Here is a 72,089-nt window from a genome sequence, read left to right as displayed (position 1 = left end):
AGATAAGGGTTTTGTTCGCCCTAGTGTTTCGTCGTGGAGAGCACCAGCCCTCTTTGCTAAAAAGAAAGATGGTGCCTTGAGATTGTGTATCGACTACCGAAAGTTGAATCGGGCTACAGTTAAGAATAAGTACCCTATGCCCCATATAGATGATTTGTTTGATCAGTTGAAGGGTTCTCGTTGTTTCTCTAAGATAGACTTGAGATCGGGTTACCACCAGTTGAGGGTCAGGGAGGAGGATATTCCGAAGACGGCATTCCGTACGCGGTATGGCCATTATGAGTTTCTGGTGATGCCATTCGGGCTTACCAATGCATCGGCAGTCTTTATGGACTTGATGAACCGGATCTTCCGGGAATTCTTAGATCGATTTGTGGTCGTTTTTGTGGATGACATTCTTATCTATTCGCCTTCTGAGGAGGAGCACGAGGAACACTTGAGAGTGGTGCTTGAATTGCTTAGAGCCCATAGGCTGTATGCCAAGTTTGGGAAGTGTGAGTTCTGGCTAGGAGAGGTCAAATTCTTAGGCCATGTGGTATCCGGGGAAGGGGTGTCTGTTGATACATCCAAGGTAGAGGCAGTGCAAGATTGGGCACAGCCTAAGAGTGTGTTTGAGATCCGCAGTTTTCTGGGATTAGCTGGGTATTTGTAACAGCGCCCGCGTGGGACCTCGTGCTACAGTTCGGACTCGACTTGTGTCACGGTTCTTAATCTGAACCAAAGAGTCCAAATCTGGCAAATCGTTTTGAGAAACAGATTTTTGAAAAAGTAGTGCCAAATATGGACTGCTTTGCCAGATACAGAGTCGCCACCTAAATATTTTAAATGGGAGAATTTAGGAAACCCTGACTCGGTGCCGAAGGCCACGTGCCCGTCATCACCGGAGTTGTCTCGGCTCGGGAGCTTGGGTACGATCGGGGAAGGTCAGCTATGAGCACCCCCTTTCGCCCGGTCCGAAGACCGGCCTCTACTAACCGTGATATCCGTTTTTGAAAACTTTACGTGTTCTTATTCCATTTATTAGCCTAGAATTACTATGTTATGCGCACAGCAAACAAGTATAGACTAGATTGCCTAATTTGGAAATAAACATTGCATATCCGTTTGGTTTGAAAATGCTTTGGAATTTGCTACTCGCAAGTAGGCTAAAATACGGATTTCAACGAGTTTTTCTAATTCAAACAATCCGGCCTTCACCCACAGGCATTCAAAACATTTTAACACATAAGCATCTAGCCACATGTTAAGCATGTTGTCATGGCAATATTCACACTCATGCGATATGCTAAAGCGGAAATACTTACATAGTACTCCGTGCCAAAACAAAGAACTTGTTAACAAACATGCATGATCCAAGTCCATGTGGAGTGCCTAATGCATCGCATCCAAAATGTCGCTAAGATAGGCTCGGCTAATCCTAGACATGTCATGTGAAAATGCACAATTATCACATATTCAGTTTTTTGAATTGAAGTACTGATGCAGTTAGCGTGATGTGCCGAGCCTAATGCATATAATACAAATGCATGGATGCACACATGCATAGCATAAGGTATGCTAAATTAAACGTGCCTTAATACTAACCATTAAAGCGGGTAAGTAAAAGGGAAGAAAGAAGTGAGGTTGGAAGACATACACACACTCACACACACTTATTACAGATTTGCCCTCGCTCGGAGGGACCAAATAAATATTACAAATTAATTAACTACGCGAACTAATTAAATATTACAAATTAATTAACAAATTAATTATTCTAAGAAAACAGTAAACCGCCTCGGGAAGCGCACCGCCATGCGTAGGCTGCCTCTGTTTTCTTTCCTGTGCTCCTCTGGAGGCTGCCAAAATCTCAGGACTACATCCTTGGACAGAGGGGATCATCACCGGCTAGATGAAATTTCCACCGGCAGTGTTGTATGGCCATCGGCACAAAGTTGAAGCTGTCGGCAGAGAAAATAGTGCCGGTCGGCACATTACACTGCCGGTCGGCAGAGTATTCCTGCAGGACCTGCAACTCACAGCAACAGAGGGCAAAACAAGGCATGGCAGCATATTTCAAGGCATGTATGCACCAACCATGTCTCTTATCATTGTAATGACTCAAAGGGACATATGCCTCGGTTCTCGGACCACCAATCACGCATTTCCATGCATGATGGCCCAAGGAACCAAGCATGCAACTTTGGTTTCAAATGCATGCAAACCAATCAAACAAATTAGGCCCAATTCCTATCACCAATTCAAGGAACAAGGCATGCATGCAAAATGCAATGCAACCTAGGCATACAAGCTAGGAATGCAACATGACATGGCAAGGCACTTATGCAATCATGCAAGCATACATATGGCAATGCAAATGGATGGCAACATGGACTTATACATGAATTAGGCAGCTCTAATAAGGCCTAAAACAGTGGCCATTGTGCTAAAAGGTGAGGGCTAAATGGCATGCACACACACATGCACATAAGGACCAACACTTAAGCACAAAACAAACAACATTCAAGCACACTTGAAAGGGGGAAACATGGACAAATTAGCATGCAACATGAGCCCTAAAATCATGTTATAAAATGATGCCAAATCAAGTTATAAATCAAGTCAAGCATGCAACAAATAGTCCAAGTGTTCAAGGCAAATCAATAAGGCATTGAACTACACTTAAACAAGACCAAACATGGCATGCATTAAACAACTAAAAACAGATTTTTAGCATGTTAAAACAAGGCCAAAGGACTCCTTAGATGACATCTAAGTGGCCCAAATTCAAAGGCATACACCATGACCAAAACATGGAGCATTGCAACACATGCTTTCAAAGCATTAAAGAGGCATGCAAGGTAATCAAACAAGCATGGAAATGGGACTGAAATAGCATGTAGGATGATTCCAAATCACCAAAACAATGCAGAGATGGCATGCTACACATGCACATATTCAAGGCCAACAAGCCCAAATACAAAGGAGCTATATAATGCATGCAAAGATCAACCCAAACGATTATGGACAGAGCTAAAACATGGCAAAATAAGCACATAAACTTCACAAATGCAAGCCTAAAACATGCTCCAACAAAGGCTAACAACCTAGAACATGTTAAGGCACAAATAAGGCATTACATGGCAACTATGCTAAACATGCATGAAGTTCCAAAACCAACTTGAAATCATGTTATATCATGGATATATAAGCATGAAAAACAAACCAAATATGCTCAACACACACTCAAGCATAGGCTTCCTTAAGAGACCAAAATAGGTCCTTTTCAAGGACAACAAGGAGAGGGGGTGGCCCTCTCCTTCTTGGGACTTCAAAGCATCATCTTCACCACTGAAATCCCTCAAGATTTCAGTGGTGAAGAGACCTCAACACCAAAATCCCGGAGCTAGCACAAAATGGCTCAAAATGAGGCCTTTTGAGGCCTAAGGGTGGTCAACACCCCTCAAACAACAAAACACTCTAAATAAACAATAAAGAGGGCTTAAAAATAGAAGTTTTTTATGTTATACAATAATCACAAAAACAGCTCTAAGACTAGTAGAAAATTGATGCAAGAATGGGGAAAAAAGGGGCTAGAATCTCACCCTTGATGCCTTCTTCAACAAAGATGCTCCAATGGCCTCCTTGAGCTTGAATCCAAGACAAAAACTTCAAAACACACTCTTTAGAACCTCAGCTCCAAGAGGAAGGTGAAACACTAGGTGTTTGTGTGCAATAATGAGACACAAAACACCTAGTGTGCAAAATGAGAGGGAAAGAGAGATAGGTTGTGTATGTCTAACTCTAACCCTAGAAAACCAGAGCTCTCCTCTGTCTTCTCTCCTAAAAAATGTCTAAAGCCTCTTTTTTTTGCCTTAGAGAGAGTTCCTCTCTATATGCCTCTTGTAAAGCTTACAAGACAAGCTTTGCAAGAGGGAGATTCCTCCATACACGTGTATGGAGGGGAGCAAAAGCAATACAGCTATCCAAAAATATCTGCAAAAGCAGATGAACAGCAATCGGCCGGCAAAAAATGCCATCTTGGCCAAACAAAGTGCCGACCGGCACAAAATAGTGCTGACCGGCAACAAAGAGTGCCGGCCGGCAAACTATATTGCCGTTGGCAGCAAAAACCAGCCGGTGGCATCTAGCCACTGCCGGTGATGGGTGGGGATGGTCTACAAGCCCCACCTTGCCCTTCCAAGGCAGGATGCAAGTGTTTGGTGCAAAACCAGACACTAAAAGGTCGAGTTCGGGGATCCTGAGGCAAGGCACGCGAGCCGAGACCTCCGGGAACTCCAAACGAACACAAACATGGATAATCACCGAGTGTTCGAACGGTGACGTCCAAGTCTTGAGGACGGTCAAAAATGGGGTGTCTACAGTATTACCGTCAGTCTATGAAAGATTTCTCCAGGCTAGCTTCGCCGTTGACTAGATTGACGCGGAAAGGGGTTAAGTTTGTGTGGAGTGAGACTTGTGAAAAGTCGTTCCAGGAGTTGAAAGTTAGATTGACCACCGCTCCGATTTTGATTATTCCGGAGAGAGGGTTGGGTTATGCGGTTTATTGTGATGCCTCACGAGAGGGTTTGGGTTGTGTGTTGATGCAAGAGGGAAAAGTGGTAGCTTATGGCTCACGTCAGTTGAAAATACACGAGAAGAATTACCCTACACACGACCTAGAGTTAGCAGCAGTGATCTTCGCCTTGAAGATCTGGAGGCACTACCTTTATGGTGAGAGGTTCGAGGTGTTCTCGGACCACAAGAGTTTGAGGTATCTATTTACAGAGAGAGACTTGAATTTGAGGCAAAGGAGATGGATGGAGTTCATTGAGGACTATGATTTTGAGTTGCACTATCACCCGGGAAAGGCCAATGTTGTGGCCGATGCCCTTAGCAGGAAATCCATTAGTGATGTAGCTTGTATAGCCATCCGGGAATGGGAGATTTTGGGTGCACTTGGCGAGTTTGATTTGCTTCTGGCGAATCTGTTGAGGCTGCGGCCTTGTTTTCTGTTGTTGCGCAGCCTACACTCGTGACCCGAGTGTTAGAGGCACAGAGAGGTGACCTTGAGGTAGAATCCCTCTGAGAGAAGATCTCCAGTGGAAAGGTTGAGAAGGGTTTGACGGTGTATCCCGACCAGAGTGTGAGATACCGAGACCATTTGTTTGTGCCGAAGTCTTGCCGAGAGGAAGTACTCTGAGAGTTTCACCATTCACGCCTTGCGGTGCATCCGGGAGGCACTAAGATGTATCGGGATTTGGGTCACCAGTTTTGGTGGCGAGGTATGAAGAGAGATGTGGCTGTTTTCGTGTCAAAGTGCCTTACTTGTCAGCAAGTGAAGGCCGAGCATCAGAGGCCAGCGGGTTTGTTGTAACCCTTGCCTATTGCCGAGTGGAAGTGGGAGCATGTCACTGTGGACTTCGTTGTAGGTCTTCCGAGGACTCAGCGGGGTAGTGATGCTATTTGGGTGGTTGTAGACCGGTTAACTAAGTCGGCGCACTTTATCCCTATGCGCGTGAGAGATTTGGTAGATCATCTCGCCGACTTATATATTCGGGACATAGTGAGATTGCACGGGGTCCCAGTGACGATCGTCTCAGATAGAGATCCTCGTTTTACTGCTAGGTTGCGGCAGAGTTTGCAGAGTGCCTTGGGCACTAAGTTGACCTTTAGTACGGCTTATCATCCTCAGACTGACGGGCAGTCCAAGCATACTATTCAGATCCTTGAGGATATGTTTCGAGGTTGTGTCCTTGACTTTAGTGGGACGTGGGAGAGGCATTTGCCCTTGGTGGAGTTTACCTACAACAACAGTTTTCAGTCTAGCATCGGTATGGCACCGCTTGAGGCCTTGTATGGCCGACCGTGTAGGTCTCCAGTTTGTTGGGCCGATGTGGGTGATGCACCTTTGTTGGGTCCGGAGTTGGTTAGGGAGACGACGGAGAAAGTTGAGCTTATCCGTAGGAGGCTTGTTACAGCCCAGAGTCGCCAAAAGAGTTATGCCAACCGTAGAAGGAGGCCTTTGGTGTTTGAGATAGGTGATCATGTTTTCTTGAAAATATCACCTAGGCGAGGTTTGATGAGGTTTGGGAAGAGTGAGAAGTTATCCCCTCTGTTTATCGGTCCATTTGAGATCCTTGAGAGGATTGGGGAAGTTGCTTATCGTTTAGCTTTGCCACCGCAATTGTCCGAAGTGCATGACGTGTTTCATGTGAGTATGCTTCGGAAGTATGAGCCGGATCCGTCCCATGTGTTAGATTGGACCGACTTAGAGGTAGATGAGGATGCCTCGTATGAAGAGAGACCAGTTCGGGTCTTGGATAGGCGGGATCAAGTCCTGCGTGGCAAGACCATTCCTTTGGTAAAGGTTTTGTGGAAACATCACGGAGTGGAGGAAGCCACTTGGGAACGTGAGTTGGAAGTCCGTGAGAAATATCCGGACTTGTTTGTTGATTTGTAACCATGCATTGGAAATTTTGTAATATCGTTGAACTTTAAGAGCATTATATATGTCTTAAGTTGTGAAACATTGTGAATGTTTTGGTTAATGAAGATTTGTTATAACATTGCGTATGTTCAATGTATTGTAGAAATGGAAATATATCATGAATGTTGAATATGATATAAAATTGTGAAACATGTATGTAGAAATTATTGAATTTTGGGAAAAGCATGTTGTTGATACATATTGAGATATGTGGTGAATTGCCTCTTGAATAGAGATGGAAAGACCGGTAATGGGTCGAGTTATTAAATTTCGCATTGTAGTAATGTTGGGAATTGAGAAAATCTTGTTTTTGAAAAACCTGTATTTAATTTCGGAGACGAAATTCTTTAAGGGGGGAAGGTTATAGTGATCCCGGTTTTCCCTTTCTGTATCTGTTGTATTCCGGACTTTGGTTCCATGGAGTTGGTAGTTGTATCTACCTCGTTGTCGTCCTTTGATTCCTTTTGTTTGAGTTATGGGTTGTGTTGGGCTTGGTTGTTACAGGTTGGTAGAGCTTTGGCTCCCATTGTTGTTGTCCAGTTTTTGTATGGTCCGCTCGAGCGGGTCATTCTGCCCTCGAGCGTGGTTTACGCCCTTTCAGTATTTCGTGTCCCTGCAAAACTTCTGCAGGTGTGTTTTCTACGCTCGAGCGGGTTTACTGCGCTCGAGCGGGTCGCGCTCGAGCGGGCTTGTTGGCGCTCGAGCGGGTAGTTCTTTTTCTGAAAAGTTCTAGGAGATGAAAATCTACGCTCGAGCGGACTGGTTTTCACGCTCGAGTGGATGTACTTTATTCTTGTGTCTTGGAGCTCGAGCGTACCTAGTTTTGTGTTCTTGACGCTCGAGCGTTGTGTTTTCTGCTCGAGCGGGTATGTCGTATAACAGAGGGCAGCTGGGCATTTTTGAATCATTTTCTACACTTCCACTCTCTCTCTTACTTTTCCAAAACGCCATTTGAGAGCTTCTCTCTCTAGAACCTTGCCTTCTCTCTAGGTATTGATCTAGTAAGAGTTGTTTCCTCACCTTTGGCCTTTACAAAAAAGTTGTTGATCGTCGAGGGCTATCTTTCGATCCAAGAATCTCGGGATTTGGAGCATTTCCATTTTCTTCATCTTCGTTGTTAGGTGTCAACTTTTGAGGTAGGGATTCTTACTCACTCTTATGGTCTTTGACATAGATTTTTGGTTGTTTTGATAAAGTGTTGAAGTTGGACAATTTTGGGACTTAGGGTTTCAAAATGTTAAAAGAGGGTTTTGTTATTTTGATTCTAAAAATGTGTATTGTGGGTTTCAAAATAATGATATTGTTGTTGGTTGTTGATATATAGACCATTGGGTCAATATTGGGAAATGGGGTAGAAAACCCTAATTGGTTGTATAAATTAATTGGTATGATTAATTTGGGAAAATTGTGGTTATATGGAATTGAGTTGGAAATAATGAAATTGGCTCATTATATAGTAAAATAGTGGAGTTGGATTTATTAATCGCTCACTTTTTGAAAACATTGATATTTTATCTGTTGGAGCTTTTATTATCTGTTTAGAAATAATTGCTTGGGCTACCAGTGGAGGGTAGTTTTGATTGTTGTAGACAATGCATGATGATTAGGCAAACTAAAACTAATCAATTGGATATGTCATAGAGTATGACGGTTGATAGAATACATTAACGTTATGTATTGATTAATTGTGTATATGACTTATGTGTATATACGTTGCGTGTGTGGGAGGAGATAGGGGATGTACTCCACGGTTTAGGGGAAGATAGGGGATGGACCTCTAAACCGGATGTTGTTTGGGAGGAGATAGGGGATGGACTCCACTGATACAGCTCATATGCTTGTCAGTTAACGTGTTGATATAGCTTATATGCTTATCTATGGAAGTGTTGATACAGCTCATATGCTTATCTTTGGAAGTGTCGATATAGCTAATATGCTTATCTGTTGAAATGTGGATACAACTTGTATGCTTATCTGTTGAGATGTTGATATAACTAGTATGTTTATCTATTGTAAAATGGGAAACGTTTAATATGAATCACTGTCTCATATAAGTGGTTGGCCAGGTTCTGAGCCGTTGATGAAATTGTGAAAGGGATAAGAAATGGAAAATGAAATGAAACATGAACACAGTGGTCATGAAATGGAAATGGGTTATGAATTGATTTATGGAAATTGAACATTTATCAACTGCTAATGTCTTAGTTATTGCTCATACTGTGTTTAGCATATCTCTACTGGGCGTTGGCTCACCCTATATGGGACATTATTTTCAGGTACAGGTAGTATGCCACCTCCAAGGACATAGTTTGGATGATGATGAGAGTTGAGGACTCCTTTTTGGTTTATTTTGTTTGTATTACATGTATATCAAGCCAAGAGCTTATTTTGTATAGAGTTAGTACTCTTCTTTTGTGTAACCAGGGCATTTTCTTTTGTTGTTAACATATAATACTGTTGTAAGAACTACTCGGATGCATAGAAATGGTTGGTTTCTTTTATATCAATGCATATCTAAAGTGATGGGTTTTATGTATTATTTTGAAGGCATTACACCTCGGCATCCTGAAATGCTTCTTGTCGACCTGTAAGCATCTCCTCCATCCATAATCTACCAGTCAATGCAGATGTATGAAAACAGAGTCCTATCCACATACGCATATTCATTTGCAACACGGGAAACTTCGACCCATATCATCGATGTCGTCATTTCCATCTCCGCAATTGTCTCTCGAATCCAAGCATTAATTCCCCCATTTCGTATGACAATTGCGGAACTACCCTCATGCGGATCCATTGCTACTGCACACCAATAATGTGAACCAAAAAATACAAATTGTGTACCAAAAAAAAAAAAAAATTCTTTAGGGATGCTTTGCCTGAAAGTGAATAAAAAAATACAATTTAACTCTACACTTGACGTGTGCCACCATACTCATATGTCGTCGGGTGATGTTCTTGAGAGTTGTTAACTAGTCTTCAACTAGGCCAAATATGTAGCGAATTCTTACACTTGGTAATAGACCAACTTGTAAGTTAATGGTGAAACATGTATATACCAATTGCCTCATGCCTGAGCTACAATATATAGACCACTTGCTTCATTATTATATATATATATATATATATTTTTTTTTTTTGCCAACTCCTGCGTGCATGTGATTAAAGTACTAATAGGTGTACATTTCCAACCAATGTGCAATTCACACAGGACATGACTTCATTCATACACATCCAAATTTTTTACCATGTCACATGCAACCCGGGAAGTGAATTGCACAAACAAAAATTGACAAGCCCATACATTGGCCCTCTGTCATAAACCTGAAACCAACAGTCATGTGCATGACAATATAATACCAACAAAACAAAACAGCATGACCCACGAAAATATATATATATATATATGTGGAAACTTGGCAAATAGAACTGAACAACCCAAATATGGTCCAAACACATGTACGTAGAAAAGACAACACGATCCTAATAGTTTTTATCCAACAAACATTACAGTAACAGTACAATAAACCAAAATATTCGAACTAAAAAAAGGTTAAACCAAACCCGTACTAAAAATAAAATAAGAGAAAACAAGAAATGCAAAAGCGGTTTGAAAATAAAGTTGTTGCTGTCCCAGTGCTTAGTCCATATCAACGACACCGTCATGTCCAAATAAACGAATGCCACGACTCCGCTCTACCACAATAGGTTGGTGGGTGATTACACGCTTCTCTTTCAGCCAATTCACAATGTAATCCAGGGGGTGGCCCATAATTAGGTCGCGGTTATCGGGTGAATCCATAAGCGAGCAAGCAAATGAGAATAGCGGCCCACCACCTTGTAACCCGGGCATCGTCATCAGCCTGGCAAGACAGTCTCTGACAGCATTTTCGCCCTTTCCTGTAACAACTTACTGTGTTATTTTTAGTTCCCTATTTTGTTTACTAACGGCCTCAACAAGGTTGTCCATGTTGCTTGCCACAGTACCAGGGGCTGCCCGCTTCCGACGTTTGGCATTGGCTGACCCATCAGCTGTGGAATGGGGAGGAGCATCGTCAAACAGCGAATAGTCCATCACATTCTTGCCGACACAATCTGGCACGTCATGTGGTAGTGTGCCACCACTGAGAAGGCCCATGCCGTTGTCAAGAGTTGCAGCATTGTCACCGATTGCATTAGTGTCGCGGATTTCAGATGGCGTCCACGCATGTTTTCCCGTTGCAGCCGCGCCCCGCAAACACCCTTTCCATAAGATCCAAGTGCTCTAGTGGCTTTGTCTTGAACTTTGCACATCGATGCTTCATCTGTGGCAATAAATGTATAACAAGTAATCAAAATAATGAAGTGATTAACTACGTAACACATATATTTTTCTACTACAAATTCATTAGTACATACCGCTTCTATTTTTGCCCACTAGTGGTCTGGGGCTGTGAATAATCCCGATGTGTGGTCATACCCAATCCCTGTGAAGCCTTGGCTAGAATCCTGTAACTTTTTCCAAGAAATCCAATCTTTCTTCAAGTTGTCATATTTATTTTTCATCTGTGTCGCAGAATGTAAGAGGCCGGTTCTGTCCAGGAACTTCTTGGCAAGTTTCTTATATCCACTCATTGACATGAAGCACAGTTGGTGATTACCATCCCTTATCTCAGCTATGACCAGTTGCAGAAAAAGCTTTGTCTTGTCGCTGTCCCAGGTGCATTTGTGTACCGGTTGTTGTTGGGTTGGTGCGACACCAGTCCCGTGAGTTTTTGACGGAGTGCGAGGTGAAGTACGGGGGGATGCCATCGCACAAGCACTGTTTGACAATTACAGTTTAAAGAAAAAGTAGCAAGCAAAAACATAGAGTACGTAGGAATGCACAATGGCTATAAAAATAAATTATATGAAGCATATGTAGTTAAACCAAAACAGTAGTCCACATAAATTGATTGCAAGTTCGAGGCATCATGGAGCAATACATTAGTTAGGTTACAATACCCTAGTCAACAGAATTCAAACCACCGTATTTTTTTAAATACATCACATACAAAACAACGAGATAACGACTATAACGCACAATACACTGACGACTGTCCTAAGGGTACGGAGGCTCTAATCCATGCGAACAACGTCCGCACGTAACCCAATATCGATTGCAATTGGTGGGTGGTCATTAGTAACACTTTCACCGCGGAACTCATAACACCAACCAACCCACGGAACACAGCACTACTGGAACACAATTGCAATTGTTAGATAGCACAAGTTGGGCTATAAACACAAAGGACAAAGTACGTAACAACTATATGTATAGAGGAGAGGTGATACGCACCGTTCGACACAGGCAAACGTAGTATGCACGACCTGGGTTTTTGCTAGATCTCCAAATCTTTACGAGGCATTGTCCAAAGCCGCATGCACACATCCTTCGTGGCCATGAAGAAGTGGCAATTGACATCGATGATGCCATTTCTGTTGTTTGCATTAACAGATGCGTAAATGTTATTAACAAAGAACTGTAAATGTTGGTCTCACATGAAAGAAGTTTAATGACAGAACTTTCTTCCATGCTACTTCTTTCATATATGTACAGTATTATGGTTTGACAATTAGGCTGCATGAATAACCAAGACTGTACCCTAAGCATACTTCGTAAAACACAGTTACACATTTTGAGTACTATGAAAAGCATAGTCAGAATCTAACCATGTGTACATATATGTTTTAAAGTGAGAATTCAATATGTGTTGTAATTGAGTTGCTTTTGGAGCATTTGTTGATCATTAACAAGTCTAAATTATGTGCACCTTTATGTTAATTGGTTACGAAGAGTTGATCATTTGTTGAGTTGCTTTATATACCAATTGTAGTTAATGCTTCAATGGAGAACTGATTACCCTTGCCAAGAATAAGGTTGTATTGTATGAGTAAATGCAAATGATTTAATACGCCATGATTAAACACCCCTTTAGAATTGAATTCAAAATATTCTTAAATATTTAAAATAATAAAGGAAGTTTGGGTAAGTTGATTTTGCTTTCATAAGGAATCAGAAAGTAACATATCACATATGAACAAAAAAAAAAAAATTGATGCATACCAAAGTGTCTTCATTTACAACTTCCTCATACGGGCATTCCTAATTAGAGTGAGAGAATTTTCCATAGCACTAGGCTTGATCTTGTCCCTTGCATATTATAAAAATATGAAAATCCTTGCAAGAATAGTTCTTACCTATGTTCTTACCTAAGTCTAATACATGATTGAAGCATAAAAAAGAAAAAAGAAATAATCTCTTTTGTAACTATATTTCATGAGAAAAACCAAATATAATACCAACCAAGAAAAAAAATGAGTTCTCTAAAGTTCTAGCTAATTGAAACCAACATATGGAAAACAGGGAGGCAGCCGTATAGACCAGTGAAATCCCCAAACATGAAACACAAACATGGTGGACTAATCGAAGGGAAACAAGCAAGATTCAAGCAAATCAGGGTTCACTCTCCACAAACAAGCCGTATTTGGGTGAAAATCCACAAAAAAACAAAAAATCTGGGTTCACTCTCCAAGGGATTTCAGATTCGTGGCTGCAGGTGGAGGCATACCTGATTCTGCGCAGACACCGACGACAAAGCCGACGTGGAAGAGTGCCGTCGGAGGCGTTACGGAGGGCCGACGGGTGAGACGTTGGTTTGGCGAGGCGAAGCAATCACAGTAACGTCGCAGCGGCAAAAGAGGAGCAGTAACCAAGCGGCGTCCTCTTTCCAATCTGTGTAAGCCCTATTGCAATATGTAACCCTAAACAACAATGAGGGTAGTATCGTAATTTCATGTAGTTGCTTATAATCACAATCCCAAATCAATTTTTGTCGAAAAACACTGGCGTCTGGCATTGGCGTTCTCAGCCAGACGCAGCTTAAAACTTTGTTGCCAAAATAACACATTATATAAAACAATTATTAGGTCAACAAATTTAAAACTCCTAATCCATTTTTTTAAATATTTTTTAAATAATAAAATACAAAAATACACGGACATGAATTCATTAGTTATTTCACTTTAGTTATAATTATTGATATTTTTAATTATTATGGTAATATATTTCTATTTTCATAATTATCATCTTTCAAATTGTTAAATGTGTGATTCTTTTATGATATTGATATGAAAAATAAATCAAAATTTTAAACTACAATAACAATGGAACATTAGTTCACCAAATTTAGTTTGTATATAATATAATAGTAAACATGAATCCATGCCATACAGATTAATCATGACTTCAAAACGTTGTGGTCACTTTGAGGTTGGAAATCTCAATCTAATTTTCTCATACTTTTTAAATTTTTAACATTTAAAATACACATGTCATTTTGTGATTAGTTTAAAATCTAATTTACATAAATTAAGTTAATCATTAAATCCATAAATCATCTTAATCATTATTAATAATATATTAATATTGTTTCTTTAAATTTTATGCAATGATGTAATTACTATTTTTAGTTTCAATGGTTATGGTATGAAATATATATTTATATCTATTTCACCAAATTTAGTATGTATATAGTATAATATTAAACATGAATCTATACAATACATATTAATCATGACTTATCAATGTTAATTTTTAAATTTTATTATGCAGAGTTCTATTTTTTTTTATAAAAATTCTTACAAAAGCTTTTTCTTTTTTAATTTTTAAAATTTAAGAAATATATTTGGCATAAAACTCACATCAAACTGTAAATCTAATTTTAAATCTTTTAAATGGCTAGTCCAAAACAAAATTGTGTTCATAATTAAGCCATATGTCATTTGAAATTTGACAATTTAGTGTATGACGTCACGCCATAAAGGCAATTATATGTGTCATGTAATGCCCATCAAATGATGTGAGGTGGTACAATACATGGTATCAAAATTTGATATCAAAATATGGTCACAAAATATTACTCCTTTTAAAAATCTGCAAATGAAGTGTGAAAACTACTCTTAAAGTAAATCATATTCCATCTTCTAATGTAATTTATAATTGAATAACTTATACAGTCTAAATAATTTGGTAAAAAAAAAATCAAGCCTAGACTATAGTTTTTATCAATAGGTTAGACTTTAAACACTAAAATGGTTCAATTAAAAAAGCCAAAAAAATTAATTTGTGGGGCAATTCATTTACATTATTTTATATGCAAATATGTTTTATTTATTTATTTAATAGATTAATTTTAAAAATGACATATAATTCAAACAATGAGAATCGTTTTAGTGAGTCCACACTAAGAAAAGTTATTTTATGAGATAAGTTGATATTCGTAAATAATTAAAGAGGCATTGGTATAATTAGTTTTTTATAATATGAAAACTAAATATATATGTATATATATATTAATTTTAAAAGGGTGGGCAAGACCGGTCTAGCTCAAGCTTGAATTCGAATTTGGATTTTTAATAGTTGACTTATAATTGGATCTATTTGAGGGGATATATTGTAGTTATGCTTAACAAGGTAAAAATTAATTTGAGGAGTAATTGAGAAAGGGACTATTCCAATTGTTCTGTTTGCTATTTTATTTTGTAAATTAATTTTAATGTTGACTATTTTTTATTGAGTTTCACAAAGAAGATAAAAAGTAAAAGTTAATTGATACATTTGATTTGTAATATTATCAAATGAACATAAGATAAATTACAGTTATAAAATTTCATGACATAATTTATTTATGTTTTACTATTTATATCATAACACATTTTTGTTTTTAATATATAAAACATACCATTGATGACAAGACTAAAATAATAACAACGGTAAATATTATGAAAATAATTAAAAGATATTTGAGTTTAAATATCTTCTATCTCTACATTTTAAAATATTTTTAATTATTATTTGATATTAATATTATTTTTTAACTATTTGTATGATTGTTTGTATGAAAATAATTGTTTTTAATATATAATTATTTTTTAAAATATTTTATTTGTATGATACGGATGAAATGTTAATTCTTCTATATTTTAAAATGAATTTTGATAAACTCTTAAGGGTGAATTACATTAATAGTCCTTATAGTTTGGGACTCGTGTTATTTTGATCCTTAATTTTTTAATTGTGATAAATTTGATCCTGAATTTTGAATCTTGTCCCAAATAAGAATAATTAAATATACCATTAATCAATTTCAAGGACAAAGTCATCAATTTGATAAAATATAAATTAATTTGACAAAAATAAATGTCAAAAAAAATATTTTTGAATTTTTAAAAATTATTTCTACTCACCAAAGATAAAATTATGTAAAATTGATAAATTTTTTACACATTTTTTTTACTAAATTAATTTTTATTATGTGTTTAGATGATGATCATATAATGGACTATTATTTTTATTTTCATTAAGTTAGTTTATATTTTTTCAAAAGTTAAATATAGCGACAACTTTGATATCGTTATTAAATCAATCCTTTAATTAAAAAAATCCAAAACTAAAAACATTTCATATATTAAATATATCGATTATATATTAAAAGTTTAACAATCAACTATTACATAATCATCATCCAAACACATAATAAAAATTAATTTTGTAAAATAAATAAATGTGTAAAAGATTTATCAATTTTACATAAATCTTTGGTGGGTATAAATAATTTTAAAATATTTTTTTGATATTTATTTTTGTCAAATTTGTTTATATTTTATCAAATTGACGATTTTGCACTTGAAATTGAGCAATGGTATCTTCAATTATTCTTATTTGAAACAATATTCAAAATTTATGGTCAAATGTCTCACAATCGAAAAGTTAGGAATCAAAGTGACACAAGTCTCAAACTATAGGGACTGTAGTGTAATTCGCCCTACTCTTAATTTAACTGAATTCACCCGAATTATAGTTCCTAACATACCTATGTTATAACAAAATTAGTAGTATTATACGTACCAATTGATATATTAATTAATATATCAATATATGTTATGATATTGTTACTTTAAAATTATAGACTCTACCAATTATAAAAATTATATAAATTTAAAATTTTAAAATTATGTCATATCATTTATTACTACACTAATTAATGAAAAATATTATAAATTCTAAATTTTCTATCAAATAAATAACGGACCCTCACCTATATAAAATATTTAATTATTTATTTAATAAAAATTTGATATCTTTACGAGTACCCTTAATTATATATGATACGTATAACTTTATTTTAACAAAATGGCAATACGTATAATTATCTAAACTTTTTCTGAGGTATAAAATTTTCTTCATTGCTGACGTGGCAAGATAACGTTAAAGAACCTAATAATAATACCAAGTGCAAATTACCAAAGAACCTAATAAATCATGGTTATACAATAAATAAACTAAATTCTAGGGACTAACGGTGAAAATATACAACACAAATGTCCAAGTTCAGGAGTTCAACTTCCTTGTGGCGGATCCATAACAGTACAAAGAAGCATTTATACGGTATCTAACATTAAAATCTTCAGCGCATAACGTCTCTCTCTTCTCTCTCTCTCTCTTCTCTGCAAGATCACCCCTGTCAGGTTAGGGTTCTTACAATCCTTCCATTATCATCATGTATGTCATGCATTGCAATTTCAGACTTTTGATTGAATGTTCTGAGTCGGATGATCGGAATTTATGATGTCAACTGTTGATTTTTCTTGTTTTAATTAAACCCAATTGATATAATCTACCCTGCATGTCCAATCCTATAATGGGTAATTTTTTGTTTAGCACATAATTTGATGAATTTTGGAGCATAATTGTCAGTGATCAACTCACAATATAACTGTTTTTGGTTTTTGAAAATATTGAATGATTTATATATATATATATATATATATAAGTTTATGTACCAGTCTTGTTGAAAAGGTGAGCTGTGGCCTTGGTTGATTAATTCATTGTGTTTCCTTGGCAATTTTACTGTTGCATGCGTACCCTCCATGCTTTAAAAAGTTTGTTTTGATTCCAAATTTAGTAGATTGAATTGATTCTGATCAAATCCAACTCTATTATTTTGAGAAACCGTTTTGGGTATTTTATTTTATTTATTTATTTTAATTTTGGGTAGTCGGTATCGTTCGAACACAAGATCCATTACATGTTCTGATACTATGTTAGAATTATTAACCACTAACTCATGCTATTTATTTAGATTTTGGGTTGTTGATGTTAGTTGAGAAATCCTAATTGTTTAGTTTGGTTGATGGTGGAAAGAATTGAATCATGCAAAGAGTGAGGGTTGTACTTGTTATAGTAAATTACATCTCTGGCAACCAAGTTTTGGATACAATCAGTATGACTTCCTTGTCTGTATATATTATATTATGGTTAATCTTCTTACTTTATTTATTCATTTACTTTTTTAGGCAAGATGTTGGTGAATGGTTTTGATGAAGGAGATGGAGAAGGAGAATCTTGGAATTCTTGTATTGATGAGGTAGGTTGTCTGTTTGGTTATGTACTTGATTTAGTTGTTAATTTTTTTTTTAACCTTTTCATGTTCCTTTTGCATTGAGCAATCGCAATGAGGCCTCCCTTCATATACATGAGAGTTTTAAGTTGCATATTTGATTTGAGTAGTTCTTGGCCTTACGTTCAACGTGTTTTTTCTTTTTCTTTTTTTGGCAATTTTGCATTGTGGCCATCAACGTGGCTTTTTTTACTATGTTTATTGTAACTCATGTTGACAAGGGATCATGTCCTCCCCCAGCCTCTTGACTCAAATTCAGGTCACAAAACCAATCTCTCCGCCAAAAAAAAAAAAAACAGAAAAGAAAAGTGGGAGAAGGTTGCCTATCTACTACCCCTCCCACTCCCAAACTCTTCTGCAAGCAAGAACCTTGTGCACTGAGCATGACCTTAGTTACAAGTGTAAACAAAGTTTCTTGCATCTCTAGATCAATTTTTAAATTTTATTTTTGTTAATGATTTAAACTGTAAATCTCAATTTTGTGTAATAGAGAAGTATACGTGTGCTGTAATTTCCACTTAATCTCATAATTTATGTGTATTAAATCAACCAAGCTTCTTATTCACAGAAAGAGCCAAGGTCAAGTTTATGCTTGCACTGCTTCACAACCCAAACTTGCTCAACACTAGATTTGGTTCAATTAAGATCATGCAGTTACTTTTATGTTACTCTGTAGGAAACTAAATCAAATATACAATTTACATAGAAAAGGCTACTTATGAAAGGGAGTAATGTATGACAAGAATCAAGCAAGCTTTTGGCTTAAATGGTACTTGGTTATTTTTTCTTGATAAAATCTATACTATTAGATAAAGCAAAGGCTTCAGTTGGTGTCCAGAGGCCTTTGCCTCTCTATATGCCAAGTGTTACATTTCTCTATTACAAAAAACAAAAAATAGTCAAAAAATAAAAAATGCCTCACTTTGTATTCGAGGGTGGAAAGACTTGAACCTAAGACATTAGGTTTAAGAACGAATACTCTTACCACTTGAGTGGCACACAACATATAGTAATTTTTTTTATTTTGTTTTTACTTATTTGAATTGCACACGCATCGCGTGTGCCAACCGTTAGTTTGGAATATTCGATTTAGAAAGAAAAAAACGATAGTTTAGTGAAGAAGCTTGCCACCCCATGAAAATTTTCAACTAGACAAGAAAAGAGAAGAAGACAACTTGGTTGGGGTCATTTGTACAAGCTCAAGCTCATTGAAACAACTATTAAGAAAGCTTGAAGCAGGCCCGTCGAGCTTAAGTAAAATTCAAGCTTGGGTCAAGCTCTTTAAAAGTTTAACTACAAGAAACGGCACAGTATTTGGCTCAATTGTGCTCATTCACATCCTTATTGCAGAGCCCTTTTACAGGTTTCAAAGATTGGTGTTTGAAATTAAAGATTATGTAATTCTTGGAAAACAAAGATAATAATTGTTTGGGATTAATTGTTTACTTCCTTTTAGATGTCCATGTTTCAGTCCTAAGATAATTGCCTGCCAAGTTTTAACGAACATTATCCCTTTTCTTTTCTTTTGGCTTTTAAAGATTGAAACCCTATATTAGTTGCTGTCCAGATATTCCAGCATTTCATTCTCAACAAATCCAGCAATCTTCCACATTAAAAACCTAGCAAATTGGATCTTTTGTTGACATAGACTATAACCTTTCTCTACCTTTTAAGACCATATATTGAGTTTTAGTGGTGGTCTCACATTAGTTTGGTATTGGAGCTTGTGGGAGAGTTATTTCGTGCACTTGTCCTACATTGGGTTAGTTTCTTTGTATCTAATTTTTTCTGGTGTTGGATGCTTTTCTGAGGTCAACTCGTCCTTCGGATGTTTTCTATTGACTCTATCATTGTTGGGGTGGGATCTTTTTGCATGAAAAGAAACGGACACAATTGTTGTTACTTTTCCCTTTCTTTTGTCTTTCCCTTCAGAAATTCCTACACAAATTCAAGACCCAAACGCAATTTTTTTCACTTTTACTTTCTCTTTTCCCTTCCCTCCACAAATGCTCAATACATTCACTAGCATTCTTCTGCGATGGCTTAAAAATTGTAATGAAAGCATTTGCAGACTTTGCAAGTAGAAATGATATTAACACAGGTCATGGGGAGTTAATGGTTGTTGGCATCAGAGTTGTTTACAGTTGACTATCGAGTTCAGATAGCCAGCACTCCTCCTAGCATTCCTGATTTCTGAACAAAACGCAGCAGGTCCATAGCATGCTGGATTCTGATTGTCCTCCACAGAGAAGCACTACTTGCTTGTTTTCTTCAAGGCTAATGCTGCAAAAAGAATAAATCTGCCTTAAAAATCTAGGAACTTCTGTTTGCAGACGACAAGTATTCTCAATTCACACCATTTTGCCGTTCGATATCAAATTCTGAACAAATATCAGTTGTTCAAATATCGACTTCCGAATAAAAACAGTTGCTCGGATATCAACTATTGAACACGGTTTTTGTTCGAACAATTGATTTTTGTTTGGGAGTTGATATCCGAACAACAAAATGGTGTGAACTGAGAATATTTGTGGTGTAGTGTGCAAATATAATTACCCTAAAAAATCCATTTGAGAAGGAGTTTTAGCGAGTGTACAACTATAATTCCTATTTCATGATAGAAGTATGTTACAAATTCTTCTTTGGGTAGGCAAGTGTTTGGATAAAATATAATATCGACTCAGGCTCCACTTTTTTTGTGGTTGTAGATGATATTTGAAGGGTGGGAGTTGAATTCTTAATTAGGCATGAAAGAAGTGATAAAGGTGTACCTTGGTTCGATTGAGTACTAAAGCCAAATATATTTTTCAATTAGGAATGGAGTTTTAGATTTTCGAAAATGCTCAAAGCTTCATGCAACTCAGTGGTGGGGAACACTTTCTCCTATTTTATTTAGTGAAATCATTAAACAGACTTGCATTTTGTTTGGATATATGCATATTGGTTTGGCTTCATTTTCTTTCCAAAATTGGTTACTGTACATGACCTTATTAAACTTCTTTATTTTCCTTATTCTAAACAAAGGCTTAACATAGATAGAGGGTTTTCAATGTAAATGGGAGAGTCTTAATCATAAACTAGTTATTATATGAGTTAAAATACAGCTGATACTGACCCTTTGCCGCTTCTGAGATTTCCAAGGTACTGTTGAGAACTTTTAACGTGTTTCGAAGTTGGTGTTTTGATTTAGTGCTCATCTTATTCCTATACTTTTGTGTTTTCCAGATTAAGGTTGACCCTGCAAAACCTGCATCTCTGACTTGGCAGCGGAAAATAAATAGCGAGGGAAATCCCCTTTCAGAGTTCTCTCTAAGTATGCTAGAGATAGTTCATTTGGTATGTAATTTTATATTAAACCTTGGGCTTGCTCACACAAGCACATGTTCTCTGCAAATTAGCTTTTAGATAAACCAAGTCTGTGATTCAGTTTAAATTTTCACACTATTTAGAATGAAGTTTAATCTGCTTTTTGGCGGATGTAATAATGCAAATTAAGAAGTTGTAGGATATTTTAAGTGATTTGTGCTCAAGTTGCCAAAAAATATATTGAACCTCCTCTATGGTCAATGACTCTCCATCCATAAGTATGTGAGATTGCTTTTTTAGTATAAGATCAAAAGTCTCTTTATGTTGCTGTATTGTTTACCATAAATGTACCAACCTGTTGACTTGGGTTCTATTTTAAATTTGGGGTGCATTGAAATTGAATCTTAATCCCTGCCACTTGAGGTGGTCTATTTCGATTTATAACTTAGAAAACTGAAGTTATGTCACTTAAAATGAATTCTGATATTTGTTAAAAAAGAAAAATGTTTACTCTATGTTGGTAGTGATCTGGTGCTTCTGAGAATTATTGAACACAAAATTACAAGTTAAAGTGAACTCAAAAGTGGCATATCTCAACAACATAACCGATATAATATGCATAAAAATGCGTACTAGCATATTTACTTGAAATTGAATCTGCCATAACATTAGCGATGCAGCGAAGTACATGACGGATACGTAAGTGTTGACTCAGGCAGTAGTTCTTTGAGCTTTTGTTACCAATAGCATCTCTCTTTGTCTTGTTGCAGGCTCCAGTAGGTTATCGATTATGGCGTCATTGCCGAGAAGAAGCCGCCAAAGGAAGGGTAATTTTCTTTCACTAAAATCTGCAAGTTATTTTTATGGTTGTTTCATTATGGTAAGATAACTAGTCTTTGCATCTCTTTTCATTTTTTCAGGGATCATTTATTAATCCTTTTATGAAACGCTCAGTCACACCATGTCATGGTGTTCCACTAGGTGGTATGGGGTAAGTCAATCTTCTTCACCAATGACCACAGTCCATTCTTTATCAAAAGAAAAAGAAAAGAACATATGTCATTACCCATTATGTATCTATTCAGAGACCTTCCTCTGATTTATCATATGTATGATACTCCTCCCTATTGGAGATTGGACAGACCTTAAATCTTCTTATTTCACCAATCTAACCGTGTGTTTGTGAGGTGGGAAACGTGTTTTAAAACTACAAAGTACTGCTTTTGTCGTTATAATATTCTGCATGGTACTGCAACATACCAAAATGAAGATATTAGTTGAGAGATTAATATAGCGAGTTTACAAGCACTCACATGAAAATTTTCCCCATTTCAAAATATTCAAAGCTATTGTGCCTAGCACTCTGACCAACTTGGGATGCAACATTTTGTGTCCATGGCATTATGTGACAGCAGGCTGTTCACCAAATGTGTGTCTAAGGACTTTTTTTATTTTTTATTTTATTATTTTTTTAATTATAAAAAATAAAAATTGCCAAAAAATCATTCATATATATACTAATTTGCAGCTATTTTAATGTTCTTTTTGGTTGTTTCTTAACACACACACCACACATATAAAAAAAGAAAAACTGAAAAAGAAAAAAATCATCTTGATTGTTGAGAAAAAAAAATGATTTTCAGTGCAGGAAGCATTGAAAGAAACTACAAAGGAGAATTTCAGCGCTTGCAACTATTCCCTAGAATGTGTGAAGACAAACCAGTTTTAGCAAATCAATTTTCCGTAAGTTTGATGGATTTCTTGTGAGGCGATCAACATGTCTCATGTAATTCAGGCATTCCACTATTTTCATGTTTTCCTTTTATCAATTCATCAATTGTTGGGACTTAGATTGTCCCCAACATTTCTCTTGCAAATCCTGTGATTCCTGCTTTTCAGAATTTTGCTTCAGGATTTCCAAGTCTCTTATTTTAAACAATGGATAATGTCTGTTGGTATGATTACAAAAGTAAAGTCTTCTGATGCATGACATTAGATTGCACAGGAGATTAAACAATCTAGAATTTTCTTAACTCTATTTTTTATTTTATTTTATTTTTTGTTCTTTTGACTAATTTAACTGACGAAATGGCCTTTGATAGAGCCGCGTGGAGAAGAAGGATTCATGTAACCAACCCCATTTGATGGGACTTAAGGCTTGGTTTGGTTTGGGTTTGTTTTTAAACACAATGCTCTTGATAGTTTTTGATGACAGTGTGATCATCAGTATATTGGATCCTCATAAGGTCCTTAGAGAGGTAATGCGGTGGTTTTGGACAAAAAGGCAAATTAATTAAATCACATGTGATTGAGGACATGCTCAATAGAGCAGTAAGTTAGCATAAGAAGAAATGCAGAAGAGGTCACTGAACTTGCAATGAAGCAATGCATGTTACTGTTTCAAGTTCTAATCTTTCCTTTGTATGCATAAACTTCTAAGGCTATTTAGGAAGGTTTGCACGATGTATGTTGTTTGTTGATGATGTAGTTTTAGTTGAAAAGTCGTAGCAAATGTTAATTCTCTACTGGGGTTTAAGGATTTCTGGACAAGCATGAAGGCAATAAACATAATAAATTTAGGGAAAGGGGCTTCGGTGAAACTATGGTTGAAATGGGAAAATAGTGAAAGTTGATGGCATCTATAGCCAAAAGTGACCATTTTCATTATTTTCCATTGCTTGTCTATGTAGAAGCTGATATTGGGCATAATGTTGCCCATATAATTAGAACGCAATAGGTGAAATAGAGGATTGCTTTAAGATGTGTGAATATAGATATATCAAGGTAACACTAACTTATGGAAGTGCCTAAGGGCAAGTATGCTTTGTTGACCACAGTGTTGGGATGTCAAGAAATGTTCTCAAAAAAGAAGTTCAGCCCAATGGAGATGTTTAAATGAATGCACAGAGCTAGGCACTGTGGAAAAGGTTACTGAAATCCATCTGGCTGATTTTTAGATGTTATCCTCTGTAAAGATAATTTTTTGGAGGGCAGATTTGATTCTCTATTGGTAGGATGCAAGTTTAACTAGATTAAGGATGTTGATGTGCTTTAGTGGCAGATAACAAGGGGATTGAATAAACATATCAATATGTTCAGGTAGCAGTGATTAAAGACAAAATGAAAGGAAGTTAGTTAAGATGGTCTGGTCATGGTAACACATCACCGGAAAAAAAAACAGAAAGATGGTTTGGTCATTTGCAACAAAGAAAAATAGACATGCCAGTCTGAAGGAGTGATTGCTTCTAGTTTGAAGGTTACAAGGGCAATAAGAAAGAAAAATTTCAAGACTCAGAAAAGGCAACAGGGCCCACTTTTTTACCTATGGTCTAGCCTTGGAATCCTTAGATAAAGGAAGATTGATATAAGGATCAGAAATGGATTCATGAAGCCAACCTCAAGTACTTGGAGATGAAGCATTGTCAAGCATTTTTTTAAGCTGATCAGGCTGACAACATTGTATTTTTTGTGATCTCAAGATTAGACACTACTATTTCTAAGATGGCGGATGCTAATGCTGTCAATAAGGTGAGGAAACGCGAAAAAAATAAGTTAGAATCTCAAGGTATTTTGTACACATCCCAAAGCACTTTCATATATTTCTATTACACTTTTCACACATTTCAATCCACATTTTGTGTGCCTACCAAGTCTAGTGACAGTCCTTTGGGCAGTCATTAGCATTTTCCTTCCCAGATTTGTTAGCGCTGATGTACTTTAAAAAGCATTTTATCACTGTTACCAGTTAGTTATTCATCTCCAAATATGATTTGAGGTTTTTAATCTGTATGTGGATTCGTTATGCAGGCTTTTGTTTCACGCTCTAATGGTGAAAAATACTCCACTGTACTCTGCCCAGGGAACCCAGAAGTGTTAAAGTAACTATGATCTTGCCTCCCCATTACATCAACTTGATTTTTATTTCTTCTTTAGCATGTGTTGTATATACATAATACATCATTTTGCTTTTTGATTGATTATTGAAAATCATTAATCTTAGTTGGATTATTGGATATGAAAATTTGTATGTGATAAAAGCAAAGGAAACCTCATCAAAGGTCATTTAAATGAACAGAGAAAGTTCTGCATCTGGGATTGGATCTTGGGACTGGAACCTGAAGGGGCATAATTCTACATATCATGCATTGTATCCTAGGGCGTGGACGGTATATGAAGGTAATCTGTATGATCAACTGGTTTTTTTATTAGTTTATTCACTTTCAATATGGATAATGTGACTCATGGTCACCCTTTTCTATAATTGCAGGTGAACCTGATCCATATCTTAGGATAGTTTGTCGTCAGATTTCTCCAATTATCCCCCATAATTATAAGCAGAGCAGTTTTCCCGTAGCAGTTTTTACTTTCACGGTAGGAAAGTGGTTTTGCTGAAAATTGTTTGTTTAACAGCTGATCTTCCATTGGTAGTCTTGATATAAAAAGGATTTTTTTTTTTTTTTAAATTATTTTCTTCAGCTGTTTAATTCGGGAAAGACTGCTGCAGATGTCACTTTGCTTTTCACATGGGCAGTAAGTTAACCTTTCTATTCCTTTTTCCCCAATAACACACAAACTTTTTATTAAAAAAATAATAATCAATTTTGGTTCTAAATCCAATCCATTTGTTGATAATTTCTCTCCAGTCACTATCTGTTTCCTGCGTTGATTCTTCCGAAAAATATTGTATAAGGCCTGAAAACTAACAAAAGTTTTGTTTATGTGCATTTAGAATTCTGTTGGTGGGGTTTCTGAATTTTCTGGTCATCACTACAATTCGAAGCTTAGGTAAGAACAGACATTAAATTGAGTTCATTTATGAAACATTATTAGAGCTATAGTGAATGTTGCATATGTTATTAAATTCTGTTGTATCCTAACTTTCAAAGTCAATTGTCTTGCTAGGACGAAGGATGATGTTCATGGTGTCCTCCTGCATCACATGCAAGTTCCCATTCTTGCTATGAATTTTAAGTCTTCTTGACATGGGTTGGCTTGTTCAATGTTTTATCAAATATATTATGATTTTTCTATTGATAACACCCCACGTATGTCAACACAGGACTGCAAATGGACTATCCCCTATAACTTTTGCAATTGCAGCAGAAGAGACAAATGGTGTTCATGTTTCGGAGTGTCCTTGCTTTGTGATAGCTGGAAACTCTGAGGGTATAACAGCAAAACATATGTGGCAGGAAATTAAAGAGGTTGGCTGACCCATTCCTTATGCCTGTGCAGTTTTAGGAATACTGGTTTTATATTTTGGTCTCTGCTACCCTGCCTACATAACTTTTAAGGAACTAGTATAATGAACTCTGTTCTTCACATTTACCCCACATATGGGTTCTCGTCTTTTGATATTTGAACTTTCTATACTTGTGCTCGTGTAGTTTTTTAAAATGTAATTTTATATGAAAACAGAACATCCCTCAACAAAAGTCGATGATCATTCATTCTACCTATTTATCTCCCATATCATTTTCATTAATATTACTTTTTTATTACTTAATTACTTGATATGACGAATTTTGAGTCAAAAGATTCCTTTCAAGCTTATTCTATGATTTAAACGCTTCTAATATCTCAGGCTTAGCCCATGCCTCAGAAGGTTTTGAATTTTTAGCTAGGGATTTCCATCTCTTTTGCCAAAATTAAGACATGAAATTCTAATCAAGCTTCCAAAATCTTATAAAATGTGACCAGAAAAAGAAATATTGAGTAGATATCAATGTAGATTTAAACAGAATGAGGCATATAGGACCTGATGATATCCATCACATGTTTTATCCGACATGGTCTTGCTTCGTTTGACAATGCAGCTACAAGCTGATTGGGTTCTGCCATTTCATGTAGGTTGGAAGTGGGTTTGAGTGTAAATTTAACAGATGCTAAAGTCCATAATCTGTATCAGGTTCTGACTTAAATGCTTTTAGCATCTTGTGAATGTAGTTCTTTACTTGTGTAGAGTGGGGCATGGATTGTCACGACCCCAACCCGCCCCAAACAGGATGGTGTAGTGATTGGCCAGTAGTCCTTGACTACCAAAGGCCTACTAAACAAAAGCAAGTCGGACTCTTAATATAATTTGGGCAAAAGTTCTTTTAATAAAGTGTGGAAGTCATTATTTTCTTATATTGAGTCCATTTAAAATATCCATTCAGATCAATGTATACCTATATGAAATGAAAGCATCCATCATTCTTGGATTATTATCTTACAACACTAAACATCAATAATAAATTAAAATACAACACTCAAGTCACGACTTAAACAATTCAGCACAAGCGCACAAGACCGGTTTCTAGCGAACTTCTCTTTATACTTGAACTCTTTGTCACCTACATATAAGGGAGAGGGATGAGCCATTGTCCAGTGAATAGTAATTCAATAAAGTGGTAAATGAATGAACACCGATAAACTTTATTAAAAGCAAGCACAAGCTCATATCAAACATAATATAATTTGTACATGATAAACAAAGCTTAACTTGCAAGCATATACATAGCGATGAACATTCCAAGGCTTTTTGAATAACTTGTCCACAATAGGTGGCAAAGAGCTCAGTTAGCTAGAGGTCATTGGCTTGATTTCCAAGAACAAACGTGTTCCAAGAAGTCATCTTAATACATGATACAAGAGTACATGATGTTCATTCAAAGCAAAACAATAATATAGTTTCCTTAAACATACCATATGTTTGCATTTCAAATCATAATTTAAGAAACATAACTTTATTACACTATCACTCACAAATGGCTCCGAGAACGAGGGTGTAACTTCTTTAAAGCTTAACCTACACAAAGCATAAACAATACATTGGAAACATAGACTAGAAAGCTTATAAATTCATGTCTAGTGTTCTAACTTAGCTTAGTGTTTCTTAATCTTTCTTTAGATTATCTAAGACCTTTCTAAGCCTAATTCGACTCTAAATCAAATGTCAAACATGTATCAAATGCATGCCTAGAAATATTCTAAGTGATTAAGGCTTGAAGAATGAAGTGTGCAGAAAACGTACATTGAAAGCCCTAAGTATTCTACAACAATTTCATATGCTATGCATTGAAAAATATCATGTTTAGATATATAGGGTTTAAGTAGATAGGAAGAAATGAAAGAAAACTAAGTTAGGAAAGGAATTAGCATGAAATGGTTAAGAAGAAAGTGAGCAACCTTCACTAATTTAGACATATATCTTTGTATGTTTAGAATTTGGAAGTGAGACCACTACCATTGAAAACTAGACTTCTGGGGTTTGAATTTAGACTAAATAATCGCTTAAAACCGAGTCCAGATGAGAGAGAGATGTCTATTTGAAGTTGGGCTGAAACAGGGGAATTCCGCACGTGTGGGACCAAATCCGCATTTGGTCAGGGAACGTGCGGGCCGCACGTGCGGAAATCCAAATCGCACGTGCGGTTCTAGGAGGACAGGTGCTGTTCGAAAATCCTGCATTTTTCAGCTTTTTCTTTCTATTTCTTTGAGCTAGGGCCTAAGAAAACTTATCATAAGCCTTGCAAAATCAATGATAAACATGGGTAAAAGATTGTTTTCCAAGTCAAAAGCATCAAAACTTGATTTAAACTCGAGGATGCCCATCTCTCAAGGCTTCCATCTCATTTCTTTGTATTTTTGATATCCAGAACGTTGTAAGCTAATTAAATCGGATATTTTGTGGAATAAGGTAGTCCATAGAATAATTATTTTGGTATTCAGATATAGATATTGATATGTTATAACACGTGATATGCTTTTGGGTGTCACATGAATAGGGTTATTCCTTTCCATTCCTAGCTAGGAATCAAATAAGCCTAGATTTCATTTTCTTTTCTTTTCCTTGTGCATGGATACCACAAGGGTTTCATAGCCGTGTTCTTTTGTAGCTTGGTAAGTTCTATTGAACATTCCGGCTGGATGTTGAGAAATTTAAAGGATTAGACGCCACTCGTGAAGTTTCATGATTGTAGTCATGTTATACCTTTCCATTTATATTGGAAATATGTTTTACAGTCTAGTTTCACCTCAGTCAAAGTTTTTTCTTTATTTTTTCTTTCTTTATTTATTTTTGGTCTAATGTATTTGAGAGTTATCTTCTGATGTATGGTGATCCTTGAGATTTTTTCTTAATGCAAATGCAAAATAAGAAAAAGCACAATCTACTTTTTATTTTATTTTTTTGGGTTACTTTTCTCTGGTGTTTATTTTATTGTGATTTTTACAGTCTCTGATATTTGGCTTTATTCTATTAGCATGGATCCTTTGATCGCCTTGATTCCACTGAAACATCGACGCCTTCAGAACCAGGATCGTCAATTGGAGCAGCCATTGCTGCTTCTGTGACAATTCCACCAGATGCAGTACGTACTGTTACATTTTCATTGGCATGGGACTGCCCTGAGGTAAACTTCATGAATGGAAGAACTTATTACAGGTGGGTGGCTAAACGCTTGTCTGACTAACTTCACAGATTAAAAGATCATCATTGTGCTAAAAATACATTTTGTAACCAGGCGTTACAGCAAATTTTATGGTAGTGGCGATGCTGCTTCAAATATTGCACGTGATGCTATTCTTGGTACAGTTTCCTTGTATCCTTTCTGCAGTAGATGATTGATTTAGGACTGGAAAATTTAGATTAAGCTTTTGGGTCTTGTATACGGTAGTCGATTATTTATCATACAAAATGTTTGGTTCCTTTGTTTTCATATTGATACATTTATGATTTTTTACTCTAAAGCAGAATTTGCCTTTTCAATGATGTTTGAAGTCGTTATATTTGTTTCTTTTCTTTGAAACATAGAGCATAAAGTTTGGGAATCCCAGATAGAAGCATGGCAAAGACCTATTCTTGAAGACAAGAGACTTCCTGAATGGTGAGCTTCGAGGTGTCATTTGCCAACCATGCTTATGATCAGAATTTAAATTTTTTTATGATTCTTTGCAGGTACGCAGTCACTCTTTTTAATGAGCTCTACTATCTGAATTCAGGAGGAACAGTTTGGACAGGTATTTTCTTAAACATAAGCCTATGGTTCTCAATGTGACTGAAGTAGTGAATCTGAATCTGCTCTTTTGCCCTATTACAGATGGATCTCCTCCGGTCCATAGTTTAGCAAGCGTTGGACAAAAAAAGTTTTCCCTTGATATGTCCAGTTCAGATGTTAATAACACTAACCACATGTCCCATCAGAACGACACTGCTGATGACATTCTTGGGAGGATGACTTCTATTCTCAAGGATATACACACTCCAGTAACATTAAATTCTGCTTTTGGAACAAATTTGCTTCAAAAAGGAGAGGAGAATATTGGCCAATTCCTCTATTATGAGGGGATTGAATACCACATGTGGAACACGTACGATGTTCATTTTTACTCTTCTTTTGCATTAGTCATGCTATTTCCGAAAATTGAACTCAGCATCCAGAGAGACTTTGCAGCAGCCGTAATGATGCACGATCCCAGTAAGATGAGCCTTCTGCATGACGGAAAATGGGTCTCAAGAAAGGTTCTTGGTGCTGTTCCTCATGATATTGGAATAAACGACCCATGGTTTGAAGTAAATGCATATAACCTTCATAACACAGATAGGTGGAAAGATTTGAATCCGAAATTTGTACTGCAAGTTTACAGGGACGTAGTTGCCACAGGGGACAAGCAGTTTGCACGAGCTGTTTGGCCCTCGGTTTATGTTGCAATGGCTTTTATGGACCAGTTCGATAAGGACGGAGATGGGATGATAGAAAACGATGGCTTCCCCGACCAAACATATGATACGTGGTCTGTCTCTGGAGTGAGTGCATATTGTGGTGGGCTGTGGGTAGCAGCCTTGCAGGCTGCCTCGGCTATGGCACATGAAGTTGGTGACAAGGGCGCCGAGGATTATTTTTGGTTCAAGTTTCAGAAGGCCAAAAAAGTATACGAGAAGTTATGGAATGGTTCTTACTTCAACTACGATAATAGCGGTGGAAGTACAAGTTCATCTATTCAAGCTGATCAGTTGGCTGGACAATGGTATGCTGCAATAGAAAATAACTTTAATATTTCTTGATAACAAATAATCTAAAAATTATTTAATTGAACTTTGATATGAAACTAAATGTGCTTTATTTAACCAACTATGGCTAGCACTGTTGGCCAGAACCCCTACACCTCACTAGGACATCAAGGGTATAAGTTTTGCCACAGGCAATTCTGCCCCTCCTTAGACTATGACCTCTAATGTACCAAAAAATGTGTTTTTCTTTTACACACCTGTTCTATTGGGTAGGATTTGGGATTACTTTTCCTAATTCTAAAAGCGGATTTTGCTTGTATGTTTTTCTTTTGGAAGCAATATCCAAAATGCTAACTAATGATTCTTAGGTTTCTTACTTTTAGTCAAGATTTGAAGGGAAAATTATTGTTTATAAATATCAAGTTCTTCTTTGTAGGTATGCTCGAGCATGTGGTCTTTTACCAATTGTTGACGAAGACAAAGCAAAAAGTGCCCTCAAGAAGGTTTATAATTTCAATGTGTTAAAAGTGAAGGATGGGAAGCGAGGTGCTGTGAATGGGATGCTACCAAATGGAGAAGTTGACATTTCATCAATGCAGTCAAGGGAAATATGGTCTGGAGTTACATATGCTGTCGCTGCAACTATGATCCACGAAGATATGGCTGAAATGGCATTTCGAACTGCCGGTGGTGTTCATGAGGCTGCTTGGTCTGAAGAGGGACTTGGGTGAGTTCAGCCTTCTTACTTTTCCCTTATTTACGTGGTAGTGATTTATTTTGGCAACTTTGCAGGCGAAGATAACCAATACTTCGATCACTAGGAGGAAATCCAGAACCCTTGGGTGTGAATTTACTTAGCAAATAGGAGATAACTCCTTTTTCTGTTGCATTTCGTAATGAGTACTTTATTTTCTTGACTTAAAAAATATATTATCGAGTAGAGAAATTAACTTACGAAATGCAATACAAAGGAAAGGATAGCAATAGTCTATATCCAACGGCAAAGGCAATCAATAGATTTCAGCATTTTTTCCAACAATGACCATTATAGAAATAATGAAATGATCTAATGCCTTTGAAACATTCTGAAAGAAAATTTCAAATGAGACTGTTTGATGGTGTGAAAATTTGAAAATGAATTTTCATTGTTTAACAATTCTGGTATAGATCTTCAGTTCTCCGCACATACTGTTCTGGCTTTTTGATTTTTACTTGATGCAATGCCCTTCTAGGGATCATCATGACAACCCTTCATCCTTTCACGGTATATCCATGGAAAGCTGCAAGTTTTTAACTCCGGTTTTTGGAAACATGATGAAATTAGAAAGTTGGGTCAAAGTCCTCGTACAAGCCTTTATTATTATTTTTATTATAACAATTCATAGAAGGGGAATAAGGGGAAGGGTGAATCGCCCTATGGTGAGACTCAGAACCCAGGCATCATGCCTAGTAAGGGAGCACCTCACCGGGTGAAGCCTTTGGTCTCAAGTCCTCATAGAAGTCACACCACTCAATTCTACACATCTGAAACCTATCCTTTGGTGAGATGAGAAAGAACAAGTACAAGAAAAGGAAGGGATAATTGACAGTTGATTGCAACATATTACTCTTGATTTTCAAATACTTCAACTATGAAGAATCATTTTCTGAACAATTCAATCTGAAATCCTGATTATATTTTACCATATCTAAAAAATTTATATGACCTCAATTCATACATTCTTTATTTTCCTAAATTTATGAAAGCATGATGGTTCCTAGGATTCTTAATATCTAGCACAAGGTTTAGTTTCAAAATGGTGTTTCGCAGTTACATAGTTTGTCTATCATATTCCTAATTTTGGAACTTGTACCTTAACTTGGACCCAATCGTGATGAGGGTCTGATTAAGATTTCTGTTGTAAGGAGAAAAAACCCACCTAGGTGGAAGCTAACTCAACGTGCAGTTTCCTTTTCTTGATATTTGATGGTCAAATTACTCACTGGGTTCAAAATTTCCACATTTATGTTTTATAGTTAAAATTATTCGTCTTTCACATTTCTTGATTTTCACTGAATGGGTTTTCATTTGTGTCGACGCATTTTTGTTCCTTTTGACAGCTATGCTTTTCAAACTCCAGAAGCTTGGAACACGGATGACCAATATAGATCTCTCGCCTACATGCGCCCTTTGGCCATATGGGCGATGCAGTGGGCATTGTCGTATCCAAAACATGCCCACAAAGAGATAAAGCGGGAAGCAATAGATGATTCCTTGTTGAGGAGGCACCAAGCAGGATTTGAGAGAGTTGCTCGCCTTCTTAAGCTGCCGAAAGAGGAAGGTTCTAGAAGTCTTTTTCAGGCGGTCTATGACTACACTACCAAGAAGATTGGGTTGTGAAATTTCCGTAAGAATCTGAGGTTGCAGAAGTATGTGATATCTGGGCTCGAGTTTCACTGTGCAGCTTCTATTCTTATTCTACCTATTATAATAATATAAAAAATATTGAGATTGGTAATGGTGGTTTTATCATTGAATATAAGAGGAAGATGGGTCATGTTTGATTGTTGTATAGAGCGGTTGTCCATTCAAAACAAGAGAAAAAACTTAAATGATTGTATTTGAGGAAGTTTTATTATCATCTGATTGAATTCAATTTTTAATTTTAATTCTTGTTATAGACAAAATGAGAAAATGGCCATTTTGGATTAGGGAAAAATAAATTTAAAAAAAAATAAAAAAATACCCAACAGTAGCAACCTGTGTGATTTTGAAAATGATTTCTAAACCAACATTCTTTTATGAAGTCCTTTGTTGATTACAATATATTAAATTTGAAATTATGCTTTTAACATGAGTTTATTATTATTATTATGGCAAAAAACCACAACTTTATCGAAGTTATGTTTTCAACCCATAATCTATCTATTTATACTATTATACTATTATAAAGTGAACACCTCTTATGGTGTCCTGAATCTTTACTCTCCTCATGTCATGTGGCAGTATTTTTTATTTTTTAAAAAAAAGTTAAACAAAGAGATGGGCAAGGCTTGAATCCATGACCATGGGTTTAAGTACGAGGACTCATACCACTTAAGCTAAGTACACATTATAATATTAATTTTAATTTATATATTCTGAAACTTGTGTTAAAACAGGACTTGAAGTGTAAGTAATTTCATGAATTAACTGAAAATCAAGTTCAAAAAACCTGCATTTGTTGAATAAATTTTAAAAAAACTTGAGATTGGTAAATAACTCCTTGTTAGTGGGTGAGGATTTGCTTTTTGCCATGTTGATTAAAAAGAAAAAACAACAAAAGAAAAACAAACAAACAAAAAAAAAGCAAAAAGAAAAAAAAAAAATACTCATAGATGAGATCTACTGTGGGTCAAATCCATGCAGTGAAAATCAAGAAAACAAATCTGAATAGTGGGTCAAATCTTTTCTGTGGTAATCGTTAATAACTGAAAACTGCTATTAACCGCCTTTTTCTTTTGAATGACCAAAGCACCCTTGTCTGCAACTGAAATTACAGAATGACCCCAAACAAATCTCTAACTAATGAACCACAAATTGAAAATGTGAATGCCACGTGGCAACTACCCATTTTTCAATAGGCTCCCCTCCAATCAAACTCCCACAATGCTTGGGTCACCAACCGCTCCCTATATAAATACTTCTAATCCTCCATTTGAAAACCTAGCTTTCATATCCAACACAACTTGGAAGAAACCAAGCAATACCATCAACTGCAGGTGAAAGAGAAACCGAAATTCATCGTCAGAGCGGTTTTCCGTTGTCGGGAAACCGCTCTTCTCCCTGGAATTCACATATTTTTCTTTGAATTTTTTGGCTATCTTAGTTACTGATTTGGATGGTTAGGTCTCAAGTTCATATCCCCTGCTTTTGTTTTTTTACGGTGAGACATCTGTTCTAGCATTGGTTGTAAAATTTCTGTTTTCCCATTCTAGGTATTTAGTTTAGTTTGATTCAAAACTTTCATTTTATTTTATTTTTTCCTCTGGGTATTTCTGCATTCTCTGGATTTTAAAATATTTCATTTTTTTTCTTGATTTCCACAGAGCTACTCTGCGAAAAAATAGAAACATGAATGCATTTTCCAAGACTGGAAATTATTGACATTGAATTGGTACCCAATTTAAGAGTGACCAAACGGTTTTCCAAATCCAATTTTTCCACAATAGAGTGAAGCAAAAGATATGGCCCGAAACTGGCGTTGCGCGTCGCCTCAACCTGGTGAATGGATGAAGGGAAAACTTGTTGGATCCGGATCATTTGGAGTCGTACACTTGGCAATGAACAAGGCCACTGGGGCGCTTTTTGTGGTGAAGTCCGCACAATCCGAGGCCGGACTTCGGTCCCTTGAGAATGAGGCTAACATCCTTGAGAGTTTGAACTCTCCCCATATTGTACATTGCATAGGGAGGGAGTCAAATGGGGCTAATGGTGGGAAGGAATTCAATCTCTTCTTGGAGTACGTGGCGGGAGGAAGTTTATCCGATGTGGCGGAGAAATTCGGAGGGGCGTTGGATGAGAGATTGATTCGATTGTACACGAGGGAGATTCTTTTGGGTTTGAAGCATCTTCACAAGAATGGAATCGTGCATTGCGATCTCAAGTGCAAGAATGTGCTCTTGGGATCATCTGGAGATGTCAAATTGGCAGATTTTGGATGTGCGAAGAGGCTAAATTGCTCGAAAACTAATGGGGGTTCAATGCAATCGTCTAAGTCTTTTGCTGGGACTCCCTTGTGGATGGCTCCGGAAGTTTTGAGGAATGAAGGGTTTGATTTTGCAGCCGATATTTGGTCTCTTGGCTGCACGGTTATTGAAATGGCTACCAGTAGGCCTCCTTGGGGCGACGAGGCTTTGAATCCAATGGCTTTCATGATGAAGATTGCACGTAGCAATGAGATACCACAGTTTCCACATGAATTCTCAAAAGAAGGGCTCGATTTCTTGGCAAAATGCTTGGAGAGGAATCCCAAAAAGAGGTGGAAAACTGAAGAACTACTTAACCATCCATTCATTTTGGGGACATTGGAGAGAGGGAGTTTCAAAAAGGAGGAATGGGCTTGCTCGCCAGCAAGTATATTGGATGTTGGAATTTGTGAGGAAGGTTATGAATCCGATGAATCGGTTGGAGGAGAGTTTAGAAAAAGAATTCCATTTTCATCACGGTGTTGTGAGGAAAGAAAGAGTATAATGCCATGGAAGCATCAGCCGGAGAGTGACTTTTTGTTGTCGGGAAATTGGATTACTGTTAGGTCAGGTTGAAGACTAATTTTGTGTACAATTTCAAAAGAGATGTTTGTAATGTAGAAGTATTAGACACAGATTGTTTGAATGTACAGCTAGTAAGTAGAGAAAAGGAACAAAATTCATTGCGAAAATTGGTTCTCTTAGACAAGTCATGTCAATATATTTTTAAAAACTGAAAACAAATTCAAGTAATAGATTTTGGATCAAAAGAAAAGACTTTCAGATCACAGGACAATCAATAAGGGATTGAGCTTATAATCTACGAATTAATTAAAAACTTACCAGAGAGTTGTAGATAATCAGAAAATTCACATGTATAGCTGAGAAGAGTATCAAGATTATAAAATCTTGATAATTTTTGTTTATGTAATGCTTCAGTCAAAATTTTAAGACTACTATTTTTAAAAAAAAAATTAATGAGCAACACAATAAAAAGTGAAATTCATATCAAAACAGAGTACTATAATAAAACCAGATCACGTCGGACTTTTAGATCGGGTATTGAGATTATATGGATTCAGATTCATCTAATCCCTTATCAGATTTGTCATAATCTGACCGTGTCAGGAATCGGATTTTGACAAGTCCTACCCAAATCCAATCCGTTGACACGTCTACTGACCAGGTGTGTAGCCTATATTTGAGTCCCACCATTGCGCAAACCAACTTCCCCTATTCTCTATTCCGCTCCTACCGACCAACAAACAAAAAAAAGAATGTTGGCAAAACATTTGGATAGATGAATGGAATGCCAGAGCTGAATGCATATGAAATCCAACATTACAACGTGAAACAGAAAGAGGCAGGAATCAACATGAGAGGTGATCTATTGTTTGTAGGCACATCCTGAAACTAGTGCACACAACCATACAAGAAATTTTGGGATGTTATAGTCTTATTGGCATTTTTCATGGGAGTTGTTAGGAGTAAGCATGGTTCGGTTTAAAAGGACATCAGGGATTACATTCCTACTTACAGTCCATAAAATTTGGAACTAAACTAGACCGAACTAGTCTGACATGTTTTGGTTTGATTTGAAACCAGGTATATATCAACCTGCCATCATCACAACCTGAACAATAAACCATTGTTGAAGCAACCATTATTAATAAAACAGATTAGTGAGACTGTCGAGCAACTGACGGTTATAGGATTAACTCAGATTAGGTGTAACATAGGTATGATATGATTACTTCAAGGTCTATCATAAGTAATGATTTTTATATACATATATAAACAATCTGGTTTAGTTCCAAACTGCAGGACTTGTTTTTTCAATTTTTTTAAGTATTTGGGAAAGAAGGGTTGAGATAACAGCATCAACAGCATCTACAATAAGAGAAACAGTAAAATAAGCCATGTTCATATCAAGCTTATAAAAAAGGATTGAGATATGCATCTAGGTAACATATTCGAGGACTATTTCTTTATTAACGTATCATGTTACAATGAACTCCAAAAATTACAATCACAATGAGAATCAAGTACAACATATAATTAAATTAATACAAAGGGAACACCCAAAGTGTAAGAGAAACCTCAAAAACAAATACACGAGGAATAAAATGCAAACGCATTCACAAGCACTTGGAAGAAATAAGTTCAACAAGCCTTACTATATAAGCTGAAGCTCTGCTTGTGGATACATTCTTTTTCATTGCCACCGACACCATTACCGTAATACAACCTCAAGCTCAGCTTCAAAGGATTGTTCCATCTTCAAGGAGTTGTAAAACCTGTCACTCAAAAGCAAATGGCAATGATGATTAGCAGTGTGACATTCTTCATCATTAAACCACAAGGACATTACGAATATTAGTTAGGATTAATCCAAAGTATTGGGACTACTAATTGGCACACAAGCTTAAATTTTGATTCTCTCAGTTACAAAATGTTGATAACAAAATAATCTATTCAATTGTTTTATTCGAAATGAGTAGAGGACCTAAATTCTGTCAAACTCTTCGCAATAATCTTGCTAAATGAATACTTGTTTAATTGGATGTGTCATCATCTTTTAAAAATAATATATCATGTCCCTCAACACCACACTGGTTTGGGTTTGACAAGGCTGTGAAACATGTTGAATTTTGCCTAAGCTTTATTTGCAATGCAATGGCACTTTGAAGGGCAATATGAGAAAATTAAAACAACAATAAAATATACATATTTGGAAGATCTGCATAAACTACAAGAAGGAATTAAAAATAATAATAATTAAAAAAAATACCCTTTGTAGTGACAAAATCTCAGTAGTTAGGACATTAAAGAGTTTAGTTTTGTTGAATGGGATATGTTGTGAACAAATGCTTTTAGAAAACAAAACTTATTCCTTTTTGTTAAGAGATAATAATTAAAAATTGGCTGATTGAATAATGAGAAATTACTTGTCTATAGGGCATTAGTCGTAGATGGGCTTCCCCTGTTTTGATCCTTGAGGGGCTTCTTGAAATATTCCCCAACCCCTTCTCTGGCGATCCCATGACTGCTTTGTCCACTTAACACCACTAGAACCCGAACTGGCTTGACCCGACTCGGTCCGGTATTCTCCTGGTATTGGAAAACCATCTGGGAAGCAGGAAAAGCATAAGTGATCCTTATAATGGTGCCCCTTTGGAATAGTTAAGAAGAATATGGAGAGCATTTGTAAAGAACCAATTCGGAGGGGGGGTCTCTCGAATCTGAAGTCTTTGGCCTTGCATACATGCCCGAGTTTGATTACCGTTTTCACACTAGGCATGCTTGGTAATCTCATAAACTTGAAAGAGCTCATAGTTGAAGACTGTGCCAAGATTAATAGCCTAATAAGTATGAAATGTTCCAAAGTAAAATCGGGTAATTTTCTCCCAAGTTTGAAGAAGATGTCGCTTCTTGAACTGCCAGAATTGATCAACATTTCCAGTGGTTTATGTATAGTTTCAAAATTAGAGAGGTTGGTCATTTTTTATTGCCCAAAGCTTGAAAGGCTTTCTACCAAGGAAGTTTCTAGTAAAGATATGAAGGTGATCAAATGAGAGAATCAGTTGTGGGACTCATTAAAGTGGAATGATTCAATGGTTAGCAGGGATCATCAAGACTACTTGGCCAGTATCTTTGTCCCACTTAGAAGGGATGGAGACTTAATGGATCAACTAGCAAAAGATTAGATTGACTACAACCTATAGACAGGTAACTACAGACTCCCTCAATAATAGGTAGGCAGGGTAGGACAGCAAGGGTACGAAAAGAGGATTTGGCTCAAGAGAGGCAAGCGAAAACTTGGATTCGACAGCTCGAGAAAGCGAGATAGGGTAGCTAGCACCTTCAGCAGGATCAACATAAGGAATCTCAGCATCTATGTCCTCAGTCTCCTCATCAATACTATCATCATAAAAGAAAGATTTGGGACTTGGTGAATGCTCAAGTATTGAAGTGACTCGAGAATAATTTCTTCATCAAAATCCGAATCACACACTTCTTGATAAAACTCTTCTACATCAATGACCGACTGAAGCTCATTACATTCTGCCAACAAACAAAACTTCAGCTTATCCATATTTTCAATCCCGAACTAGGATAGATTTTTAACAGTCCAATGACGGTCAAGGAAAAAAGCATTGGCATGTTTGAATACCTTGGTAATTTCAGTTGGTAAGCCTTCACCATTTATACACTTCAAGCCTTTCTCCAACTTATTGAATTCATCTTCAACTTCATGTGATAGCCGAGATATGAAGCATTGCTCATGATGGCCAACTATAAATCTGAAGTGTGTTAAAGCTGAATATATCGGTGACGTGCTACCCCATCTGAGGTCTTTCAATCGTTCAACAACAGGCATATACTGTAAGTTTTCTGAATAATTTATGTATATTCAATTGTGTCTGTAATACAAGAGTACCTCAGTTTACATAACAACCTCACCTAGGACTGAAAAAGAAAAAAAGAATATATACTCAATCTCTAATATATACAGAATATATATAATGCCATATATACATAAAGCCGAATATTCTCACACCCACAGTCAAAGTCAAGGTGTTTTAGTAGAAAACACCGCAAGTTTGCCAAGAAGAAATTCAAACTTAGCAGTGGTGTGAGTCTTAATAAAGAAGTCAGCAAATTGTAGGGCCGAAGAGACGAAGAGACGAAAGGAAGCGAGATAGAGCTAGACTACAGATGCTAACGGATAAAGTGACAATCAATCTCAATGTGCTTCATCTGCTCATGGAAGATAGTGTTGTGGGTAATCTGAATAGCACTGTGATTGTCACAATAGAGAGAGGTCAGAGTGATGCAGGACAAATAGGGACAGCGCTACAGACTTTCTGTGGGTTTTCATGGTTGCTTAAAGTTGAAAATCAATAGGAATTTTAGGATTTCAATTAATGAATGGAATGAACTTGGTTTAGGATTAATAAACCAGACGAAAGAGATCAAAACAGGGGCTGATACGGGTGCTGTAAACAGTACCCGTGAATAGTAATTAGGCCATGGAAGTGCTGAAATTTAAGGAAGAAATTAAAGAAAAGAAGATAGGAGGAGAAGAAGAAGATAGGTCTAGGCATCACACCTAGATTCCATAGGTATCACACCTAGGGTTTGATTGCATCACACAATCCATAAAGAAGCTTTAAAGCTCTTTTAACTTCTGATAAAATATCAACTCTATTGAATTAGAGGCATTACATGGCTTTATATATACCAAGAGACTTCCTAAACCAGCTAGAACTAAAATAGGAAACTACCAAAATATCTTTGACTTCCAAAACTAATTTAAGACTAAATAAGAAACAAAAACAAAGACTAATTAAATAACTTGACTCACAAGACGACCCATGGGCGACCCCGACGACCAATGTAGGCAAATATAAAATTAACAAAATGCCCCTCGCCTAAAAACCCTAGAAACATAAAAATAATCATAAAATAAAACTATAATAATATTAGAAACATGATTATATATAGTTCCTATCGATTTCTTTTTGAAACCATTCCAATTTTCAAATATCGCCGCTTCTTTAAATTTACTCTTCTTTGAGCTTCTTATATTCCGCATCAAAGAGAAGACTACGAGACACCCAAATCAAACACACGTTGACTTGCGATCAGTTACATCACCAGCCCAATCAAAATCAACATAGGCTACCAAGTCCAAAGAGAAAATGGAGAACAATAGTAAACCCTGAAATATAGTACTCCGAAGATAGCGAAGAATCCGAACCAAAGCAGCCCAATGTGTAAAACAAGGAGCAGAAACGAACTGACTAACCACATGAACAATATAGGCAAGATCAGAAAGAGTAACTATCAAATACACTAAGCAACTCACGAGCTTTCGATATAAAGTAGGATTAGGCGGAGGAAAACCATCAGTAGTGTTAAGTTTCACATTAAGCTCAATGGGGGTATCAACAATCTTAATGTCAGTAAGACCAGCATGATAAATAACTTCATTAACATACTTGGCCTGAGACAGAAAGTAACCTTTGAGAGAAAAGAAACCACCTCAATACCAAGAAAGTACCGTAGTGGACCCAAATCCTTCATTTTGAAGATACGGAAAAGACGCTGCTTGACCTCAGAAATAACAGAAGAATCAGAGCCAGCAATAATCATATTATCCACATACAATAATAAGGCAACAAAACCAACAGAGATGTGGAGGAGAAACAAAGCAAAGTCTTGAGCAGAAGAATGAAACCCAAGCTCAGTAACAGTAGTTTGAAAGCGATCATACCAACTACGAGGAGATTGCTTTAGACCATACAGAGCACGCCGAAGACGACAAACCTATCCAAAGGAATGCTGAAGGCCAAAGGGAGGATGCATGTAAACCTCCTCAGTAAGATGACCATTAAGAAAAACATTCTTAACATTTATCTGATAAAGAGGCCAATGACGAACAGTAGCGACAGATATCAAAGTACGGATAGTAGTCATCTTGGTAATGAGGGCAAAGGTCTCCTCATAATCAATACTATATTCCTGTGAAAAACCCTTGGCAGCCAAGCAAGCTTTGTAGTACTCAAGAAAACCATCAGAATGAGCCTTGACTTTGTAGACCTATTTGCAATCAACCAGATTCTTACCAGCAAGCAAAGGAATCAACTCCCAAATGCTAGTTTTCTGCAAAGCAAACAACTCATCCTCTATAACTTGAATCAAATGAGAATCCTGACAGGCCTCCTTATAAAACTGAGGTTCTGAAAAAGAGTGAATAGCAAACAAAAGCGTACAGTATGAAAGAGAAAAACATGTTTTAGCAAAACCAAGTTTGACTACCTGTTTACAGATGCTAAGAGGATACTTACGGTTAGCAAGATAAGATCAGAGTCATCAGAAGAAGGAGAATCAACAGCAAGGGTAGAAACAACTGGTGGAGGAAGATGCTAAAGAATACAAAACTGGAGCCCCCAAAAAAAAGAGAAACACCAAACTAATCACATCATCTATAAAATCTACAAAGGTAAACAAATTTGGATCCACCTGCCCAGACACCTAACCACACAGAACTTGGAGAACCCTATTTTCTAGCCAAGTCATGGACCAAGCAACCCCCTGAAAAACGCGACGATTTCGCTCTAACCAAAGCAACCACATTAAGCACAAAAGGGCCAATAATTTTTATTACAATTTTGTCATATCATAAAATTATCAAAATGTTCTCATCTTCTCCACCAAAACCCTAATTTCTTAACCCCAACCCTGGCTACTGCCACCACCGCGAATCACCTTCGCTACAACCCCTCCACTGCGAAATTCTCATTGCCACGAGCTTCCCACCACTGCAAACTCAACCCGTAGCCCCTCTATGGCACCTTCACGACCACCACTCTTCCTTTTCGCCAAAACCATTGTCGCAACCCCTCTCTCTCTACGAAACCCTAGTTGCCTCGATCTCTCTCTATCTCAAAACCCTAGTTGTGCAATCCATTTGTGTGTGCGGGTGTGCGTTTGTGTGTGTGAATCTCTCTTTATCGCAATCACCATAGCCAAAGTGTAGGGAGGGTTGGAGTGGTGTATTGCAGTTATGAAGGTTGTGGAGGAGGAAAGGGCTAGGTAGGCAAAAGGGGTGGTTGGAGAGCGTGGGGTAAGGTTGAGGAGGACCGTTGGAAATGGTAGTAGTAGCGACCAAAGGTGGGGTGGGCGGGCTCGTGGTGGCGGCAGTGAGTGGTGGCTAGGATTAGGTTAGGTTAGGTTTGAAGGTTGAAGAAGTCGGGTAATTTTGACAAGCAAGGTTATGTATTGGGCAAAACTTGATATTTCAAAATCATTGAGTGTGTACCTTGAGAAGAGATGGGCACGTCAAGGGTTTGGTGTGTGGAAATAGAAGCTTCCCCAAGTAAGAGATGAATCAAATCTTTCATCAAATTGTTAAAGGATGAAGAATTGGAGATCATTTTTTTTATTATTATTACCAAAATTGGTTAAAGGAGGTATTTGGCATGGGTTAGGTATTTTTTTTTCAAAAAAATTTGGTTCTCATCATTGGAGTGAGCTAATAGCTATATCAAAACAAGCTTTTGACTAAATTGTTGAACAAATTTGATGAAAAAAAAAAAGTGAAGTGCTGGAGATGCTCTAACATGGTAATTTATAAAGATGACCAACAAGCTTCACTAGAACAAGGAGATTATTAAAAGTACATAAATTTTCTCAGAAACTCATTTAAAAAAAAAAAAAATAGAACAGTACAAGAATTTAGAAAAACAAATGAGGCATACAGAGAATGAAATATATTGCTTCACAACATTATTGCAAAGAAGAAATTGGATATGACAATCACATACATACACAGAGTTGAAATCACATGGTCAGCTCAGCTCCAAATAAAGTTTTTGTTCGCGTTGGATCTCTTTACTCAGAAAAAGCTGCTTCGATGTTTTCCATGGCTCACCCTCCCAGCGGTGGCGTCGTATTATTTCTCTTTTGTCAAAAAATAAATTCCCAACTTATTCAAGTGTCAATTTAATTTTGGTTTTGTAAGATATGTTGGTAACGTTTGTGTTTTTAGTCTATGTTTATAAAAATTTTATAAATTAATATTGTTTATTTTTTAAAAAATATAAATTATAAATGTGTTTAGTTTGAATAAAATATTTTAAAAAATTTAAAAATATAAATTAAAAAATATATTTGTTTAAGTTTAAAATATTTATATTTATTTTTATTATTTATGACAATGAGATCACACAAATTATAATTGAAAAAAAAATTAATTAAAAAAATTAATAAAAAAATTTAATTGGTAAAAAAATATTTGAAAAAAAATTAATTGAAAAAAAAAGATTAATTGGAAAAAATGAAAAAAATTTAATTAAAAAAATAATTGGAAAAAAATTTAATTGGGAAAAAAATATTTGAAAAAAAAAATAATTAAAAAAATATTTGAAAAAAAAATTAATTGGGAAAAAAATATTTGAAAAAAAAATTAATTGAAAAAAATTTATTTGAAAAAAATTTAATTGAAAAAAAAATAATTGAAAAAAAATTATTTGAAAAAAGAATAATTGAAAATAAACTATTCGAAAAAAATTTAATTGAAAAAAAAAATAAAAACTGTAAACGTAAACTCATTTTTTAAGTTTACGTTTTTTCCTCAAATTTATAAACTGAGACAACCATTTATAAATCAAAAAAATTATCAAATAAGTTTTTATGACAGTTTTTTAAAATTTTGTAAATATAAACTGAAAACTGAAAACGGAATGGTTACCAAACAGGCCCTAAGATATCTACTCCATTAAATTTGGGTAAAAATTTGATCTTTTAACCATTTCATCTAATCTAGTTGATTGACCGACCAGCATCGTCCGTCTAGAATAAAATAGAGCAATGGTAGAGGGCCACAAAAAGTATGACTCAAATGGCTCAAAACTGTCAAAACGACGTCATTTTGGGCGTAAAACGACACAAAATGACATCGTTTTAGCAGTTTTGAGCGATTTGAGCCACACTTTTTGTGGCTCTCAAACATTTTTCAATAAAATATTCATCAAATTCATCTTAAAGTCGATTGTCTGGAGGACGTTCCAACAGTCACTAATAAATTTGATGAAAGAATAAACACTCCTTTCAAAAAAGAACCACTTTATTCATTTAATACTAAATTGACGAAAATAAATTGACGAAACAATTAGAGTATCATTTTTATCAATTTTTCATCAAATTTAAATTTAATAAAAGATCTAATGAAGGATTGGAGATGGGACCATTCACTAAAATTTTTGGTCTAATTTGATTTTAAATTTAAATAAAATATTTAAATTTTTTTTTTTTTTTTGAACAAAAAGAAAAAGAGTTTAATTTGATATGAGTTGCTCCAATATTTTTATCAAAATCTTTCGGGCTCGAGCTCGAGCTTGTGCTAGCCCAAGTGGGCCTCTTGAGTTCCTGCTTTTTAGTTGGTCGGGCCATGCTCTGAAAAGTGGGACCCAGGCCCAAGCCTAGGCCCACTCATAATAGGGGCTAGGGCCAGGCTGGTGGGCCTGGGCTCGGGCCGCAGGCTGGGCCTAGTCAGATCTTTTTTTTTTTTTTTTTGTTGAAAAAATGAACGATAAATGCATTATCTATGTAGATTATTTATTAGGAAAAAAATAAAATAAAATAAAAATTATACTATAATATTTTAGTTATGATTAATGAGATGTTTTGTTTGGTTATGTTTCATGGTGATATTTAAATTTAATTATGTATGGCTTATGTTTTTTTTTATTTATGAATTTATAACTAAAAAAGTATGCAATTATGTAATTTTTTTCCCCTTCAAAATGAATAATTTTATATATATGAAAATGAAACTTTCAATACTACAATATTAAATTAATTATATAACATTTATTGAATGAATAATTTTTATTTCAAAATGAAATAAAATATTACAAAAAATTATATCATTAAATAAAATGGGTGTAAATGATTGATAATGGTAGAGCAATTGCATTACTATAGGTCAAGTGCATCCTAACTAGGTTGGCACCTACTAGCCTACCAATCATTTACATTATATTCTACCTCAATAATCAAATACCAAAAAAAAAAAGTAGTAAAAAACAAATTGTTGATCAATCATTGGAGGACACAGATATTTTAGTCTCGTTACCCAAGGATATGTCATCCAAATCATTTTGAATTCGCTCATTTTCACTATAATTTTGTATTTTCATAAACGCATGCATATGATCTTTAAATATCATCAGTACCTCAACCATTTGGAGTGAAAGTCTGCTAAGATAATAGCTCAACACCTGTCTACTTGCACCAAAAGTTGTTTTCGAAGCAACTGTAGAAATAGAAACGATTAGTATATCATGGGTCATTTGTAAAACCACAGGCCACATAATTTCATTTTATTTCCACCATTCCAAAATGTCAAAATTATTGAAATCATCCACTGACGGGCTTTCCAAATAACGTTGTAGTTCATAACTACTTACGCTTGTATGTTGAGATATTTTTCTACTTTTTATTACTAAAAAACACTTAATCTTCCGTCTCGATATGAGACTACTAGTGTAGTGTGTGTAGGTGTATTTATAGATACAGCTGCCCTGTATTCTTCAAATAATCTGTTGCATGTTTGTATAATAGGGGCAAATTGTGTTTGATCAACAAAAATACGTTCTAAAAATTCTTATAAACTAATTTCTTTACACCTAGAATCAATTATTGCGGCTAAACCTAAAAGATGAGGCGAATGATTAAAATATTTATCAAATTTTACTTTCATTGAAGTAATAAATATAATTTCATTACCCATATATTTTACGAAAACTTTAATTATTTCTGCTAGTATATGTAAAACAAATAGTGAAGTAGGAATATATATATATAGGAAAATAATTTTGTTGAAGTATCAAAAATTTTTAAAAAACCTTTATACAAGGCAGTACTCCTTTTGTTGATGTTGTTGTAAAAATAAATCTATTACTCTTCTTTGTTTACAAACCTTGTTTAACATATTATACGTTGAATTTCACCTACTATATATATCTAAAATTAATTTTTTAATGACATTTTCTTGTTAACAAATTTTTCTATATTTCGAAATTCAATTAACAAAAGACATAATAGTAACAACTGTATTTTTTATTACAAGTACATAAGTCTCGTATGCATGCATAGCTTCTTTAACAATCAAATTTAAAATATGGGCACAACAACGAACATAAAATGAATCACCATCAACAAGCAATTGTAAAGTTGATTTTAAATGGGTTGCAGTTTGATTATAATATACTGCATTATCTAAATTAATCGTAAATATTTTATTTTGTAAAACTCACTTATATAATATATTTCTTATTTCTATACCAAGCGAATGACCAGTGTATAGAAGTTCAACTAATTTAAATGAAATAAATCTTTTATTTAATTTCCAATCATTATCAATAAAATATAAAGTGATACATTGATATTCGAAAACCATTATTTAACCACAGATCAGATATTAAACAAACTCTTCTATTCAATTTTTTAAAGATGTCAAAAAATTCACTTTTAATATCCTCAAATTTCTTTAAAATCTTGTTTCTAATAGTATTTCTTAAAAAACTTTGATATTGCGGTGCAAAACTTTCGTGAATCATTTCGGTAAAATTGGGACATTCACTAGTAGTAAAAGGTTGTTCTTTTGTAATAATATAATCAACTATAGAATTTTATGCACGCATATGATCATATGAAAATATTTATAAATTAGCAGTTGATGAAGCCTCTAGTTGCATTTGACTTCTAATATCAAGTTGTGTAACTTTATAAATGTTTATCAGCATGCCTTTTTAGATGATTAATAGCCCTTATAGATGCAGTACTAAGTAAATGTGCACAATATTTACATTTTTCTTTAAATGTAATTGTATCATCAGGATTATTTATAGATATTTTTTCAAAATGTTCCAAAACAGTACTAATTATGCCCCTAGATGATGATCCAATTGTTGGAAGAGGGATATTAAAAGGAGAATCAACAGATTCATGTTGTGTAGTATATGTATCAACATTGACATAAACATTAAAAATATTAGGATCCATAGTAATGTAAGTAAAACAATAAATAAGAATTAACAATTAATTTAAATAATGTGTAAATATAATGAGTAAAAAATAATAATTAATATATGTTCACAAATAATTAATGAAAAAAATGAGTAGCTAATAAATTTAATTAAACTAATTAATGTTATCGACTAGCGAATGCGATACATAAATTAGCTTCTTCTGATAAAATTTTATTGTTGCATAATTGCAACTACCACTTATGGATGACACTTCAAAATTAATTGACAATTGAGAGAGATCGAGAGTTTAAGAGAGATTGAGAGAATTTAATAGAGAGAATTATTTGTGAGATTTATTTTGAAAAATGGGCAACAACAATTGAGATGTAGTATGAGGGGCAAGTTGGATAGGGACATGGGTCTAGAATTATGTATATAGTTTTTTTTCATTCATTCATTTATTGCAAGGAAATGACCATTGTGTTGTGTTTTTTTTTTTTAAATTTTTTTTGCAATATCAATCTTTTATTTATTTTTTTAATTATTTAATCGTTGCAAGTTGCCTTTTATTTTTATTTTGTTTTTTTGAAATTTGACCATTGGCAAAGAGAGGGCAGAGTAGGGCCCCCAATTTTTTTTTTGGGCTAGGTTGGGTTTCAAATGGAAAGTCCAATCCCAAGCCCAAGGTAGTGGGCTAGACTCGGGCCCGAGCCGAAACGGGCAGGGCCCACCTCGAACCACAAGCGAGCTTCTGACCGTCCACGAAACTCGAGCCATTTTTACACCCCTAACTCTAATAATTGTCTAAGGCGTTAGGTCTATTGGATATTTTTTGTTGGTAAGAAGTCCATCATTTGTGAAATAGTTTAATCAGAAGTCTTTTTGTTGGTTTTGGAGGACATTTTGTTTTTAATTTTATCCCTTAATTTATTTGTTAACTTTTTTTGACTATTTGTTCAAAATTTTGATTATCGATTCAATTTTTCCCCTTTATTTGCTCAAATACCTGTTCAAATTTTATTATCTGTTTATTTTTTTCTATCTGTTGAAATTATTTTACTGTATATGTTTTAATTTTTTTTTTATCTCTGCAAATTAGAGAGATAAGAGAATGAAGATTATCTATTCAATCAAAATATCTGTTCAAATGCAAAACTATTTGTTTAATTTTTTTTATTTTTTCTATCTAAAATACTAAGGCAAACCAAATCCTATATGTTAAAATATAAAGCCAAACAAACCCTTATCTATTGTAAAACCAAGCCAAACCAAACATATCTATTCAAAACCAAACCAAACCAAACCAAACCAAACCAAACCTATCTATTCATCATCATCATCATCATCATCACCATCAACAACAACAACAACAAAAATCTGAGTTCAAATATAAATAAATAAATAAGATATAACCTGCATATTCAACAACAACATAGATCTGAGCTCAAATGTAAATAAAAAATAAATAAATAGAAATTTTCAAATATATAAGTTGATAAAACAAAACTTTGGAATACTTTCAAAGCCCATTCGAGTATTTGCAAAAACTCAAAACAATTTAAAATTAATATTTCAAATTCAAAATGGTTTTGCGAAGTTTTAAGAGGAATTTGAAAGAGTATTTTGCCGTAGATCTCTGGACCATTGGTCTCAACTCAAACCCTAGTACAAACATCATCACAAGAACAACAGGCCTATCCAGAGCTCTACTCCATCTTCGAAATCACCAAAACCAGTATGGCTAGGATTCGAAGACAACGGTGGTGGTGGTGGTGGTGGTGGAAAGTTCGCCGAAAACTAACTCAGTTGTTCCAAAACCTAGGGTTAGAAATGAAAAAAAAAAATTGAGTGAATGAGATGGTGTGAAGGAGAAGATTCTAAAGAGAGATAGAGAGAGAGAGAAAGAGAGAGAGAGAGAGGGACTAAAGGAGAACGTTAGCAGTGCAAGCGAGACGGCGATAAGGTGACAGTGAGGATCGGAGGAAGTAAATCGCAATCTCGTGGTGGATCTATGGTCACGCGGTTCTAGATCTCTGGTGTCACTACCAGCTCTGCACGAAGGAACAAACGATGGCTTGGTGGCGATGCCACCGTCGTAGAGGTTCAGATCGGCGTGGAAAAGAGGAGAAAGAGAAAGAGAGAGAAGGCGAAAGAGAGATGAGAGAGATTGTGTTTTGGTTAGGTCTGGTTTGGAAAATAAAAATATATATACAGGGTAGTTTGGTCATTTTGAGGGAATTTGTCCTTATGGATAAAGTATTTTAGGGTGTCTCTATTTACACACCACATTTTGTCTCAAGGCAAACCATTACTCAAGGCACACATTTAGTTATTTTGATAAATAAATATTTTGCTCAATACACACCACAATCTTCCATCTTTACTCTTCCTCACACACCACACCCACAATTTACCTACAATCTTCCATCTTTACCCTCACTCCGGTGAGGAATCGGGCGGAGAGAAGGAAAGCAACGTCGGTGAGGAATTAGACGGAGAATTCAAAGCCTAATGATCAGCATCGGTGGCCTGGAAGATCACAGGAAGTGAATTTTCTAACAAGGAGTTTGGATTGTACTATTGAGAAGAAAAAAATGGGTGGATCTGGGAGTGTAGTTAGGGCATTGCAACAATCTATGATTATCGAGAGCACTAAAACTTCATTTAATGGCAGTACAGAATCGAACTAAGTGCAGTTGTTCAATTGTTTTTAACCGAATGAATAGTTTTTGTTCGATACTTTAAAACCGAATATTTGGAGAAAGTACACTATAAAACTGAACATGTAAAATTTGTTCGGTTGTAGGTAGTCGAACATTAATTTATTATTTGACTCTAGATAACCAAACTAACACAAACTGTTTACCACTCAGTAAGTAAACCAAAACAAAAAAAATAAAAAATAAAAAATAACCTTTTCCTTGCTCCATTGTTCTGAATGAGTATTGCTAGATGCATATCCAATCAAAATATTCAATAATACATATATTTTTGGTTATTTCTTTAAGGGTTTTTGGTTTTTGTTTTAGGGTTTTTGGATTCTTGAGAGACAAGATGCGTAAGTAACACATTTGAGATTGTTGATGTGTATTATATTTATTTTTGTCCTTTATGGTAATTATACAAATGGTGTGTATCATAGCTTGTCCTTTATAGTCATTTTACCTAAGGTTAAAATTGTAATAAAAAGTAAACTAATTAATGGTGTTTCTTGAGACAAAATATGGTGTGTAAATAGAACTTCCCAGTATTTTAGAGTGTGGACCTTTGGGCAAAGAAAATCTGAAATTGAATTTTTGGACCGAGTGCCCTTTTAAAAATTACTTTCTCATCTCAAATTTCGCTTTTCATCAATTTTGGTGGAAAAATCTCAACTCCAATCCTCAATCTTTTAATAATATCATCAAATTTAAATGGAAAAAGACTTATTGAAAATCCGGTGAAAGATTTGGATCATCCTCGATTTGAAAAAAAAAAATTGCTTCCTCCTTTTATTGGACCTCATTTTCACCAAAATTTTCAACAAATTTAAATTTGGTGAAGGATTTGATAAAACGATTTGAGATGCTCTTAGTTCTCATTTCCAATATGAGATTTTAGCTTAAAAGTTAAAAAAAAAAATCAATAAAAATTAAAATCAATAAATTTAAAAAATTTAAAGATTGTTTTCTATTCACTTTATTTATTGCACATATTTTCGGAAAAACTAAAAAGTCGTCCCAAACATATTTAATTCTTTTCATCTCATATTTTAACTAAAAAACTCAAACATCACGAAAAAAATATGTTCCCAATCTACCCCTTAATAATATTAATTTTATATTTAAGATATTTGATTTTACATCAATTTTTTTCTTCTTATAATCAAATCAAAGTTGTTGACGCGGTATAAGAAATTTATTTGAAACTTTATTTTGTCTCTTAAACTAACTCAAAATATCAATTAGATTCTGGATATCTAAAAAATTAAATTTAAATATTTAATAATAATTTCACCCTCTAATAAGGTTTCCCAAATCTCAAAACAGATATTTCTCTCAAAACATGTACCCACACAGTTTTCAACATACAACTAGCGGATCAGTCCTTTTTAGATGAAAATTATTATTAGATATTTAAATTTATATATATATATATATATATATATATATATATATATATATATATATAAGTGGTCTAATTGATATTTTAAGAATAATTTAGGTGTAAAATGAGTTTTAAAATAAATTTTGGTGTCACATCAGTAACTTTCGTTTAATTGTAGATGGCAACTAATAGGTAAAATTGATTCAAAATTAAACAATTTAAGTGTAGAATTGATATTGTTAAAAAAACATGAGCAAAATTGATTTTCAAGTGATAGTTTGAAACTTAAAATGAAATTTTCACAAAATAAAAAAGCATAATTGTATGATGTCTTGTTAAAATTCTAATAACCCAACTAGTTATATGCGATTGCAAATGATACTATTTTCACCAATTATATAGATGGTAATAAGTAAATATAAATATTTTTACGTAAACCTAATATGAAAAATTGAAAATATTACTTTGGATTTACTAAGAAATTCTCTCTAAATGAAGCATTAAAATAAGAAAAGATAATCCATTTGAAAAATATGCTTAACTAGAAGAACAAAGCGTTGAGTATTCCAAATTTTGGGGATTCCAACAACGATATCTATATGGAATTATATATTATATATTTTATAACACAAAAATATGTAAATATTCACATTTTATATGAATACAACTAATATTATTTTTCTTAAAAGTGTAAATATAGCGATTTCGGTTTTAACCCAACCTTTTTGCATCTTGAACTCTGGTTTCTTGGTTCCATGTTGTTGTATACGTATTACTTCCCTTACATCTCATTAATTTTGGCTATTGGGTAGTTGTGGTTGCGTTTGGGACAAGTTGGTTGCTTAGTTTCTAAACTTTTGTTGTCTGGATTTTTTGCTCATCTGCTCGAGCGACACTTCTTGCGCTCAAGCAAGCTTTGTAAACTCTCAGTACTTTTGTAGGTCTACAAAGCTACTGTGAGAGTGTATTCTACGCTCGAGTGGCATTTCCTACGCTCAAGCGGGTGTACGCTCGAGTGGCGATTCTTGCGCTTGAGCGATGTTCTTCTGTTTGTAAAACTACTGGGAGTATGCATTCTGCGCTCGAGCAGAATAACTTATTGTGTCTGACGCTCAAGTGTCAACTCTTACGCTCAAGCAGACTGTGCATACATCAGTTTGTGAAAATAACTTTTACATCACTTTTTCAAATCTATTTCTCTCCAAACCCTAAAATTGAGACCCTCTCTCTCTAAAACCTACCCTCTCTCTACTTTTTCATAAAAATCTAGTGATTTCTCCACTCTTGTGCCTTTGTCAAAAAGGTAGAACACGTCGTGGGCTCTCTTTTCATCCGAATGAAAGTGGGTTTTGGTGTCTTTGAAGTTTCTCCTTTGCTTTGCTCGTCTTCTCACTTTGAAATAAAGACTTTCTACATTCTTCTATAAGTTTTAACTTGGTTATTTGTTGATGGGTAAGAAATGTTGAGACTTGTTGTGAATTTGAATAAACCTAGTGAATTTGAATAAACCTAGGGTTTGGGTTAAAATCAAAAGAGGGATTTTCGAATTAACATATTGGAAATGGTTATGGGAGTAGATATAAGCTTGTGTTGTGTCAAAATGGTTGATTTTGGTGTTTGGAATAAGATTGGGAAAAATGGGGTTTTGCCCTAAAAGGTCTTGAATAATTATGTTGTATAAATAATGAAATTGGTATTGGAAATATGAAATTTGATGGAGGTTCATATAAATGGTGGAATTAGATATGTATTATCTCGTACCTATAGAAATTTGGACAATTTATCTATTATAAAGATTGTATATCTATTGAGAAATATCTGTTTTGGGCTATCGGTAGAGGATAGCCAGGCTTGTTGTAGAAATTGCATACGGATTAGGCAAATTAAAAAAAATCTCTTGGTATACATTATACGTGTATTATGTTTGGGAGGAGAAAGGGAATGTACTCCGTGTTTGGAAGGAGAAATGAGATGGACTTCATTAAACTAAGTTAGCCTGTGTGTCTAGGGTAAAAGTCTCAAAAATCGCGCGTATACATGGGTGCCGATTCCTACAGATGAAATTTTCGTAAAACAGCAAGTGAATATATTTCGTATGATAATTATGTTTGGTTGGAGGCCTGTGGGCTCGCCTTTTTTCGTGCCCCCTTTCGGAAGGTTTGAAATGAAAGGCCTCACAGTTCGGACTCCCGCGGTTCTGAATCTAGTCTCACAAGTGTAATGTGAAACTGATAAACACCAAAGAATCCAAATCCTACAAATCTTTTTGGAAAATCAATTTTGAATCAAATAATGCCAAAATTGGACTGCTCATATATAGAGTCACCATTTAAATATTTCATTTTTTGGGAAATTTAGGAAACCCTGACTCGTGTCGAAAGCCACGTGTCCGTCATCACCAAAGTTGCCTTAACTCGGGAACTTGGGTACGAGAGGGGAAGGTCATGAATTGAGCACCCCTGCTTGCCCGATCAAAGATCAACCTCCACTAATCATGATATGATCTTTTATAAACATTATGTGCTCTTGTCCCAGTTATTAAACTAGCTTTATTATGTGATGCGCACAAGCAAATATAGACTAGTTTGCTCAATTTGGAACAATTCAACTCATGTTTGTTTGCGAAAATAGTTTGAATTTGCCACCTCAAATGGGATTAAAGATGCGAATTTTCCACCAAACATAATGAGCTTAAAACATGATTTGCCACTCAACAAGTGGGCTTAAAACACACATTTGTTGAATCATTTCAATTCAAACAACAAGCCTTCATCTACAGGCATTCATGTAGTTTAGCATTTAAGCACATAGCCTCACGACAAGCAAGCTAATCATGGCAACATTCACACTTATGCAAGTATGCTAAAGCGTAAAAACTCACCGAGTACTCCAAGCCAAAATAAAAACTATTTAGAAAAATGCATGATCCTAACTATGTTAATTGTCTAATGCAACGCATGCAATAATGCAATTAATAGGCTCGGCTACTAATATGACATATGAATCGATTTGAACAATATGTGATTAAACACTTATTCAAATAAGTATTGAAAATTGCAATGCAGTTTGAATGATGCGCCGAGCCTTGGTGCATGCAATACGAATGAATGGATACAAGCATGCGATATGCTAATTGAAATATGTCCCTAATCTAACCAACAAAAGCGGGTAAATAAAAGGGAGAAAGACGTGGGGTTGGAAAACATACACACACGCACGCACGCACACTTATTACAACATTACGCCCTCGCGAAGGAGGGTCCAAATGAATAAGAACTAAGCTAATCTAAGCTAAGCTAATTTAAGATAATCTAATTAGACTAAGCTAATTTAGACTAATTATTACAAATCAAATGAATAACTAGCAAACTAATTACTAATTATTACAACACTTTTAAGTAATTAGCAAACTAATTAATTAAAAGAAATGCACACTAACTAAGCATGCAAGGTATTAGACTATGATGCCACTGCTCTGCCTCGGGAAGTGGAAGATGCACATGCTCGGTTTTCGCCCCGAAAATACCTCTGTTTTGCTCTCGAAAGCCTCTGTTTGTAGGGTTGAGAATTTCCAGAACCTTTTTGCTCCACCTTACCAAATCTTTGCTGAGGGTTTCATCAATGGCCTGCCGGCCATGGATGGATACTATTGGCCCCCTGCCGGCCAAAAAGGTGCACTGCCGGCCATTGATGCATTGGCTCACCATGCTGCAACAGAGCACAAACAGAGCAAAAATGGGGTTTTTCCAAGGGTTGTCTGCACACCTTGTCTCTTTTTTTCATGAGGAAATCAAAGTGGGGACAATATTTGGTTCACAAAACCACCAATCAAGCAATTTCATTGCATGGTGGCTTGTGAAACCAATTGTGCAAGTTCAATGAATGCAAAAACAAGACACAAATGGCCATCACCCTATCATGCATGATCAAGGGCAATGGATACCTAGGAAAATGGCACATTTCATCACTATTGAGTATGAAATATCCTATTTGCCTTGTGTTCAAATTAACGTCCAATTTGAACACATGCAATGCAACACAAAGAATTTTATCTTGCTTCTTTTACTTGCCAATTTTGTTTACACATTTTAATTACCAAATCATCTTTTAATCAATTAATTCCATTGGTGAGTGTCCTCTAATAGAATGAGGGTTCAAACCACAAGTTGTTTTGGGCATGAAAGAGGCATTACACTGTTGGTAATGAACCCCCCATATGGGATTAAACCATTAGGTGTAGCACCTCTATTTCACACTTAGGCAAACAAGTGGTTTGAAACCACTTTCAAAGCAAAACCAAAAAGTGAAGAAATGAGGGATATTGCAGAGATTTAGGTGCTGAAATTGAATGATAAAAGCACTAAAACGTGCAATCAACTCAAACCAATGATGATTAAAGCCTTAAAACAATAAACTAGTGCAAGAAACTTACACTACAACTAGACAAAACAAGACTCAAAAGACTTAACCAGCCCAAAACAGAGCTAAAACAGGTCAAAACAGAGCCTAAAACATGCTGGACTTGAGCCACAAAAAGCTAAAACATTAAGCTAATACATGAGGCTAACTAGGCATGCAAACAAGACACAAAGAGGGGAGGCTAACCCCTCCAATTTTGGACTTCAAAATGAGTTTTTTACTACTGAAAAACCTCTAAAATTCAATGGTTGAAAAGCCCAAAAAATTTGGTTTTAAAGTGATGAATAAAGGCATAAAAGCTTTACACACAAAGAAACAAGAAGGGTGAACCACTCCCTAACTAAAAAGGGGCTCAAATCACCATTTTTAAGCTATAAAAACAGATCTTTTTATAGTTCAAAACCAGCCCCAAAATAGTAAGAAAAGATGGCAAAATAAGTATACAAGACAAGTATAAACAAGGCAAGTGTTATACCTTTGAAGCAAAGAACAAATTGGCCAACAATCTAAGCCAAAACTGCCTTCTAGAGCTCAAAGAAGGTCCCAAGTTACCTCAGCTCAAAGACTAGCAACTTTGGTTAAGGTAGTGTATGTAAAAGTGTAGAGAAAACAAGCACTTAGGCACAAAATTGTAAGAGATAGAGAGAGAAATCTAGGGAGAGAGAAAATTTTTATGTCTCAAAATTTTCTAACCCCTTCACATGAGAGAGAGGGGTCCTATATATAGAAAAGCACAAATTTCCCTCGTAAACATCCAACCACATACGTGTAAGAAGATGCATGAATCTGTGCAACAGCTGGCACAAAATATCACAAAATATCTGCATCAAACAATGGTGGCCGGCAAGGCTTCATTGATGGCCAGCAAGGCACATCAATGGCCGGCAAAGGAGAAGTGGTGGTGGGTAGCCTCCAAGGATGGCCGGCAGACCATCAGAAACTTCAGGCTGAAAAGAACCAGGCATGGTCCAGAGATGAGACAAAATGGATGCAGGGTTTGAAATGCTCAAACTTATGGCGTTCTGCAGCGGACTTCGAGCGCTCGGCGAGCAAACAGACTCGTTATCGGATGTACCTGCAAGAACATCCAAGTCTTAAAGGGTCGTCAAAAATGGGGTGTCTACAGTTGCTCCTCTTTGATAGAGCTCGGAGTCATGAAATGATGTGAGTGAATGTCAAAGCCTAGAGACGACCCATTTTGACAAGGCCATAAGACTTGGACAAACAATCAAGACAGAAAACAAATGGTTGCCCCCGCAGGCTGCCTACGTATCCCTTTGCAAGGAATCAAACTAGTGTAGTTCTGGGGTAAGATGCAAATGATGTGCATGATGCAAGAATATAACTTATGATCATACAATGAGATTGTGCAATGAAACATTAAATGCAAACGCTATGCAATGAAAATGCCACAATTAAACAGACCGAAATAGGACACAGGAATCTCAATCATAAAAAGGAGTAAGCAAACACATCACGCGTGAGAATTACGAGCCAAACCACATTTCATGCAGAAAGGATGTAAGAAAATTATGCAAGCTTAACTACGCGATGCACATAAAAGATGAAGAGCAATAAAATCATCGAGCGTACTTGAGATGTTAAACAAGATCCTAATGTGTCGCACGTGGAAGAAAACAAGGATGGTGTGAACACTGGGATGTACCCGAATGTTTTTGACCGAAAGGAGGGGTGTAAACACTGGGACGCACCCGAATATTTTTAACCAAAACGAACAATCCCAACGCGTCTTACACGCGAGGGAAAAAGGTGGTGTAAATGCTGGGATGCACCCGAACGCTTTTAACCAAAGGGAGTGGTGTAAACACCAGGACACACCCGAATGCTTATAACCAAAAGGAGTGGTGTAAACACCAAGACGCACCTAAATGTTTTTAACCAAAGGGCGGTAACTGAAGGAGGTGGTGAACATCAAGACACACTCAAATGTTTTTAACCGAAGGAAATAATCCTAACGCGTCACACGCGCGAGGAGAAGGAGTACAAGGATGTGATTCAAAGGACATGAATGACTTTACCTAGAACTCCTCTGAATGGACTGTACATACAATATCGTTTGTCTGTGTTGGCTCTGCTGAATGAACCGTACATACAATATCGTGCCTGTGTACAAAAGCGTGTTATGTAACGACAGTGCATTTTCTATGTATGAAACAAGAATGAAAGCATATTCTATGCAACAATAGAAAAGTGCATGTTCTATGCAATAATGGAGAAGCGCATATTCTATGCATGACAACTGAGATATAATGACATGTTCTATGCGAATCAAATAACTTGAGAGCATATTCTATGCATGATTTAAAGACAAATGCATATATTCCATGCATGATTCAAGAATGAAAGCAATAAGCATGTTCTATGCATAATGTAAGAGCAGAAGCACATTCTATGCAGCTAGAGTAAGAGCATATTCTACGCGACAGTACAAGCAGAATGCACATTCCATGTAACAACAACAAAAGCATATGCGTCAAAACCAATTCAAGAACAACTTCTAATTTACCTCTCGGAAAAGTTACATTATGTTAAAAAGGATACACCTTGCGTATGTTAATGAGTGACGAACATCGTGCACTGGAAATGCAATTTTGAGCTTCCGTAGAGACATTCTAAACTCAATAATGAGCAATCCCCTTTAATTTTGAAATCTAAGGACACAAAACAGAACCAGGGACACAGAGGAGACCTTTGGAAACCCATCGGCCACAAGAGGGGGCCGCCGGCCACCAGTATGCCTTGCCGACCATCGATAGCAGTTCGGGGCATAACTGACTTTTTAGGCATGGGCCTTTAAATACAAGCCACTAGGGCTCATTTCCTCACACCCTCTTGACCGAAAATGCTCTCTCTCTCTCTTTCTAGGTGCTTGCCCTCTCTAGATCTAAGCCTCTTACACGTTTCCAACACCCCACACAAACTTTATTCGCTAAATCCTCCTAGTTCTCTTCGCTTTGAACCGATTGGAATTTGATTTCAATGTTTCTTTTCTCATTTCCACCATTCTAGGCTCATTCCCCTCAAGTTTCTCTTGAGTTCTTTGCACTTCTCCCGTCTTTGACTTTTTTCTTCATTTTCTCTCTCTTAGGGTTGATTTTTCCAAGTTTACCCATTTTCTTCACTTTTCTTCATTTTTCACCCATCTCGCACCTATTTTCAGATGGCGGACAATTTTTCTCATGATGGGGCTTCTCCCAAGCTTCCCCTAGTAGACTTCGAAGCGGATATCGAGGCCGAGCCTGAGCCGTTACCATTGAGTGTACAGCCTTTTGATCTAGCGAGGTATCATCCTCAGACACACATATTGCCTACTACCGAAGGCATCAGATGTTTTACTGAGTTTGCTGACGACGCGCCAGGGGACCTCCTGTTGAGAGAGCCAGAATCTCATTTATCGGCCACTGTCGTTAAGGTACAAACTCCGCTTCTATGCATTTCTACCTTTAATTGTTCGCATTTCTTGCATTGCTTTCATCTGAGTGTGTCTCATACACTGCCTTAATCTGATTACATCTCATGCACTGCCACAGGGTGAGTCTTGCGCCTTTAGGGGCTATGGTGCGATGACTGCTCGAGATTGGTATGACGAGCTCTTAGCTGGAGTTCGTGACATTGTTGATGAGGTAGGCTTCGGCCTCTTCTGCTCCAGCTTGACTCGAGTTACCACGAGCCGTCCTCTCTTAGGAGCACTAGTGGAGACGTGGTGGGACACCACCAACTCCTTCCATTTTCCCACCACAGGGGAGATGACGATGACTCCTTACGACTTGGCCATGATCACCGGCTTAGGCGTAGGGGGTGATTCGATCCCTCTTGACCCAAATATAGGGGAGTGGAGGGCAGCCTGGCTCGAGCTGCTTGGGGCACATCCACTGATTTACCGGCCGGGCATGGTGCGATGCACTTGGTTTGTGGAGCAGTTCAGGGGGACCGAGCCTGAGACGATAGAGGAGATAGCGCAGTATGCTAGGGGCTTCCTGATGTTCATCTTCGGTACCATCCTGTTTTCAAATAGGTGGAACACCGTGGGCCTGTATTTGCTGAGTGCCATGGTGACTCTTCCTCGAGTTCAGTTTTATGATTGGGGCGGAATCGGCCTCACCACATTGTACGGATATATGAGTTCTTCCTCCTGTTGGTGAGGAAACTAAGTTGGAGGCTACTGGCGAGCTTGGGAGGTACACTTCTCAACTCCCTTTTACACTTTACATTTTTTGGTCAGCATTTCTTGCTTTACATCCGTTCAACACATTGGCTTTCTACTTTGCACTTTCGGCATCTGTTTATATTGTGTGCTTTCTACTTTGTACTTTCTACATCTGTTCATACTGTGTTGATTACATACCTCTGTATTCTCCCCGCAGCTATGTGTGTACGCATACTTCCCGACTCTTTCCCCAGAGCCTGTAGATGAGGTTCCATTGACGGTCCCCTTTTCTCGAGTATACGACGGCCAGCTTGCCTTAGAACTCGTGAGCCCTTCATGTTTTTCCGTCAGTACTTCGACACGGTAGAGGCGCACGAGGTAACTCGAAACATAGTCATTTTTGCTTTAGAGCTATTTGATTCATACATTAGCAACTGACAACAACTAATAACCTGTTCACTTTCCATTTCAAATCACATGGTAGCCCTGGGCCGTGATACCGACAGAGCTTTGAGCCTAGTACCATGTGGCTTGGGGCATTTCCCACTATCATATTCTACTTGAGGGCCCGATCTGCCAAGCCTGGTTTCCAGGTGAGCGCTTTGTGCACCAGACCATGGGCTTGCTTACTCAGTTCATACCGATGGCACCGCTAGTGTTTATGAGAGCGACAAATAAGTTATCTGCCGAAAAGGTGATCCAGTTCATGGTAGGCTTGGAGGTAGAGTATTTCCGTGTAGAAGGCGACTACACAGCCTTTATCCAAACACACTTGATGCCATCTCTAACCGGTGTTCGCCGGGGTGAGGGAGTGAGAGCTCCAGCCGCGAGAGGGAGACGTAGAACGACCCGGGCAAGCAGAGCCCGTGGTAGAAGGGCTTCTTAGGTGGGGCAGGGGACTGGGTGGCTAGAGCTACCTACTGCACTTACATGTTGGCGGTATACTGGGGAGGCCTATCAGATCCCGATTGAGCCCTGGGCATAGATACACCAGATCCCAGGATGCACCTCCGGTATGTACCACATTTTCAATTTTCCCATCTCTTTCTGCTATTTATTTGTTCTGGACATTAATCATACCCAATGCATTTACAGGCACCTCTAGGATATATCGAGGATCTGCTTGAGCTACTAGCCTCATTTGAGGGCATGATATAGAGGAGGGAGGCACTGCTCGGCTTCCATGGCATTCAGGTGATGTCTTTAGCTTTCTTACATTTCAGTCATTGCATTTCCACTGACACACTAAAACTGACATGAGAACTTACCCACACTGTATCTGAAATACTGCACTTCTATACTGTATTCATACACTATACCTGACTTCAGCATAAACTCATTCTACCCCATACTTGCATCTGATACGCATACTGTGGCTGACATATGACAACTGTCTTTTCAGGTCCCGCCCATACCAGGTGCACTAGCAGGAGCAGCACCAGGACCAGCAGTGCCTCCCCTGATAGCAAGGAGAAAAAGACAGGCTCCAACACATAGTCGAGAACGAGCCAGGGGCACCCGAGCTGAGAGTGGTCCTTCAAAGCCTATTCTGAGCGAGGATGATACTGAGACTAGTAAGGCCAAGGAGGCAGCAAGTCAGCATGCTGAGTCATCAGAGAGTGGAGATGATGGCGCTGGCTCAGGTTCTGAGAGTGGGGATGCTAATGCTAAGGAGGGCTCCGAGGCGGAGAGTGGAGATGACTCCGGTTCAGACTCTGATCTAGATTCAGACAGTGGCACCGATGGAGACAGTGCTGCTGCTGCTCCGAGAAAGAAGACGAAGAGGGCCACTAGATCTTGAGATGACTTGCGTTGATCTTTGTATTTTTGCTTAGTTTCTTTTGATTTATAGTGTTAGTACATTGTACAGCTTCGGACGAGTTTTATATTCTTTAAAAACTTGTACTGCACCTTTTGTGAAAACAACCATGACCAGAATGAAAACCAAGCTTTTTTTAGGAAGAGCGTTGTATTTTGCATCATGAGCACCACATTGCATGAAAAAAGAGATTAAAGTTGACATTGAAAACCGAATACTTATATTGGTCACAACTGTCTGAATCAGGTAACGAACCGACCAACTACTGACATACAAACAAAGCACTATGCAACTTGATAACAAAACAACTTGGTAAACAACAAGTACAACTCAATAAACAACAAAACAATAACTCGATAAACAAAACAACACAAGTACAACTCGATAAGCAAAACAAAACAAGTAGACCTCAACAAACGTGCTAAAGCCCGAAAAGACTCAAAACAGGACTCTAAAACACACAAAACACATGCTTTCAACACCTTCCAACACAAAGAAGGACATCAGGCTAAGGAAGAAGACTGCCGGCCTTGAGGGGTGAATGTCGGCCATTTGTACCTCTTGCCGACCATCAATGATGCCTTGCCGGCCATCAATGTGCAGGACCTCCACATTGTTGACACCTGGCTTCCATTCACTGCCTTATCTTCTACAAAAGGCTGAGCTTCGTGATTTCTTCATTTTAACTGCAAATTCTTCACAAATGGAGCCATTTTTTTCCCAAAAACTCTCCGATTGGATTGCAACTTTGGATGGCTCGGAAAAGCTGAATTTCAAAGGTTTCAGCATAAATGCTCTATTCCTGCTGAGTCGTTCTCCGCTTCCTTCATGTCGTGCCAAGATGTTGGAATCCAATTACACATGTCTTTAGCTTCGGGGGACAAGAGCTATGCCCAATAATCGAAGAATTTCAAGTGCTAATGGAGTCTCGGCGTGATGAGGAAATTCTGCCTCAATCCCGTTTTGGTCACATCCAAGCTTTGGTAAGAATGTGTGGTCTCATTTTACATGATGCCCGAGCCTTGGTTCACAATGGAGAGCTGGACATCCCCAGCGTGATTGATCAATTTTTTGACGCCGTTGATCGAGGAGATCTTCTTTGGCGGGGTTTTCGACAACACGCCCTTTGTTTGTGCATGCTAGCACATTTTCTCCTTGCCCCTAGTTTTGGCGGGTCTAGCATTCGGCTAGTTGAGGTGGCTCAAGACTTGAAAGAGTGCAAGAGCTATATGGGCTTGGTGCTGGCCGAGACTTTGATGGGTTTGGACGCCTTCCATCAGTGGGAGATAAACAAATTTGCAGTAAGTCCACTACTTCTTCAGGTAATGTTTCCCGCCCCTTCTAATATGTGTTTCTCACATCACTCGGCACTCATACTCTGCTTTTCTCTCAAAGCCCTTTTCTCTCTTCTCTCAACACACACCTCCCTATTCTTTAATCTCTCTTTTCTTTCATCGCTCCCCAGATATGGCTCATGGACAGGTTGAAGGTAGTGGATTCTTGCCCTGCATATTCAGCACGAGGCCATTCCTTTCGCCAATGGCTAGTGGATTTCTCGAACGAGGGATGGTGGTGCCATTGGATATGCAACAGGTCTACTACTGACACAGCTTGGCGTTGCCGCTAGTTTGATCTCTCGAGATGAGCTACAACATGGCTCGACAACCTGGCATTCAGCTGATTGGCTTGACACACTGTGTATTCTACTTTCCATTCTAGTTCAGGCATCAGTTTGGACACGACCAGACTTGCCCAGAAGAGGGGGTAGAGTATCCGGCTTCATTCCCAATCCGAGGTTCACAATTGGCCTGATATCCCACTGTGTGGAGGACGAGAGAGCTTCTAGCTCCTGCCCCTAGTTTCAACTGCGCACTTTCTGGTGAGTGCCTAACTTGGCTCGAAGATAAGGCACAAACTGGGCCCACTTTAGCATCAGGAGCTTCCACAAGCACAAGCGGGGGACGCAGGAACACCTGACTCATCTATACCCCAAGTTTATTGCTTTGATGTTACTTTTCAAGTTTTCTTTTGAATGTAATAAAAGCAACTTTGATTTGTATCAAGAGTTGGAGAACTTTGTATTGAAATCAATGAAATTGAAGTTGTGAACATTGAAAATTTTCCTTTTGGTCCAAAAATTGTCTAAGTTGTAAAAGGATTAATTTGAACAAAATCAACTTTTATCAAAACTTTTCAAAACCATTTTCAATAAGGATCACAACTTGACACACATGGAATCTATTCTCGAGACGTACAACCCCGAATCCAAAAATGGAAAATTGCCCCTAGTCTGAATGGCACTGCTCAACACTGTAGTCAGCTCTTCTCTCAGAGTAAGGATCACAACCAAACTTTCAGATAATAGACAAAAGATGACCCAATCAACATATGGACATAGTTAATTTGGAGGTGTTTACGGTCGAGTTTCAAAATGAAGTTGCCTACGTATCCCAAAGATGGGAATCAGGCCTTACGTAGTTCGGTTCGGGTTCACTCGAGTATTAACTCTCTCTACGCTCTAATTTTTGCCAAGGCCGACCTTTCTGGGTTTTCAACCTTGAGAGCTCAATTTTTCTTTTCTTTTTTTCTAATTTTTTGTGCTCTAACTTTTGCCTAGGTCGCCCTTCTAAGTTTTCGGCCTAGCGAGCCTCTCAGGGGTAATATTTCTTCAACTTGTCCATGTTGATCGGTTGGGAAAATTCTAGGCCATCCAGGTCCATGAGAATAACAGCTCCATCCGACCAAATAGTTTTGATAATGTAAGGACCAGTCCAATTGGGTTTGAACTTGCCCCTTGGGTCATGAATGGGAGCTCGGTTGTGTTTCAGTACCAAATCCCCCTCCTTAAGATTCCGAGACTTAACTTTCTTGTTAAAAGCCCTAGCAATCCTACATTGATATCCTTGAACATGGTACAGTGCTTTCAGCCTTCTCTCATCGAACAATATTAGTTATTCGAACCTGTTTTGCTGCCAATCCGCTTTTGCTATCTGGCCCTCACCCATAACCCGCAGCGACAGAACCTCTATTTCAATTGGCAGAACAACTTCCATCCCATAAACAAGAGAGTACGAAGTTACCCCAGTAGATGTCCGAATTGAAGTTTTGTAGCCCTAGAGAGCAAACGACAATTTGTCTGGCCAGTCCCTGTAGGTCTCAACCATTTTCTGCAAAATGTGCTTGATGTTCTTGTTGGTGGCCTCAACAGCTCCGTTGGTTTGCGGCCGATATGTAAATGACTTATGAAAAGCCACATTGTATTTCTCCAACAAGTCGATCACTTCTTTCTTGAAATGGGAGCCATTATCTGAAATAATCTTGTTTGGGACTCCATAACGGTAAATGATGTTGTTTCGGATGAACTTAGCCACATGCGCTGCCTTCAACACTGCATAAGACTAAGCTTTCACCCACTTCGTGAAATAATAAATTGCCACCAGAATGTATTCATGCCCATTTGACCCCTTCGGTGTAACTGCCCCAATGACGTCAATTCCCCAGACTGAGAAAGGCCATGGTGAAGTCGTATTGTACAGCTTCAACGGCGAGATATTCATGCGATTGGCATGGATTTGGAATTTGTGGCATCGTCGAACAAAACCAATACAATCCTCATCCATGGTAGACCAATAGTAACCTTGCTTGAGAATCTTTTGGGCTAACATTACTCCGCTCATGTGTGCTCCACACTCTCCCCCATGGATGGCTTCCATTAGGCGCTTCGATTCTTCTGTGTTAACACATAGCTTGTGCATTCCCAGATGACCCCTCTTATACAACTTACCCTCGCAGATGATAAATTGAACGACCATCCGCCATATTACCCTTTTATTTTTGGCATTTACCCCTAGTGGATAAACCTCATTTTCCAAGAAGTTCCAAATATCATAAGACCAGGGGTTTTGATCTTATACTTTATCTATTGCGGTGATCAACTCGTAGACCAGCTTATATCTCTATTCAATGATGATCGGACGCATCTGGACTCCAAATGGGATGTATATCATAGAAGATAGATTTGATAAGGCATCAGCGAACCTGTTGTTCTCTCTTAGTAGATGCATGAAGGTTAACTTCTCAAACCTAGGAATCAGAATGTCCAAGGTCTGGTAATAGATCCTCATCTTTTCTTCTTTGACGTTCCAATCTCTTTTTGCTTGAGACACAACCAGGTTCGAGTCCCCAATGAAGTCTAACCTTTTTGCCCCTAGTTTCAAGGCAGCTTCCAAACTAGCGATACATGCTTTGTATTCTGCTTCGTTGTTGGATACTTTAAACTGGAGTTTTAAGGCTAAAGGTATATGGAAATTGTCGGGTGGTATCAGCAACACCCCTATCCCATAACCGTACTGGTTAGATGCTCCGTCAAAGTACATTGTCCAAATCTCCTAATCGACTTGCAGAATAGCTTCATCTGGGAACGGGTATTCTACTACTTTATCCCTTTCTACTAGGTGATCTGCCAGGAACTCTGTTACTGCTCTCCCCTTAACAGACTTGCGAGTGACATACTTCAAATCAAATTCGGAGAGAAGAAGTAACCAACGGGCTAGCCTACTTGTAAGCACTGGTTTCTCAAAGAGATATTTGATAGGATCTAATCTCGAAGCCAGAATTACGGCGTGAGCAAACAAGTAGTGCCTTAGCTTCCTGGTAGCCCATACCAAGGCTAAGCAAGCCTTCTCCAGCGGGGTGTAACGGGTCTCATAGTCTAGCATTTTCTTACTCAGGTAATAGATGGCTTTCTCCACTCTATCCTCAGATTCCTGAGCAAGCATGCATCCTATCGTTGTGTCCGTAACTGACAGATATAGAATCAACGGCTTCCCCGGCTCTAGCGACGGCAACACGGGCGAGTTTTAAAGGTACTCTTGATTTACTCAAAAGTAAACTGACATCGGTCATCCCATTGGAATTTCTTTTCTTTCTTCAGGAGACCAAATAGTGGTTCACAAGTCAAGGTTAATTTTGAAATAAACCATCTTATGAATTGCACTTTACCTAGAAAGCCTCACACCTCCTTTTCAGTCCTTGGTGGTGGCATTTCTAAGATGGCCTTCATTTTAGAAGGATCTACCTCGATGCCCCTTTGTGTGATCAACAAACCCAGTATTTTCCCTACTGTCACACCAAAAGTACACTTCTGTGGATTCAGCCTCAACCGATATTCTCTGATCCGTTGAAAGGATTTCTTCAAGGCGGTGTAGTGGCCCTCTCTTTCCTTGGACTTGACAATCATGTCGTCCACATACACCTCGACCTCTTTGTGGATCATATCATGAAGAATTGTGGTTGCAGCCCATTGATAGGTAGCCCCAGCATTCTTCAACCCAAACGGCATCACCCTGTAATAGTAGGTTCCCCACGCCGTGGTGAAAGTGGTTTTCTCTCTATCTTCAGGTGCCATCAGAATCTGGTTATACCCAGAAAATCCATCCATGAAGGAGAGCAATGCATGGCCTGCGGTGAAGTCCACCAATTCATCAATGTGCGGCAAAGAAAAGTCATCTTTCGGACTGGCTCTATTCAGATCTCTGAAATCCACACACACTCGAAGTTTGCCATTTTTCTTCGGCACCGGAACAATGTTGGCCAGCCAAGTCGGATACTCAGATACTAATAAAAACCCTGTGTATATCTGCTTGGTGACCTCTTTCTTAATCTTCAAAGCCCAATCCGGGTGTATTCTCCGTAATTTTTGTTTGGTGGGTCGGGCCTCGGGGTCAAGAGGGATCCGATGCTGTACAATCTCAAGATCGATTCCAGGCATGTCTTCGTAGGACCACGCGAAAACGTCCTTGAAATCTTTTAATAAAGTGACTAAACGCTCGCGCTCCTCCGAAGACAACGTGGACTCGATTTGGACTAGACTCGGATCCTTCTCAGTACCCACATTAATTGGAATGATTTCATCAACGAGGGGTTTTATAAACCTCTCATCCTCTCGATTAATCAAATGTTTCAAAACCAGAGGAATACCTTCCTCGTCATTTTCACTAAAATTTTGAAAGTCATGATCAATGCAATATACAAGTGGCACAGAGAAGTACTCAAAACCCGCGATGGCATTCTCATTCACAAAGTCCAGTTCATCCAATTCCTCGGTTACAATCGACTCAAAAGAAAAGGCAAAAGACGATCTGGACAAAACCTCGACATCTGGGTTATCAACCCCAGGAATACCGGACTCAGACTCAAAAGAACTGGAATCTGATTCCGACCCCATAGACTCTGTGGAATCAGATTTCGACTCACTACCCGATTCAGTACTACTGGATAGGAAGCCCTCCTCCAGCTACCAAGTGAGGGATAGTGCGTTAGATGCATCCAAGATACCACTGAAAGGGTTCACACCTGGTTGGTCTCCAATCATGGAAACGGTTAGGTCATCCCCCAAGCTCTCTGAGTTGATCTGAGGATTCGAAAAGAGACATGCCAATGCTGCTCTACCTCAAGTTCATTGTTGTTGGAATCACTTTTAGTGCCCTTAGTAGCTTCAACAGTTAGTTCAGTTTGTTCCTCTGTGTCACTCTCTTGAAGCAGCAAGTCAAAGAAAATCTCAAAGTCGGGCACCTGCTGCTTCTTAGAGTTGAACCAAGGTTCGGGGAAACCACAGAATGGGAAGTCTTCCCCCTCATGAACAAAATATGTGATGCCTCAAAAGTCAGGAACATCAGATAATATATTAACCATTAAATACAGGGTTTATCTAAGGTTACAAGAGTAGGAAATGTCACTAATGAGTCCTTTAGATAATAACCAAGCAAGATCCCAGGAAGGTCAGAGGAGTCAAAATAGTCTCCCTTCAAAGTCTAACCACCTTAGATAGCAAAGCTACCTTTTTGACAGATCTTGACAAGGTATTAACACAAGGCCTACATGAGTTGACGGGGTATAAGGATAGGTTACAAATGTTATATATATACAAATTACAAAATCATGTCTTTAATACAACATGGGAATTCTCAAAACACGTTTAACATAACTAGCTCCTAACTCTCATAGGATAGCCATACGTCTTCAAATACTTCAGCTTTGCCTTCGACCGGTCTAATAGTTTTCAATACCTGGCACGAAACGCCATGATCTTTAAATACCCAGTAAACGCACACACACCCCGTCCCTTTTTCCCAATCCAATACACCATCATATTTATAGTAAGCAAGTAGTGAAGCATGATATTCAAGTCAATAACAGCAATTTTAATAATAGAGGAAACAAACATGTTATTCAAATAGATAACAAAGGTTATAATGTTAGTGGTTTGTATTCTAGAAATCCCCCAAAGAAATTTCATCCTCCTAACCACAAGAATTGGACACCGAACTATTCAGAACTCCTCCTTTTGCTGCTTGGTTGCAGAACTAACCTTGGATGCCTGCCAACGGTTATCTACCGCGTAGCGCTAACCACAAGGCCTCAAAAGGAACTGCGAAAAGAAAAAAAGTTTTATCACCCAGAATCCAACCTTATCCTTCCAAAAAGGTTTTATCCTCCTAAATGTCCCATCCGGACCCAACCATATCTCACCAATCAAACCATCGCAAAGAGTCCGAATACGTCCGTTCCATTCTAGGATTTACGCGACAACTGCTTGCGCACGACTTAACCTCCAATTAGGGAGCACATCCCATCAATCCATACATAAAAAAATTATCATCTCTTCAATATTCAAGTGATCGAAAACCCAATACCATCCCAATTAAGTTTTCCGTTTGGATCAATGTTTTAAGTCAAGTTAGAACAAACTCAACAAGATAGTAATATCCACATAAGCATGAGCATCATTAAAATGAAGAAGATAAGGAACCTAACCATAACACATGAAATACCATAACAAGACATGATCATAAACTAATAAGCATATTCATGAACACAAGAGCATAAAACACCCATGCAAAACTAAATTTCCAGATTTCATTGTCATAGAAATTGTAAACAAAAAGGCATTTTCAGATTTTTCCTAAACTTGGCCTTCATTTGGTTCGTAGAGAATTTAATCTAGTTTTCAGAACATGTTTTGGAAATGTGATAGCTCTTCTAGATTTTTAGTTATTTAAGAATTGTTCCAACGCTGTCCAGATTTGTCGACCGTTACGAAAATTGGAGTTTCTCACAAATAGGTCACTCGTTTTCAATGAAACCAATTTTAGTTGAAAGATAACTCCTCAAGGAAGATTTTTAAATAAAAGAGAGGTCCAGAAGATTTTTCTACATTTTTATAAAAATTTCGAAAGTTGTCTATAAAACAGATTTTTCTGGCACAATTCTTGTAACAAAAAAAGTTGGTAAGAAAAGAGGTTGGCTAGGGGAAATTTTCCACTTCTCTTGTGGTGAAACATGATAAATAATATGTATTAAACTCAAAAATTTAAGGTGAAGGTGTGCCTTTGGAAATTTTGAGAGATTGATATGGAAAAAGGTAGTCTTATACCGATTAAGAGAAATATAGGAAGGGTAGAATCAAGGCTCAACTCCTTTCATTTTTAATACAAGAATATCATTAAAACATATCTGAAAATACCATTTAAAACTTCTAATAACATGTATTTGAAAAAGAAAAATGAAAGAGAGTTGTGTTGTGGCTTACTTAAATGCTTATGGAACTAGTTTTGCAAGACTTGCTCTTTTTCTCTTCTTTCTCCCTCCCACAAGCTCACTCTCCACTCCTCTCCCTCTCTCGATGACATGTGGGTGTGTGGGTGTGGTGATTGATGTTCTCATAGATGGAGGATGGTGGTGTATTTATAGGAAAAATGGTGTGAATTGTCTTTGGATGAAATGTGATGGAATTGAGTTGTATTTAGTTCAAATGAAATGGAATAGTGGATAATTAGGACCTTAATTATGTATTTTATTATGATCTAGTTAGGCTTAAGTCTAATTTAACCCATTCTAGTTACAAGTACATTAGATATATGCATGTATATATATAGAATTGGTACCAAGGTCATAATTATTTCCATGATTCAAGGGATTTGTCTCTAAAGTGCAATGATTATAGCCTAGGAGGTATGATGGCTAGCCATGTGCTCAAGATTTGAGGGATTTTTGTTGATTTTATATATAGATATGAAGATATTTGTGTATAAAATTATT

General features: G+C 36.9%; 2 protein-coding genes and 2 long non-coding RNA genes across 8 annotated transcripts; 2 read left to right on the top strand and 2 right to left on the bottom strand.

Moving 5' to 3' along the window:
• Positions 1 to 11,373: 11,373 nt before the first annotated feature.
• LOC145790097 (uncharacterized) lies at positions 11,374 to 12,014 on the bottom strand. Its single transcript, XR_014328738.1, has 2 exons — positions 11,787 to 12,014; positions 11,374 to 11,683 (listed from the first exon to the last, which is right to left on the bottom strand). It is a non-coding gene; the product is annotated as an uncharacterized LOC145790097 (long non-coding RNA).
• Positions 12,015 to 16,842: 4,828 nt separating this feature from the next.
• LOC114287272 (Beta-glucosidase, GBA2 type family protein) lies at positions 16,843 to 33,898 on the top strand. Of its 3 annotated transcripts, none has more exons than XM_028230567.2 (20): positions 16,843 to 17,017; positions 17,846 to 17,916; positions 21,175 to 21,285; positions 22,026 to 22,082; positions 22,176 to 22,246; positions 22,899 to 22,998; positions 25,063 to 25,133; positions 25,331 to 25,431; positions 25,523 to 25,626; positions 25,732 to 25,785; positions 25,985 to 26,040; positions 26,158 to 26,196; positions 26,315 to 26,459; positions 29,502 to 29,683; positions 29,763 to 29,827; positions 30,053 to 30,125; positions 30,197 to 30,258; positions 30,339 to 31,266; positions 31,686 to 31,976; positions 33,350 to 33,898. In XM_028230567.2, exons 2-20 carry the CDS (start codon positions 17,851 to 17,853, stop codon positions 33,627 to 33,629), a joined length of 2,856 nt encoding a protein of 951 aa, XP_028086368.2. In that variant the 5' UTR covers positions 16,843 to 17,017; positions 17,846 to 17,850; the 3' UTR covers positions 33,630 to 33,898. The 3 variants fall into 3 exon arrangements, with proteins under 3 accessions (XP_028086368.2, XP_082724848.1, XP_028086367.2); XM_082868722.1 differs by having other exon boundaries at positions 16,944 to 17,051; XM_028230566.2 differs by lacking the exon at positions 16,843 to 17,017 and adding an exon at positions 17,044 to 17,194.
• Positions 33,899 to 35,324: 1,426 nt separating this feature from the next.
• Positions 35,325 to 36,655, top strand: LOC114287273 (mitogen-activated protein kinase kinase kinase 20). Its single transcript, XM_082868724.1, has one exon. It carries the CDS (start codon positions 35,456 to 35,458, stop codon positions 36,530 to 36,532), a length of 1,077 nt encoding a protein of 358 aa, XP_082724850.1. The 5' UTR covers positions 35,325 to 35,455; the 3' UTR covers positions 36,533 to 36,655.
• A 179-nt stretch (positions 36,656 to 36,834) lies between these two features.
• On the bottom strand, positions 36,835 to 44,488 carry LOC114287275 (uncharacterized). 3 transcript variants are annotated; one of them, XR_014329446.1, is made up of 4 exons: positions 44,290 to 44,453; positions 38,905 to 39,085; positions 38,134 to 38,253; positions 36,835 to 37,207 (listed from the first exon to the last, which is right to left on the bottom strand). It is a non-coding gene; the product is annotated as an uncharacterized LOC114287275 (long non-coding RNA). The 3 variants fall into 3 exon arrangements; XR_014329445.1 differs by lacking the exon at positions 36,835 to 37,207 and having other exon boundaries at positions 37,918 to 38,253; positions 44,290 to 44,457; XR_014329447.1 differs by lacking the exons at positions 36,835 to 37,207; positions 38,905 to 39,085 and having other exon boundaries at positions 37,918 to 38,253; positions 44,290 to 44,488.
• Positions 44,489 to 72,089: the final 27,601 nt, after the last annotated feature.

Source organism: Camellia sinensis, chromosome 5 (genome assembly GCF_055761805.1).
Source record: "Camellia sinensis isolate YWXY chromosome 5, ASM5576180v1, whole genome shotgun sequence".
In the NCBI taxonomy this organism is placed as follows: Eukaryota; Viridiplantae; Streptophyta; class Magnoliopsida; order Ericales; family Theaceae; genus Camellia; species Camellia sinensis.
Note: the sequence above shows the minus strand (reverse complement) of the source record. Positions and strands in the feature narration are given on the sequence as shown.

What these genes read in the sequence shown, in the direction of transcription:
- LOC114287273 (XM_082868724.1), top strand. Translation starts at nt 35,456, where the DNA reads ATGGCCCGAAACTGGCGTTGCGCGTCGCCTCAACCTGGTGAATGGATG.
- LOC114287272 (XM_028230566.2), top strand. An exon ending in GATCAGTTGGCTGGACAATG is followed by an intron (nt 31,267 to 31,685) that starts GTATGCTGCAAT and finishes TCTTCTTTGTAG; the next exon opens with GTATGCTCGAGCATGTGGTC. An exon ending in TGGTCTGAAGAGGGACTTGG is followed by an intron (nt 31,977 to 33,349) that starts GTGAGTTCAGCC and finishes TCCTTTTGACAG; the next exon opens with CTATGCTTTTCAAACTCCAG.